Genomic DNA, 71,633 nt, shown 5'->3' on the forward strand with positions numbered 1-71,633 from the left:
ATGAATAAAAAATTCAGTCTGGAATTCCAACCCTTGGAATCATGCCAACTTTATAGAATCGATGACCTCACCTTACTTAACCCAATTTATAAACTTCCTCAAAGACAACAGCCAACCACCACCACCACTCAATGTGTTTGTGTGTCCAAACACCTATATAATGTTGTGCCAAAATGGTTTTAGTATCTGAAAACCTCTTGCCTTCCTTTCTCCAAACCTCTGTTAGACCCAGGTCATCCTTTCTGAATGGGAAGCTGAAAGGTGCCTGATTATTGCCATCGAGAGTGGTTTGGGATGAGAGGTTCTGCCTGCAGCCCCAGCCAGGCACAGAGAAGAGCAGATGCCTGCTCAGCTCAGGACTCAGAAGACAGACGCCTTCCAGAAGGAAGCTGGGAGCTGGGTGTGAAAGATAATCTTCAGATCCTGGTCTCTTAGGCAGATCTCAATCCTCCAGCTATGCCAGAAACCCCCGTGTTTCTGCTCTATTGTACCATTGGTCATGGTAATCACACTTCCAAACTTGTGTGAGGATAAGATGAAGTTATTTGTAAAACCCGGTCACACAGATGCTTCTTTTAAACTTCTATTTTCTGGGCCTAAAATGAATTAAGCCATGGTAGTTATTTTGAAAAGCTACATGGGCTTAGATCATAATGACACTTGTCTATAGCCGAAAACATTGCAGGAGAAGGCATAGAAGGGGAAAAGAACAAACAGGGCTTATCAAGAGTAAAGTTCAGTGACTTTGTAAATTTCAGGGGATGCAGATTTGAGTCTACCCATCAGAACACCTACAATAGGTGAGGGTTGGCCCTAAATGCTAGTCTAGAAAAGGTTGGATGAAATCTTTCCTAACACATCTGGGCCCTGAACACAACCTTCCCATAAAGGGAAAAATGCTCTCCATAGGAGTGGTGACTTTATTTGGGTTTCTTGGGGTAGGAGTCAGCTCACAGAGACCTCCTGGAAGGAAGCTCTTGGTGGCTCCTGGCCAGACCGGTGCAGCCCTCTGACCTTTCCTCTGGTCTTCAGGAACTTCTGTTTCCCTGGGAAGAGGAAGGTGGAGGGAGGGTAAGAGGAGAGGAGGGGCAATTTGAACTTTCCAGAAAACCAAAAAAAAAAAAAAAGAAAGAAAGAAAGGAAGGAAGAAAGAAAGAAAAGAAGCAAACCCACCAGCATTCAGGGAACCAAGGTGAGCAGAAATACACCAAGGAGATTGCAAGGGTTCTTGGGCTCCTTAGTGGTTTTCTTTGCTGTTGTCCCTCTGTCCTGTGTCTATCTTGAAGTCATTGAGGAATGGAGGACCTTTGTGTCTTTCGCCCCATTTTCCTTCAAACCCTCAGACAGGGCAGATTTGCTTCTTAGGACAAGTTGCGGGTTTTATCTCCTCACTCTGTTCTCTGATGTTCTTTTACAGTTCATTTATCTCAGACTCAGATAGGATTGCTCCTAACAACAATATTTGTTAACAACAACAAAACCAACAGCAGCAGCTCAAGTTGTTTTAATGTTGTGTAAGATAGATGCTTCTTAACCCAGAATATTTCATGGACTTCACCTAGGTAGGAATTGTTGTGATCCGCTCCATTTCACAGATGAGAAGACGGAGGCTCAGAAAAATTAATTTCACATTAAACAATTGCCCGAAATGAGTAGTTAGGAATTTAATGTGGGGAGATAGAACCCATGATCTAACGAGTTCTTCACAACTGGTTCGGAGTAATCTCTTCTCTCCTGTCTCTGTTGTTCATGAGACGGGTATCCAAGGGTCAAATTCCTTAGCAAATAATTTTTATACAACTGTGGGATTTTGTGTGTACATGTGCATGTGTGCACATGTGTGTGTGTGTGCTTGCGTGCATGTCTGTGTATGTGAGCAGATTTGCAGAGGCCAGAGATGAATGTTGAGTGTCTTCCTTAATCTTTTTCCACCTATGTTTTGAGACAAGGTCTCTCGTTGAACCTGTAAGTTGCCTATCTGACTAGCAAGCCCTAGGAGCCTCTGGTCTCTGCCTTTTCAGACCCAGGATCACAGGTACAGATGACATCTGGCTTTGTATATCCATGCTGGGAATCCAAACTCTGGTCCTCGAGCTTGGGTGGTATGTAGTTTACTAAATGAGTCACCTCCCCTGAGTTATCTCCCCATCCGCAGAATGTTTGCTTTTTCTGTTGTCGGTTCTGCTTGGGTCTTAGAGCTGTAAATATGTATGCACCAGTATTCAATTGGTTGGTTCAAAATGAATTTGGATGAATATAGAAAAATTGCTTACAGACTTAACAGGCATGAATGTACACATACCCTCTGTACCTTCCTTGTTCTATAAAACATGGCAAGAGAGACTGTGGTCTAGATATGGCAAGACAGATTGTCTTACCTCTACCTAGAGCACTGAAGAAAGGTGCAAGGATTGAACCAATTTGTGTCAGGCAGTACAGTATTCCTAGACTCACAGTCACTGCAACTACCTCGGGGGAGGGGGAGGTGCTGTATCATAGTATATTACATATTATGATGATCACATTAGAGTGACGCCATTGGATGCCAGATTAGGCACTCAGAGAGTTGGAACCTGAGACCACAACACGAAGGGACTATTAATGCTGGATGAGTTAAATAAAGCGAGAAGTGGATTTACATAGCATTCTGCATGCCGGGGTGAGATTAGGTGGGAGAGGATGGTCTACTTCTTGTTAGAGGTAAACGACTTTGTAGGAGTCTGATGGAAGACACGGAGTCAATGGGCTTGAGTCCACAAGCCTCAATATTTGCCCAGCGAGGACCTCGGAAATATCTGGTCTCTCAAGCAGATAGGTGCCGACTGTGAACCTACCCCTAGCTTATCTCATTTGCTGCAACGTTAGGCTGAAACATCAGGGTGTACCACCAATAGTCTAGGCTCCCTGCAGAGTGGATGAGAGCCACCTGGAATGCTCATGCCTTGCTCTGCAAGGCAAAGGCTGCATTCTTAGGTTCTCCTGTGGGAACTTTGTGAAGGATTACTAGAACTCGGAGGACTTTTCTCCAAACTGAATTCACTGCTAGGGGTTTAGTACCCCTCCAGGCTGGGACTCCTCAGAGTGCTGGTGCTAGAGTTTAGTACCCCTCCAGGCTGGGACTCCTCAGAGTGCTGGTGCTAGGGTTTAGTACCCCTCCAGGCTGGGACTCCTCAGAGTGCTGGTGCTAGAGTTTAGTACCCCTCCAGGCTGGGACTCCTCAGAGTGCTGGTGCTAGAGTTTAGCACCCCTCCAGGCTGGGACTCCTCAGAGTGCTGGTGCTAGAGTTTAGTACCCCTCCAGGCTGGGACTCCTCAGAGTGCTGGTGCTAGGGTTTAGTACCCCTCCAGGCTGGGACTCCTCAGAGTGCTGGTGCTAGAGTTTAGTACCCCTCCAGGCTGGGACTCCTCAGAGTGCTGGTGCTAGGGTTTAGTACCCCTCCAGGCTGGGACTCCTCAGAGCGCCCAGATGAGGTGTTTACCTCTTACCACCTGCCCCCTAGCTTCAAACAGGATTGATGGCTTCTGTTGAGGTCTCCTGGGGAAGCCTCCAGTGGCCTTTTAGCCTGCTGCATTTGTAACTCTGTCACCAAGTGCTTACAGAGGTGAGAGGCAGGCTTTTTTTTTTTTTTAAATGTTATTCTTGAGACAAGGGTTTGGAGGGTTAAGGTGTTGGGGAAGCAGGTTGTTGAGGGGCATCAGCTCCCGGAGGTCACCAGAAGGGTATTTATACTCTGAGAAATGTCAGGGGCTGCTCTAAGTGCAGGACCATGTTTGTCACAGAAGAATTGCTTTCTTAATGGACGGATCCCAGCTGCACCTGGGAAGATGGGGCTGGGGAGCTTGTGCTTGCACACATGTGTATCTGTATAAGTATGTATAACTGCACATGTGTACTAGATATGCACATGTTTGCTTGGGGGCATCTCTATCACGTAGGAAAGAATATGTATATATGTATATTTATGTATGTGCATGAATATGTATGCATGAATGCTTGTGTATGTGGCTATATGAGTGTGTATGAAAGCATAGGTTTTGTGTGTGTGTTGTGTGTTCATTCCTTTAGGGCTGCTAGGCCATATGTGACTTAATTCAGCAAAACCCCTTTGAAGTGGAAATCAGAAAGCTCAGTTCATCCTTCCTTTAAAACAGATACGGGCATCAGGGTCAAGACATTCTTAAGCCATTTTCAAACTTTCATACAGTCTCTTCCATCTCGTAGAATAGCACAATGTCGTTTGAGAGACCTCTGGCTGCTTAATCTCATAGTTCCCATGGAAACCATAAAGCCCACTTGAAGTAGGGAGGGAGGAGAGGTCAGGAGAGAGAGCTGGGAAGCTCCAGCCTTTGTGGGAGGGGGGGTAGGAGTCTTCATCTCCCACAAAGAGGCAGAACAAAGTCTCAGGGGAGGGCCAGAGTGGTGACAGCAAGGAAGAGATTTACTGGCCTTTTCCCTGGCTCCCTGAATTGATTACTGAATAGTGGAGCCTCAGGGAATGGAGGAGAGGGATGAAGGGGTAACAACTTGAGACTGTGGTCCTGGGGTCCCAACAGGATTAAAGGAAGGAGCCACCCAGGACTCAAGGCACCCAAACAGTCTCTGATTCTGGGTTTTCTCCCTGACAGTCCTGCAGGGGAATGCCAGTCTTGTTTCTGTAAGTTCCTCCAGGGCAGCAACCATCTCCAATAGCCCTGAGCTGAGCTCTACACTTAGTCAAGTGTGTGTCCTGACTCCAGCACATCCAGCTCAGCCCTGACTGCACAGGCAGTCCTCAAAGCCCAGCGACTGCACTTCCCAGATGGACTGTATCCTCTTCCAGCTATTGACTGAAGATACTATGATGTTTACCCAGCCCACGCTAAGATCTTCAAAGGATGAATATAGTTCCCTGGTTTGCAAGTGCACATTAATATCTGGTTTCTCCAAACACCTGTGTCTGCAGTTACTCACAGCCTTTTTGTTTGTAAAATTCAGGCTTTTCCCATCCTCTTGGAAAGGGCACACAGCTTTGGTAAACAAAAAGCCTTATCAGTAATTCAGACCCTATTATGACTGTTTGCAGGGAAGGTATCATTTGAAGTAAAATACAGTCTGGTTCTGCATCTTGGCTCTGTGGGTCTATTGCTTGTGAACTTGATCAAGACTTATCAGTTCTCTGAAATCCAGTTTCCTCACATTGAAATAAGAGTAAGAAAACATCTCCATGGCCAGTCTTACAGAAACAAGACTGCTCAGCTGCTTGTTTTGTAGACCGTGGCCATACTGTTAACGTTGTCAGAAGAACGCTTTGAAACCTGGGTGAGAGTAATGGCAGTTATTGTCACAGGTAAGAGGTCCTTGGCCGCACAAAGGGGTTTTGTCCCTTCGTTTGTGTCACACAGACATACTCGTGGGTCCCAATTCATGCAGCCAGAAACACACCCGCATGATTTGAGTCCAGATAGAGGTGTAAGGCCGGAAAGGGTCTTCAGGGTATTTGGGGGGATTTTCTTAGGCAACGAATCCAGAGGTCAGTTGTCACAGATGTTGTTATGAAGAAAAGTCTACAAAAAGGATCTGGGGAAGCTTAAGAAACTTGCTAGGGGGATGGATCAGTGGGTAAAGTGCTTACCACACCAGCATGAGAGCTTGAGTTTGGATTACCAGTACTGATGTAGAATCTGGGTGCCTACACCTCTAATGCCAGACTCATGGAACCCATGAGCTCCTGATTCAGTGAGAGACCCAGAAAGATAAGATGGAGAGTGTCTGAGGAATGCACCTAATGTCAGCCTCTGGCCTTCTTCATGCAAACACATCTGTACATACATATACATATTTTTACACACACACACACACACACACACACACACACACACACAATTTTAAGGAGTGAACATAGGGGAAGCTCAAACTTGGGTATCTGTTGCCTGTTGGATGCTTTTACACAGTAGTTGTTCTCTGGTTTTGTCTTCACAGCCATCCTATCAGACGGGTACCACATCTTAAAGAGCCAAGAGGCTTAGAGATTTGCCTTGCCTAGACCCAGGACCATCTCTGTGGCTCTGTTTTTCCTTTCTCCTCTTGGTCCAACTTCTGAGGAGGTCCCATTATCCTAAAGGAGCTAAAGTAAGGTGATCCTTGACAGGCCTGCTGAGTGGTCTTGGGGGAGAGGACAGCCATAGGTGTGGTGGCTATAAGGAAACATTTGGTGGGATATCACAACTTGTCATCAACAAGTGTTCTCCCACCAGGGAAATGAAACCCAAGAGATAACACTTCCTGTGTTATTGTCCGGGTGGTCTGTTCCAGGCAAGACTGCCTGTGTGTTTAACTAACAAACATCCTTCACCAGAAGGACAACGGAGAAGCCAGGGAGTACGGAGGGGGAGGGGAAAACCCCTAGCTACTGGGACAGCTGGCCTCCCTGGCCTCACCCCCAGGGCTGTAAGGTTCTCAGGGGGCAGGGGTGAGTCTGATTAAGAATCTTCTGTCAGGACATGCCTACCAGGTGCCTGGTGACCTCTGAGGCAGTTAGATGTCCAGCAACACAATGTCAGTCACAACCTTTGCCCTGTCTGCGCCGTTGGAGGATAGAGCTTATTTTGAAGAGGAAATCATCTTTTAAATAGAAACTGGCCACCTTGGCCTGCCCCCTGGCTTTTCCTGTCACTTCAAGGCTCTTGTTGGAAGCCTGGAGATATGTGTTTTCCTTCTTCATCTGAGCTAAGAAAGGGGCCAGGTGGGAGATTACCAAAAGGAGCATACCACTGGGACCAGTAGTCTTAGATCCTGCGAAAACATTCTGATGTCCTAGGAAATGGTCCAGAGAGATTATCCCCTTTTATGAGTGAAGGTCTCTCTTGTATGCTTATTTTTTTCTGTGTATGTGTGTGTGTGTGTGCTTGAGTGTATGAACACGTGTGAGTGTGTGCCACTGAAACAGTTTGGAGGACATCCTTGATGCTGCCCATCGTCTTTGATCTTGTTTGAATCAGGGTCTTTGTTGTTCACCACAGGTTAGCTGGCCCGTGAGCTTTTGCAGATTCTCTTGTCATACCTGCCTCCCACCTTGTCCCTGGAGTGCTGAGATTATAGATGTGTGCTTCATGGCTGGCTTTTATGTGGGGGCTGGAGATCTGAACTCAGTTTCTCATGTTTGTATAGAAAACTCTTTGCCCACTGAGCCATCTGACTCTTTTGTTTTGGTTCTTCTTGTTGTTAGCAATATACGCTCTGAAGTAGGATGTTTGGTGGTCCACTAGGGTAGCTACTGATCACAGTGGCTTCTGTATTACCTCGATGGAAATAAGTAAGAATTCCAGTCCTTCACATGCACTGGCTATATGTAGATCAGCCCCACCACACTGACAGAGCTGATATATGACATTTCCTAAATCTGTTTTCCCTGAGCCTACTCTATCATAAGGATTCTAGAACATTCTTTTTGTATAGATTTGGGTGGAGAGAAGAGGTTCTCTACTCTGGCTGCACAATGGAGTCACCTGGGTACTTAAGTAAAATTCTGGTAGCTGTCTGGGCTCATCTATAAGACTCTAACTGCATGGGTCTGATGGTAGAGATTGACATTAAGATTATTTAAAACTCAGCCAGGAGACTCCCATGAGTTGCCAGTGTCCTACTGAGATGCAGTTTATCTCATTACATCATATGGCACTTCTGAAGAATTGATTGCCACTAGCTTTCTCTGAGAATTAGAACTCAGCAAGTCTGGGGCAGATGTTAGTACAGTTTTTTAAAGCATTATACATAGAACCCTTATGGTCAATTAAGTTTGGGGAAAATAGAGGTACACTACAGAGAAGAGAGCCAGTCTAATCGCTCAGGTGTTGTGTTAGGGCTGTGGTTGCAAGGCCACAGTGACTATAACATTCTTACGAGGTACACGTTATCTTGTGTTGTAACATAGGACACAGAGAGTCAAGAAAAGCAGAGTGCTTGCCTAGCCCCATCTACTTGAGTACAGGTGATGACGTTGGTCTTTGGACCTGGTCTAAAGAAGAACAGAAGGTGCTGCATTCACCTCACACTGCTAAGCGTGTGAGCTTGGGCAAGTCACTAAACTTCATCTAAAAATATCAGCTCAATCTGTCTACGTACCATGTGAGCATGTGTGCAGGCGCATGCGTGTGGGCACAAGAGCACAACTTGTGGGAGTCAATTTTCTCCTTCTGCTGCGTGGGCTCTGAGGATTGAACTCAGGTCATCAGGCTTGGTGGCCGTGCCTTTACCTTCCGAGTCATCTCACTACAGCCTCTTACAGTTGAGCCCATGTGTAAAATAGGAATTACAAGGTTTTACTATTTGTAAGATAGTATTTACCTCTGAGGTACACTGTGGTGATCAGTTGGGTTAACGTAGGTAAAGGATTCTGTGTGGTTCTGTACGTATCAGATAGGTATGTGGTAAGTTTGCAAAGACAGAACCACCCCTGGCAGATCTGCCTTCTGCCACACCTTTCTGCTGAGACACTTATTGTGTCCCTTTGCCTTTGCTTTCTGTTCCTTCATTCAGTGTGGGTCTAGATGCTGGCTGCATGAGGGTCTGTGGTCCAGGTGGACCCAGCCGCCCCCTTGTCTCTGGTCTACTGTGTCTAGGGCTGTACATACAGCTCCAGAAAAAGTGTCAAAGGACACCAGTAACATGATAATAGTCATCTGCTGTTCTGAGAGTGTGTTCTGACACACAGTGTGCCAAAGGCTTTGCGTTCCACTTTCCTTAATCATCTCAGCTCACTAATGAGGCAGCCTCTCTCCACCAAGAAATACACACTAATAGGATTGTTAGTGCTCACTTGTGGTCTTATAAGCAGTAACCCCAGGTTCAGGACCCATGGCTGACAACCAAGCCAAACAAAGCAAGCAAGCAAACTAGCTGTGTAATAGAAACAGGATTCCTTGTACGGTTCAGTATATAAGGCACTTTGTTATGTAGGAAAATAATTAGATTTCAGGTCCCTGGAAGGATATCTGGATGACCAAGCTGTGGGAAGAGAGCTAGATGTTGGAGAAACTATGGTATTGGTCCCTGGAAGGATATCAGGATGACCAAGCTGTAGGAAGTGAGCGAGATATTGGAGAAACTATGGTATTTTAAACATTTTTATTTGTTTTTATTTTTTGTCTATTCACATTTTGTCCGCATGGGTGTAAGTGCCCTAGTACCTGTAGAAACCAGAAGAAAGCATTGAATGCTTTGGAACTGGAGTTATGGATAGTTGGGAGCTACCATGTGGGTGTTGGGTGCTAAACTTGGGTCTTCTGCAAGAGCAGTAAGTACTGATAGGTACTGAGCTATCACTCCAGCCCCAAGCCATCATTGTTTGAGCCTCACAGTTCTTCTCTGCCTGGCACAAAGTCTTGCACGATCTTAAGCTTGTGATCTCTAGCTTTGATTGTCCTCATCCTTCATCTGCCTCGTCCTGTGACAAGGGGTGGAACCTCTTTCTCCATGCGTGGAAGTCCTGGGATTTGGTTAAGGCCTGAGCAAACTCAAGATGGGAGTTCACCTCTCATCTTGTGCTAACTCTTTCCCAGGGTTGAGGGAAGATCCTGTGACCTCCAGATTCCTTTTAGGGAAATTCTGGCTCCCGGGAAGTCATTCCTCCTTAGTCCACTGCATTTCTCCACGGACACAGGAGGAAAAGTCTGCTGGATACTATGGGCCTGTGGGCTAAAGATGGATGCCCCAATGACACAAAAGAACTTTGGGTGACTGTCCAGGCAGCAAGATGTCTTTGTCAATTGTAGAGTTTTGGAAGTTGCTTAAAATGCACTTCCTGTTTACTCAAGTAATATTATATTCTTCTAACGTCTTTGATGGAATTGAAGAATATATAGTTATAGTTTTCCTTAGTTATGACAAAAGATAAAGTAGACAACAATATTGTAACTGTAATTCTTGCTTGATACCTGTTTTGTTATATGTAATTTTACTATGTTAAAGTTGAATCCTCCCTTTTTATTTAGACAGAAAAGGGGAAGTGATGTGGGATTCCCTCTGTATGCTGTGAATACCATTAATGAGTAAAGAAACTGTCTTGGGCCTGCGCAGGAAAGAGAGGTAGGCATGGAAAACTGAAATGAATGCTGGGGGAAAGAAGGTGGAGTCAAAGAGAAGACACGGGAACTTTATCTAGCAAGACACAGCCTCATGGTGATATACAGATTAATAAAGATAGGCTCGTTTAAGATATTAGTTAGCTAGAAATATGTATAAGATATTGGCCAAGCAGTGACTTAATTAATACAGTTTCTGTGTAGTTATTTTGAGTGTCTGGACGGCCAGGAAACAAACAAGCAGCCTCATACAACAAATTGGCGCCCAACCACTGACAAAATGCATGATATCCGGATAAGACAAGCAGGATACAAGAAAAAAGACTGTCAAATCCTGCCAAGACAGGGTAAGATGGTTTTGAAAAACTTCCTGCCTCTGAAAATGGTCTGTCAGTTTACTCTAGGTCTTAGCCAAAAAGGATCATATAATTATCTGCGAAGGTCACTTTTGCCCTTTGGAAATAAGGTTTTCAGAAAATATGGAAGCAGATGAATCTTTTTAAAAATTTTTGATTTAAATAACATTTTTATTTGTTTTATGATGGAGGAAGGTCATTGGTTAAATAAAAAGAAACTGCTTGGCCCTCATTGGTTAGAAGATAGGTGGGAGGAGTAAACAGAACAGAACGGGTAAAGCTAGCCATGGGGGCGGGGCCCAGCCCGCCGCTCCTTATTTCAACAGTTTTACATACCATTTTCCCCTCCCTGTTGTTTATCCCCTCCCCTTTTTCATCTACCCCGCTCTCATCCACTCCTCCATCTCCACTCAGAAAGGGACAGGCCTCCCATGGGCTTGCACAAAGCATGGCACGTCAAGTTGAGGCAGGACCAAGCTCCTCCCCTTATGTTGAGTGAGGAACAGGTTACCAAGACCCAACTAAGTGCCAGGGAGAGGTCCTGCTCTCACTGTTAGAGGCCTTACTAAGAGACTAAGCTACACGATTGTTGCACACATGCAGAAGGCCTAGGTCAGTCCCATACAGGCTCCCTGACTGTTAGTCCAGCATTCACGAGCTCCCGTGAGCTCAGGTCAGTTGTCTGTGTGGGTTCCCCCATCCTGATACTCTGGCTGCTACAATCCCTCCTCCCTTTCTTCCAGAAGACTCTCAGAGCTCAGTGTAGTTCTTGTCTGTGGATCTCTACCTGGAAGCAGATGACTCTAAAAGACCATTTCCATACCTGCAAAAAGCTTATGGCCTGGAATTGAGTGAATGACAGCACAGGTGATAAGATGATCAACTCTCAGCAAGCACTTAGGACTTAGGTGGGATGAGGGATCTGGAGAAGAACCATAAAGAATATCTCATTAATTTTACTGCTGGATGATAGGCATACGGATAACACCATAACAAGCTACATTTCCTCTTCTCTGGGAGCATCCAGAAACCTTATGTAGCGGATTCTTCTAAAATAAATGATAAACATTCCCATAGGCCTTTGGAGGTCCTGGCCAGAGAGTCATAATGAGGCCCATCTGCTCAAGCCAGGGAGTCAAAGGGAAAGATGTCAACTGGATTAAATTTCTGGCTCTGCCAGTGAATGACATGTCTATGACCTTGGGGGGAGGGGATATGTAGTTTCTCCTCTGTGGGATTTCGTCTTCTCATGTATAAAATGAGTTTTCCCAAAGGACAGTTGTTTCCGAAGCGCTGGGTTCCGAGGATGGAAGGCAAGGGCCTGGGGAGACAGCTTAGGCAGGAAGCCATTTACTATGCAAGCATGAGTACATAGATTCAACCCACAGCAGTCATGCAAACAAACACAAAAACAAAACAAACAATCAACCAAAGAAACTGGGTGTGGAGGCTCAGACCTGAGGTTCCAGTGCTGGCGAGCTGGAGACAGGAAGACTGCCGGCCAGGTTAGCTGAAATGATGAGCTGTAGGTTCACTGAGAGACTTGTCTCAGAAAATAAGATGGAGAGCAATTGAGGAAGACATCTGAGCCTTGACCGCTGCCTCATCAATGCACATGCATGATTGTGCACACGTGTGCATGCACGCACGCATACGCACACACACTCACGTGGCCTGAGAAGTAAGACTAGGCCACTTTGGCTGGGAAACCTGCAGCCTGGTTGGGGAGACAGATGCAGAAACATAAACACTTAGTGTTCTGTATGGAGCACAGTGCTGAGGTTATGCTCAGTGCTCTGGGGTAGGGGTATAGAGGCACAGAGAGAGCCTGAAGTATGGCTAATGAGCAGCCTGGAGCGGGAGGCCGCCATCTTACTTCAGTCATCAGTGCATTGAATGGTAGGGGTGGGAGAGCAAGCACATTGGATTTATCTGATCATCTTGACTCTCCATGTATAAATGCAGGCCGGTCTTAGTCTCCGGTCTGATGCTCTGGAGCCATTGCTCCATGCAGCCCACTAGCTGGGAGGACAGTCAGCTCCCAGAGGTATCGGGGTGAACTTGTGTGTATCCTCTGCTGCAATGACCCTCTAGGACAGCCCACAGCCGATTTCACGTTACACGCTTGCCCCTGGCAGAGTTCTCCAGCATTCAGGGGCATTTCTGATGGGTAGCCTCAAAGGCATGGATTAGAGTGTCTGCCAGAATCCGTTTTAGGAGATGCTGTCCTTAACTTAGGAGATTCCTAAGGGCAGAGCATCTACTTCCGGCTTATCAGGGCAGCACTGATGAAGGGTAGATGGCAGGGTAGGGAGGAGTAAGAGAAAACTGGCCCTCTAATCACAAGTCGCATATTGAACACGAGCAGCTAGCTGGGCACATTCCAGGGAGGATTCCTGAGCAGGGATGCTGGAGGTGAGATCCAGGGACAGGAAGAAATGCACTACTTTAAGAATAGGATGGAGCCGGGAGGGGAGTGAGGGTAGGGGTGGGAAGATAGCTGGGGGACTGTCGAGATGGCTCAGCAGTTAAGAGCACTGGCTGCTCTTCCAGAGGACCTGGGTTTAATTCCCAGTACTCAAATGGCAGCTCGCCACAGTCTGTCACTCCTCTTCCCGGTGATCTGGCACCCTCACACAGACATACACAAAGATAAAATAAAGAATAGGATGGGGCAGATAAGGAGCAGATTAGTGTTCCAGACAAAGGGAACAACACGAAAAGAAAGCCAAGTGGCTGTATGCAGAAAGGGCGGTCAACACAGGGCAGGATTCTGTATGCCACGTGACATGAGAACCTTCAGTAGCAGCAGGCTACTGTGACCAGAACTTATACGTACATATAGGCGTGCGTGTGTGTATGGATGTGTATGTGTGCAGGTACACATACATGTAAAAGTGTGCATGAGCTTGTGTGTGAGCACGGTATGGAGCCAGAAGACAGCCTGAAGTGTCATTCTGTAGGTGTTATACATCTGTTTATTGAGACAGTCTCTCCATTTCTCTCCATGTTTAGAGACAGGGACTCTCACTGGCTGGGAACTGACTGTGATTAGGTTAGGTTGCTTGAACAGGGAGCCCTGGCGATCTTCCTGTCTCTGCGTGTCTAGCAATGAGGTTAAAAGCACACGTGCTATGGCTTGTTTTAATTTTTAAAGGACACGTCTTATTTTAAAAAAATCTAATAATTATTTTTGGATATGCATATGTAATCATATCTCAGGGTAAGTGCTGAGATCAGGGATCAACTTCAGGGAGTCAGTTCTTTCTACTGTGTGGTCCCAGGGATTGGACTCTGGGACCCAGGCTGGGCAGCAAGTGTCTTTACACCAGAACTATCTCAGAACTAGCTTGCTGGCTTCTGATTTTTTTTTAAAAAAAGTAGCTTCTGGGGGATTGGACTCAGGCCCTCGTGCTTGTGGGGTAAGCCCTTTATTGACTGAACCGTCTCCCAGCCCCAGAATAAGTTTTGAAACAAAACAAAACCCCAAGCAACCAATGCCCCGAGTGCCTGTGGAATAATGAATGGGGCAGGAGATAACTCAGCCGGGCATATTAGGAGGCAGCTATTATCATTCTGGAAGGAGAGCAACATGGATTTAACTAACAGGTGGTGATGTAGATGCTGAAACAGGGCCGTGTTTTAAAGGACAGGATTTGGTCATGGAGCACATACTGGTGATAAAGGCAGAGAGCATGCCAAGGATATTTCCTGATTTCTGAGGATCTCAGAGATCATCTAGCCTCCTCCCCCACCTCCACATCTAACTACACAAGGAGACCGAGACTCAGAAATAAAGAGGGACTTTCCCATGCTGGCAGAGCAAGGCCAGTGTTTAAGCCAAGTCAAATCATGTCCATCCTTTTCCTTTGCAGAGCAAGAGAAGGAAGCACCCTTAGAAAGCACCCAGCTCAACTCCTACATTATTTTATAGATAAGGAAACCGAGGGGAAAAGCTTAAGCAGTCTGGCCAAAGGCCACCCAGAGAGTTAATTAATTAATGAGTGAAATAGTTTAAGCATATATAAACACGGCTGTGTTGACCCTTAGATAGCGAGGCACAGTTGTTTGCTCAGGAGGGAGATAACTTGGCAGAGTCCCTCCAAATGGTTTCCCAAGCATCCATACACTGGCTGGCTTCTTTCTGGGCCTGTTGCCTGGGGTTAGGGAATCCAGATGTCTGGGACCACAAAAGCCAGAAGGATTTTCCCAGGCCATGGGTTCCCAGTGCTTGGGCTCAATAGATCAACAGGGATGTTGCAAGGCATGTGGGTGGCTGGGAAGGAATGTCAGCCTGCTCTCTGTGCGTTCTCTGGCCACTTGAGTTGACTACTGGAAGAGTTGATTTCTTTTCAGTACCTCTCTCACTTGGATAGCCCTACAGATAAAGCCACTACTTACCAGTTGCTATCTTGTGTTATATACAGGGACAGTATTCTTTAGAATTCCGTGCTGTGACAGGGCATGGCAGATGATATCAAATATTGCACTGTTTGCAGACGCGAAAGATCCCTGGGGGATGAGATGGTTTGCAGGCCAATATGCTAGAAGTGTCATTCTCTCTTTCTTTCTCCCTTTCTTTTGAGAAAAAAAAACATGCAGAATACTTGAAATTAGGATTGCATTAGAATTAAATTTAGAGTTAAAATTAGAAAAATAAAAAAAATTATTTTTTGATGACCTGGCTTTGTCCGTTCAGAGACTCAGATCTCCGAAGTGCTATCCCTTTTAACCTCTCTCAGGAATATCCAGGAAAAGGGGAAAAGGAACTGGCTTTTGGGGTGGCTCAGGTGGCTTCAGGGAAGGGTATGAAGTCTTTGAAATCATGCTCTCTCAGGGCTGTGTCCTGACTTTACCACTTCATGTCTGTGTGACATTGGTGTTCACCTCTCTGAAACTCAGTGTATTGTTTTGTTGAGTGGGAGTGAGATTTCAGTTTTATAGCGCCATTGTACATGTGAAATGACGCAATGGATACAAAACACTTGACACACTGTCTAGCACAGAAACAAAAAAGTGTTCAGTGAATTTAATATGGTATTATCTCTTACCCTAGGACTCTCAAATCAACCAAGACTGAGTCAAATTGATTGAGATCAACGGAACTTTCCTCTTCAGCTCTGGCTACTTCTAGGTCCCTCTTGGGGTTCACTGTCATGGCAACAGCTTGGTGGAACAGTGTGGACATTAATAGGGGTAACTAGACAGCCAGAACGCTGCCTGGTCCTGCTGGCGCCACAGCCAGAATGGGCAGCTGTCTGATTAATGCCTGCCTGACCCCACTGGCTTCATTTCAGGTCACCTCGGAGAAGATTCTTGCTCAGGACAGATGCAGCCTCACTCATGGGGATGAGCCAGAACCCTGGTCAGTGGGCACGGTTACAGGTGCCAAGGAGAACAGAGCTAAAAGAGACCCTGTAGCTTGGTTATTCTAGTACCTTCTCTTTACGGATGAATAAAGAAAAATGGTAATAAGTGTCTATAGCGTGCCCAACAAAGTATGAAAATCTTTCAACAGAGGCTAATTCCTACACCATTCCCATGGAGCAGGTATAATTATCCTCACAAAGGAGGTAGAGCCTGGGGGTAGGGTGGAAAGAGGCATGAAATCCTCTGTCCAATTTTAAAAAATGTAAACTAAAGACTAGCTAGATGGGAGATACCCTGTATGGCCAGATGGCACTACTCTTAGAAGCCATTGTTTAGCAAACAAAAAAAAAAATCCCAGTGCCAAATATGGGGTACCTGCTGATGGGGCAGGGTCTACAAGTTAATATAGACAGTCACCGTTCCTCTTGTTAAACCTTATTGCTGAAGATGCTACATATCCTGGTTGCAAGATATAGAGAAACCGAACTGCACCTGAGCTAGAGCTTTCCTTCCTGCTGGGTAGGGGTAGCTCCCCCTGTGCTGGCAGGCTGCTCTGGGAGACAAGGCATCAGTGACCTTACTCATATGTGGATCCCATGGACTTCAGGGCTAACTTGCTGGGCAAGATGTGCCCACTGGTGAAATAGTGGCATACTGTTAGAGTGGAACCAGCTCCTCAGGTTGGTTTTGAGGTCTATTTCACAAGAGGAATACATGCTGTTGTTATAAATCATGTAAAAAAATGGCTAGAGAGGTTATAGACCCTGAGAGGGACTTGACTACTGCAGTTTAGCTAAAGTGATGAGAACCAAACTGCAAGCTATTTTTGTTCCTATAATCATAGATAAATGCTACTCTCTGCCTTAATAAGAGTAGTTTCTCTTTGCAGTGAATGGCGGTGAAAGCAGAGACTCCTGGCTGTCTAAGATGTTTAGAATAAATGATTCTTTGCTATTCAACCCTAGACAGGACGTTTATACCACTCTTTCTAAAGCTCAGGAAACTTGGTGAAAGAGAGATTAAGAAAACAAAGAAGAACACGATCAAGAGGAGAGATGCAGTCTCTGGGCGCAGTCACTACAAGCATGCAGTTGCTAGCACCCAGCCTTCACAAGTCTAAGCTCATCACTGTCAATCACAGATGGATAGGAGCTCACAGGACCCAGCTCTTCCCTGTTGAACTGTTGGCAACTGAAGGATTATGGGAGAGACATAGTCACTGCTTTTAGTCCTGTACCAACTGGTGAGTCCGTGAGTTCCAAACTTGTGGCTGTCCAGGAAGAACTACTGGAATCAGATGGTCACAAACAAAGCAAACCTGTGGTTGGAGAGGTCCTAGACTCTAGAGAGAATCTATTAACACCATGCTGCTAGAATGACGAAGTGTCCAATGCCTTCTAAATATTCATCCTTACACAATTGATTAGTGCAGCTCTCACCCCTCACTAAAGAATCTTCAAGTGAGGGAGGGACTTTTGTTCCAGAGAGCCACTACAGGTCAAAGTGTAGGGAATACATTACAGTAGAAAGCTCCTTCTTGTATGGAGCATTTATAATACACTCCCCTTGACACAAGGCTCAGGGAACCCCATTGAAGAGGAGCAGAAAGATTGTAAGAGCCAGAGGACCAGGGAACTGCAGTGAACTCATGTCTTCTGCACAAAATGAAGATGTTATACCTACCACTCTCTGCAACTATGGCTGCCTGTGTAGGACTTGCACAAAACCACACCAAGCAATATTCAGGCATAGATAGGGCGAAAGCTCTCAAGGCTTCATGTCTAGTTCAGGAGCTACAGGTTTTACTCTATCTTTCTTATGAGAAAAAGAAGATCATGTGAATTTGAGAGCAAGATGTGTGAGGAACAAGGAAGGACATGAAGGAGGAGAAGACTGATGGATAGGATCAATATGCCTTGCACTTATAAAGGAAATTCTAAAAAAAAAAGCATGGATGTGGAATGGATAAAATATCTAGAAAGGTGGTAATAGGGGGTGAGAGCATGAAGAATGCACTATATATAACAAAATTGTCAAGGAGCAAATCAATAAAATGATAAGTTTCTCTCCTTGTTCTCTCTTTCACATGCTTCTCTTTGCCCTCACCTTGGCATCTCTGCATAGGATGGCTCAGTCCCTCACCCTGGCATCTCTTCACAGGGCGGCTCAGTGAGAAATCCCTTACCAGAACTTAGGCTCTGGCTCTTGGACTTCCTTGCTTTTAAATGTATAAGGAATATTTTTCTGTTTATTATGGAACACCCAGTCTATATCAACATGTAGAAGAATGAAAATAGATCCATATCTATCACCACGCACAAAACTCAAGTCCAAATAGATCAAAGATCTCAACGTAAAGCCAGCCACACTGAATCTCATAGAAGAGAAAGTGGGAAGTACACTTGAATGAGTTGGTACAGGAGACCACTTCCTAAATATAACCCTAGTAGCACAGACCCTGAGAGAAACAATTAATAAATGGGACCTCCTGAAACTGAAAGAGCTTCTGTAAAGCAAAGGACACGGTGAATAAGACAAAATGGTGGCCTACGGAATGGGAAAAGATCTTCACTAACCCCACATTAGACAGAGGTCTGATCTCCAAAATATACAAAGAACTCAAGAAATTGGTCAACAAAAGAACAAATAATCCAATAAAAAAAATGGAGTACAGACCTAAACAGAGAGCTCTCAACAGAGGAATTTGAAATGGCTGAAAGACACTTAAAGAAACGCTCAACATCCTTACCCATCAGAGAAATGCAAATCAAAACAACTCTGAGATTCCATCTTACACCTGTAAGAATGGCCAAGGTCAAAAACATTGATGACAACTTATGTGGAGAGGATGTGGGGTAAAGGGAACGTTCCTCCACTACTGGTGGGAGTGCAAACTGGTAAACCACTTTGGAAATCAGTAAGGTGATTTCTCAGAAAATTCGAAAACAACCTTCCTCAAGACCCAGCAATACCACTTTTGGGTATATTCCCAAAGGATGCTCAATCATACCACAAGGACATGTGCTCAACTATGTTCATAGCAGCATTGTTTGTTATAGCCAGAACTTGGAAACAACCTAAATGCCCTTCCACTGAAGAACAGATAAGGAAAATGTGGTACATTTACACATTGGAGTACAACACAGTGGAAAAAAATAATGACCTCTTGAAATTTTCGGGCAAATGGGTGGATCTAGAAAACATCTTATTGAGTGAGGTAACCCAGACACAGAAAAACAATTATCACATGTACTCACTCATAAGTGGCTTTTAGACATAAAGCTAAGGAAAACAAGTCTATAATTCACAATCTCAGAGACAACAAAGAGGACCCTAAGAGAGACATTATTGGATCTAATCTACATGGAAAGTAGAAAAAGACAAGATCTCCTGAGTAAATTGGAGTATGGGGATCATGGGAAGGGGGAGGAAGGGAGGGGTGTGGAGAAAAATATATAGTTCAATAAAAACAATTAAAAAATAAAAGAACCACCCAGTCTTAGGTCTTCTATATCAACAGCACAAATGAACTGAGACATTGTGTCTCTGGAGCTTTTCAGTGTTACCCCCTGCTCTCTCTCTAATGCCTGATGTAGCTGCGCCTCTGTATAAACATGTTGAACAAATGAATTGCTGTGGATAATCATGGTACCATTTTTGAAGGTATGATTTAAAGAAGGGCCTGAGAAGTGCATGCATGTGTGCATGTGTACTTGTGTGTGTGTGTGTGTGTATGTACGTGTGTGTTGGAGAGTTTCTATCTGATACTAAAAATGGGAAAGGAAGGACTAAGCCTGTATAGGTGCAGCCCTCTCCTTCTATCTTAGACCCTTCACAACAGGCTATCCTCTTCAACTATCTTTGCTCTAGTTACCTGGACTCCGCTCTGAACAGCCACTATTCCTCCCTGTGTAAGCCTTCTCTTTGACTTTTCCCCTACTTGGAATGGCTCCATTTCCATTCTCTTTAAGAAGTCTACACCTGTCTTCAGTAATTTTCATCTCCATGAAGTTTTTCTTGATACCTTTAAGAAATTAAATGCCATAATTTTTGTAAGTTTTTAAAGACACCCTAATCTCTTTCTTTTTTTCATTTTTATATTTTTCCTTAGCTTTTGTTTATTTATCTGATATATTTTTTTTTTATTGAGAAAAGGAAAAAGAAGTTTCCCCCTCCTCCCAGTCTCCCATTTCCCTCCCCCTCCTCCCACCCTTCTCCCCCTCCCCCCATTCCTCTCCCTCTCCCTCTCCAGTCCAACGTGCAGTCAGGGTTCCCTGCCCTGTGGAAAGTCCAAGGTCCTCCCCCCTCCGTCCATGTCTAGGAAGGTGAACATCCAAACTGGCTAGGCTCCCACAAAGCCCAAACATGAAGTAGGATCAAAACCCCGTGCCATTGTCCTTGGCTTCTCATCATCCCTCATTGTTCGCCATGTTCAGAGAGTCTGGTTTTATCCCCTGCTTTTTCAGTCACAGTCCAGCTGGCCTTGGTGAGCTCCCAATAGATCAGCCCCACTGTCTCTGTGGGTGGGTGCACCCCTCGTGGTCCTGACTTCCTTGCTCATCTTCTCCTAATCTCTTTCTTATGCTCCATATTGCTTCTTTATCATGACCTTCTGTGACCAGGTTTCCTTTGAGAGTAGATCATGAGCAATTAAGATGACCCTCACTTTATTTCATCCTTTCGTCATCGGGGGCACCTGGCAGATCAGCACCTGCAATTCTGAGGCACATTACTGGGATTGGATGCCGTGAACTTGGCGTGGGAAATAAAAGGCTGGTACTGAGCTGATTTCTTTAAGAAGTCTGTCTAGAAGAAGCAGGGGTGGGAGCGTGGATCTTCATCTGCCCTCCTTATTTCACTGTGGGCTGACAGCATCCTTCTCCAGGGATGTGTTATGACCTCAGCTGACCCTCACTAGGTCTGTTTTCCCATTCTCTTGGATCAGGCTGAGAAAAACAGGAAGAATCATTAAGAGACAAGAGTCTTCAGAGCCAGCAGAAATTATTGCTGATTCCTTTTACAGACACCAAAAGCTTTGTTTACACATTGTGACAAAGAAGTCGGCTCTTCCTGCTGGCCACAGGGAGACGCCTCTATTGACCTTCTGGATTCACACCGGGTACCACACCCACCCCATTCTCAGATTTTCTTCTTTTTTCAGAGTCTCTACCATCACCTGTATCGTAAGATTTAAGAATCGGAGGATCCATTGGTTGTGTCCAGACTTTTTTTTCTTGAGAGATATCTAATCTCTCCTCAGAGCATGCTCCATGCACCCCTGATATGGGAGGTTTGTCAAGAGTACAACTTCCAGGTGTTTCCTGGCTACTGCCTCAGAACACACACTGTAACAAGATCCTCAAGGAGTGACTGAACATACAGTATGAGAGTGTATATACAAAAACGCCAGAGAACTAGTCACAAGGCACATGCTGTTTGCTAGACAGCATGTGCCTTGTGACTAGTAGAAAGCCACATATTAGTCTATGATATGTGGCGCTGTGGATGCAATTTAAAGCAGGCATTTCTAGTTTCTTTGGTTGTCAGTCATTCATGTGATTAAATATGGGACTGCTTTACACCAGTCTCTCAGCAACAATTTGTTGAATGGATAAACCTTTTGAGTTCCGACCTAGGGCTTCTTCTACACCACTCTTGCTGGCTCCCATAACTCCCAGCATCCTCGATTAACAGAAAATACTTTCAGAGAGTGGGCTGCATTCCCATTTTGTGCTCATCCTTGGCAGCAGAGTCCCAAGACTCAATGAAGTAGGGCTCATAAATTGTAATTTGTGTGTCATACATGGTATAAGAGGAACTTTTCCGGCTTCAAATTCTCCATGTAGCTAAGGATGAGTTTGAACTTCTGGGCTCCTGTCTACCTCCTGAGTGCTAGGATTATAACCATGTGCTGCTATACCTAGTGTTTTTATCCACCCATCCCCAATTTTATATGCTTTCGAAAGTTGACAAGTACAACAGTTAAATACAATAGTAATTGTGTAAATAACATGCAGAGAAATGTATGCATGGAATTACCATACATGATCTGCAGAAACCCTACCGGGAAGTCCATTTCCCCAGTAACTAGCCATTTCTCTAAGCATTCAACCAGCTCAGTTGAAAAGATGTCAGTGAATAGGGATTTACATCGCAAGATTAAGAAGCCAGATTTCATATCAGATAAAGTGACGAATGGTGCCAAATTCTCAATATTTCTTAAGGTATGGTTTTTGTCATCAAGCAGTTCTTGTGTAGCTCTCTCTAGAAAGGACAATCCATTCATTTTCAGACAACCGATGTAACATCTGAATTTCAATCTGTACAACCTAAACAGTAGTTACGGTCCTTTATGGTACAATTTCATTACACCACATACACAAACATACAATAAGCAAAACAACCTTCATAATGACAACACCTAGGTCTCAGCTACCAGCTACCTGCTACCATTTTGTTGCTAATAATCTGTGTCTTCTGATGTTTCAGGAAAGAGGGACAGTATTATTGCATTTTATAAACTCTGGTGACAGCTGTGAGTTTGTGGATTGTCTGACTCCTCCCTCATGGCAGTCTTATTTATGGCCTGTCAGGTTTCTTGAAGGGAAAGAGAGGAGAATACAAAATCCAGGAGCAGCCCACCTCTGAGTCCCATACTGGCAAACCCCAGAGCTCTTGGAAGCAGGGTGGGTGACTGGGCAGGGCTGAAAAGGCACACAACTCCTCGGCACCAATCAAACCATTCCTCAGACATCTGCCAAGTGCACACGACACATCCATGCTCATTCTCTCACAAACCTTTAATTCACTTGACTGGTACATTTCTTTAAGACAAAAAGCAAGTGAGCGCTTAGTACCGGGGAAAAAGCAAGAACAGCGTGCGTGTTTCACGTCTCTTTCGTAGACAGCAATGAAACAGGTGAGAGAGGAGGTGGCTTCTTGCTAGCTCATCTCTTCAGTCTGTTCAGTTCAGACAGCAGCAGCCAGTTCTGTGGGGGTCATAGCAGGCCGTGGGGTTCATCCTGAGCCCTGGGGTGCTGGCTGTGCAGGGGGCTGTGTGGCCCCTGTGGCTGGAGGGAAGCCAGTCTGCTGCTGGGCCTGAGTGTGGGTGAGCTGCTCTGGACTGACCAGTTTCTCCAGCAGATTGCTCCCCTGCTCCAGCTGGGAGCTTTTCTCTGTTAGTTCTTTGATCCTCCCCTTCAGAACCCCCACTTCCTCTCTAACTGCATACATCAAATGGCTTTTTACCAGATCCATAGCTTGCTCTTGTCAGGCCTAGTCTTACACAGTCCTGGGGACTGAACCCAAGACTTCAGCATGTGCCAGCTGAGTTGTACCTCCAGCCCGTGATGGACTGCACATCTTGGATGTAACCGAACAGGGTATACAACAGGTCCAAAAGAAACAGTCCCCACTTCTCTCCCACCAAAAGTCTAGCAAGAATTTTCATGGCAGTGGCTAGTGATTCCATTCTGCCCAGATGGGTTTCATGTTGCTCTTACATTCTGAGATCTGATTTTGTCCGTGTCTTTTTCTTCCTTGAACGTCTTTATTGCCCACTTAGCATCAGTTTAAAGGAAACTTTAGCCATTCCCTTTATTCTAAGGATGGCTTTCCTCTTCTCTGTCCGTCAAGGCTATGGTTGGGTAGTGCTCTCTTTGGCTCAGTTTTGTACTTATGCCTCCCGAGGCTGCTGCCTTGTTTCTGGAGTTCACGTTCTCTGGTAGCTCAATAGCTTCCACCGTTGTGAGGGTGTGAGAGAGTTTTAGACTTCATTTCATGGAAGAAGTCACCTATTACTCTGAGCCCAAATTGAAAATCACTTTTCCTCTGGGGGACAAGATTGCCTGCATGATCCATTTCTGTTATAACGCTATTTTGCGCAGTTGCTGGAGATGCCAGTGCTCTTCATGATCACTGTGAGAAGGGCTGTCATCTCCTCATCTCTGTTAATTTTGTTGTCCTTGTCAAGGTCTCTTAATGTTTTGCACAGGAATTTCCTTAGGCAAAGAAAAATGAGAGCTTCCCAGCAGCCGCCTTAGGATGGCAGGACATAGGGCTGCACCCGTTCCCTGCACGGGCCAGCTTGACTCATTTACAATCAGCATCTTCTGAATCATAACGAAGGCGGAAGCCAGCCTTACATTGAATTTTTACCAAGTGTCAGGTGCTATTCTGAGTTTATTAATGTGGATTATTTCTTGCACCACTGCCACGATGCTATCAGGTAGGCCATGTCTTCCTGGAATTGTGGTTTTGAGTAACTTAACTCATAAGTGGTAGGACATGGACTTAAATCTGTGTGGTTATATTCTAGAGCAAGGGCAGTTACCCCCTACGTGGCTTTTGTCTAGATTGTGATAGCTACTCTGGGTTTTAATCTTATGTTGCTGATATTCTTTTTTTGTCCACGTGAATTTAAATTTTATATTGTGGCTCCACAAACAGCCCTAAACACAGAGGCTTAAGCAATGAATAAATGATTGTCACTAGCTTGGGTGGACAGTTCTTAGGCTGTTCATGGATGAGGCCAGAGGCTGGCTGGGTGTAGACTGTTCTAGCTATATCTGTTAATGTTTCTGGTGTCTGGTGATGATAAGAAAGTTGGTCTTAGCTGACCTAATCATTTGAATGACTGGAACTTTTTCCTCTCTGTGTGGATTCTCTATGTAGACTTTCATGTGAATGAAACTTACTGTATCGAGGGTGGGCTGGGGAGAGGGCTCAGTCTGCAAAATGCTTGCTTGCTGTCTGAGCATGTGGACATGGGTTTGGACCCCAGAACCCACTTGAAAAACTAGAGTGTAATGGCACACTTAAGATCACAGCATTGAGGGGATCTTCTGGGCTCACTGGCCAGTCAGCCTTACCTAATTGGCTCTTGATCTGTGAGAGATCTTATCTCCATTTACACAATGGAATATTACTCAGCTGTTAGAAACAATGACACCAGGAAAGTTGAAGGCAAATGGATGGGTTACCTGATAAGGTAACGCAGACCCAGAAAGACAAACACGGTATGTACTCATAAGTGGATATTAGATGTAAAGTAAAGGATAACCAGGCTATAATCCACAGTTCCAGAGAGGCTAAATAACAAGAAGGCCCCAAAGAGGGATGCATGCATTTCCCTGGGAAGGGGAAATAGATGAGTTCTCCTGGGTAAACTGGGGGAAGGTGGGAATGGGAGCATGAGGGGTTGGGTAGGAGAGATGGGGAGAGTACTGAATGAAATGTCTTGATGGGGAGGCATTTCAGGGTCAGGGAGAAACCTGGTGCAAAGGAAATTTCCATGAGTCTACAAGGATGACCCCAGCTAAGACTCCTCACAATAGTGACTAGGTGGCCTGAACTGGCCACTTCCTGTAATCAGATTGGTGACTACCCTAAGTGTCATCAAAGAGCCTTTGTCCAGGAACTGATGGAAGAAGATGAAGAGATTCACAGCCAAGCACTGGGCCAAACTCCGGGAATCCTGTGGAAGAGAGGGAGGACAGACTGTACACGCCAGGGAGTCAAGGTCATCAAAGGGGAGCCCACAGAGACAACTAACCAGGTTTCATAGGAGCTCACAGACACTGGACCAACAGTTATGGAATCTGCATGGGACCAGCCTGTGCCCTCTACATATGTATGGCAGTTGTATAGCTTGGTCTACTGTGGGACCTGTCTCTGGTGCTTTGGCAGGCTTTGGGAATGTGTGCCTCATACTGGGTGCCTTACCAAGCGTTAAAACAAGGAAAGGAGCTTAGGCCTCCCTCAGTTTGGTATGCCATGCTTTGTTGATACCTGTCGGAGGCTTGCTCCTTTCTGAACAAAAACAGAGGAAGAGGGGATTGGGAGAGGTCCAAGGCAAGTGGGGGAGGGCATAGGAGGAGAGGAGGGAGGGAAACTGTGGTGGGGATATAGCATAAATGAATAAATTTAATTAAAAAAAAAGAGAGACCTTACCTCCAAAATAAAGGAGGACAGTTCCTAAAGAATACCCCCGGGGTTGACTTGGTCTGTGTAGGGATAAGTCCCGCCCCTTAGGGGGCGTATTCGCCTCGGGCTAATGTTTACCTATAAATCTGGCGAGCATGCTGTGCTTACTTCTGCTTTCCTGGTCTCCACGGGAATGGTGGTTCTGTAAGTCTATTTCTCCATTAAAGCTATATATATATTTTTTTTACAATCTGTCTGCATTCGTTTACGCCATTACAGGTCTGCACATACATACACACACAGGTTCACCTGAGTGTGTGAACATGCAGACATGCATATACATGTGTGCACACACACATACTTGGACAGAGAAAAAAAGAGAGACAGACAGAGGGACAGAGAGAGCTATGTGGTAGATCAGGGCTCCCAAGAGCACACAGTAGAAGCTGCCAGTCCTACTTTGGACCAGGTGAAGAACTGTCTCAGCTTCTCTCCTATCCTTTCCTTGAGTTTAAGTTGATCCAGAGGACCAGCCCAATACGGTTGGGCAGTAGAGTATTCAGACACACAAGTACTTAAAGGTGCAACTATAGGTAACATGGGCATAGGTTGCTAATATGACCTGTCTGGGACAGGGAAGGAGTTTAGGACACTGGATGTGAAAGACAGATGTGGCTTAAAATCCTGGATTTCATACATTACAGATGTTGGGCAAATTAGACATCTCTCAGCTTCTAGTTGTTTCCCAGAGGAATGATGGTAACAGCTACTGCTGCTGACTGAGTATCACTCTGCCTAGGTGTTGTTCTTTCCATTTGGGGCTTCCTTTACACTTCCAGGAGGACCTAGGAAGTTGGTACCAAATCCTATTACATTTACAAGCAGCCAAACTCAGGCACGTAGAGATGACATCACCTGCTTAAAGTCACATGTCTGGCAAGGGGCAGTGCTGGGACTTGAACCCAGGCAGTATGGCTCCTTAGTGTATGCTCTGTATTTCTCATTAATGGTTGCCTCCCACAATGGTGATAAATTATCAACAAGATATTGTAGGTATTTGAGTTGTGTGTGGTACAGAAATTATAGTGGTTTTGTGTTCTTACACAGTTGTCACGCTGAGAGGACCAAATCACCCAAGTAACTATCATTCCTTGGTTAAGACAAGAAGTTTGTTCTCATCTTTCTTTATATAACATAATATTTCTACTTCAAACACCATTGAACCTGTCTCAGCTATCGTGTGTTTCTTGAGTTTTCTTCCTTGTTTACAGCTGAGGGATGCTGTACTTTCCTTCCGTGATCAGCTTCGGGATCATGTTCTGCCTCTGGCACATCACTGCTGTGTTTGTTACGAACTCCCACCCCTGGAGCTGCGTGCTCAGGCGAGAGCCCACAGGGACAGCTGGAGTGACACTGTCCTCTGTCTGAAGCACGGCTCTCTGTTCCATGTTCTCCACCCCCGTCTCGGAGTGCTCAGATTTGGGCTGTTCCTTGGCATTGTGCATTTGTTTGTATATCTGCTTCCTTTGCCCCACTTCCAACGACTTGCTGGAATTTCCCAATTTACTGATTGTTGACTATCTGCTGGTCCTATTCTTAAAAATAGAATTAAGCTATCTTTTCCGCATTTGGTTCTTTCTGAGTGTATCTGAAGGAAAAACAAAGAAACATTGGGAGGTATTTTTAATTATTCTGTTGTGCTCTCTCTCAATATCTAGTGTCTCAAAATCACATCCCCCCATCAAAACATGTCCCCGAAGTCCTCCATTCATAACCCCAGCACCCCTTCAGAACCCGTTTCCCTTGCATTCACACAGAAGGTTTGTCAATGTTATTGATTCAATGAAGGTACATATTACCTTTTATAGGGGAAGCAAACCCCTGGCCAGATAGTTTTGTTGTGTCAAGCCTTTTAATTGCTGTGGGTTTTAATTTTTATATACAGGGATCTTTGGGTTTTAATGTACACATAGGGTAATATTGGCTTAGCTATAGGAACATGATCCCTTAATATTGCAAATGGTAGCCACATTAGTGTATTTGTAGGACTCATGCTGGGTCCTCTTGAAGTTTCATGAACTAAACGTAAGGTGGGAGAGGCACCTGCTGATATTCTTTTTCTTGCAACCTTGTCACACTGGCATCTATAAAAAGAAAATCGGTTTTATTTCCTGACATAGTGACACACACCTGTAATTCTAGCATTTGGGAGGCAGAAGCAGGAGGATCTTTGAAAGCTTCATGCCAGATTGCTCTTCATAGCAAATTCTAAGCCATGAACTTTGCTGTCCAGGTTCAGTAAGTTGGAAATGGAGGTCAGCAATGCTTTCCCTGCAAGCCAAATCTTACTCTCCACCCAGTTGTGAGTTACGTCAGTGTAGACCCTCCCTGTGGTAGCCTTTCTCTTTCCTTCATTACTTTTTTCTTTCTCTCTTCTTCTCTCTCTCTCATTCTCTTTCATATTAATTTATTGTGTGTGTGTGTACATGTGTGTGTGTACGTGTGTGTGTGTGTGTGTGTGTGTGTTGTGAGTGTCCTCCCTCCACCATGTGAGTTATCAGGTTGTCAGACTTGGTGACAAACATCCTGACCCTCTGAGACATCCCTTCAGCCATTTGGTAGACCTTCTACCCTCTCAATGCCACAGGTTCACTCTGTAGCTCAGTAGTCCGTTCCTTTTTACTTCCCTTCTTTCTTTCTTATTTTTTTCCACTTTTTAATTTTATTTATTTTATTTTATCACTTTAAAAAATACTAATCCAAATTCCTACTCCCATTCCCTCCACACACTCTCCCACCGCACCCCCTCCAATCCTAAGAGAGGACAATGTACCCTGCCCTGTGGAAAGTCCAAGACCATCCCTACTACATCTAGGTTGCGCAAGCTATACATCTAAAAAGAATAAGATTCCAAAAAGCCAGTACATGCAGTAGAGACAAATCCCAGTGCCACTGCCAATGGCCCCTCCGTCTATCCCAACTGTCAGCCACATTCAGAGGGACTAGTTTGTTCCCATGCTTGTTCACTCCCAGTCTTGTTGGAGTTGGTGAGCTCCCATTAGCTCAGGCAAACTGTCTCAGTGGGTGACCCCCTCTTGGTCTTGCCTTCCTTGCTCATACTCTCACTCCTTCCACTCTTCAGAGAGGGAGCTTGAACTGGCCTTGCCCCTTATTTCTTGTCATGACTGTATTCAACTAGATGTTTTATTATCTTCATGGAGTCCCATGTTGTATAACTTGATGTGGATTCATATCAAATGGATCCAAAATGGCTTTCTAAATAGTTTAACTAGTTTGCAAGAGCTTAAAATACTCAAGTAACATTTACTGAATAAAAAGAGAAGAGATGAAAAGTGTGAGAGAAGTTAAAAAAAAGCAAAACAAGGCATTGAAAATGCTGAAAAGCTGGGTATTTCTGGAACTAAAGGAGCTAAAACTACAAGGTAGCCAGTTAAAGTCATTTAGTCAGCTGGAGAGGATTAAGAACAGGGATGCTCCTTCTTAACTAGTGCTTCAAATGATTGCAGTGTTGAGAGGCAGAGGAGAGAGACGATGGAGGAGGAAAACAGAACACCAAGGTGGGCCTGAAAACACCTTTTGGAAGGGTGTTTTATACATATGTTGAAATGGAAAACTTAGAGAAAATTAGTAGAGCAAAATTTACTAGCATTTTAAAGGAAGTAAATTGCCTAGGAGGCACAAACCTGGTTTCAAAAATACTAGAAAACACTATCCTGAGTGACGTATCCCAGACCCAAAAAGATGAACATGGGATGTACTCACTCATAATTGGTTTCTAGCCATAAATAAGGGTCACGGAGTCTACAATAGGTGAATCTAAAGAAGCTAAGTAAGAAGGGGAACCCAAGGAAAAACATATAGTTATCCTCTTGGCTAAGGGAAGTAGACAAAATTGCCAGGGAGAAAATTGGGATCTTGGGGGTGGGGTGGGATGGGGGTAAGGGGAGATGGGGAGAGAAAAGTTAGAAGGGAAGGAGGTCGGGCCTTGGGAAAACAGGAGAATTGGGATAAAGGAAGGTTGGACAGGGGAGCACGGAACCACAATTCTTAGTTAAGGGAGCCACTTTAGGATTGGCAAGAGACCTGACCCTAGAGGGGCTCCCAGGTGCCCAAGCTGAGGTCCCCAGTTAGTTCCTTGGGCAGCTGAGGATAGGGAACCTGAAATGACCCTATCCTAGAGCAATACTGACGAATACCTTGCATATCATCATAGAACCTTCATCTGGTGATGGATGGAGATAGAGACAGAGACCCACACAGGAGCACTGGATTGAGCTCCCAAGGTACCAATGAGGAGCAGAAGGAGGGAGAACATGAGCAAAGAAGTCGGGACCACGAGGGATGCACCCACCCACTGAGACAGTGGGGCTGATCTATTGAGAGCTCACCAAGGCCAGCTGGACTGTGACTGAAAAAGCATGGGATAAAACTGGACTCTCTGAACATGGCGAACAATGAGGGCTGATGAGACGCAAAGGACAATGGCACGGGGGTTTGATCCGATGTAATGTGATGGCTTTGTGGGAGCCTAGCCAGTTTGGATGTTCACCTTCCTAGATATGGACGGAGGTGGGAGGTCCTAGGTCTTACCACAGGGCAGAAAACCCTGACTGCCCTTTGGACTGGAGAGGGAGGGGGAAAGGAGTGGGGGGAGGGGGAGAAGGGTGGGAGGAGGGGGTGTAGGGTGGGAGGAGGGGGAGGGAAATGGGAGGCTGGGAGGAGGTGGAAACTTGTTTTTTTTTTTTTTCTCCTTTTCTCAATAAAAAAAGAAAAAAAAATACTCTAACTCTGGAGACCTAAAACAGATCTCTGGCTGGGTCACTTGCACCAGCAGGAGGCTGGCTCTAAAAGATTCTGCATGACTCCTTTGTTCCAAACTACAGTTTTAACGAGCTGTTATTCTGATCCTATGCTGCCAGCGTGTGTTGGGCGTATGTAGGGTGAGAGGGTTTGGTAGGTGAATAACCTTCCTTTGTTGTTCCTAGGTCACTGGGTTGCCAGGAGGCCTTATGGTGAGAAAGGTGATCTACTTTTGAGCTGTCTGTGCTGTGTAGACGAAACAGAAACAGGTATTTGGTGACTGTGTATTTTTTTTGGGACTGAAAAGCTGTGGGACCAGGTGGGACAGAAACTTCTGTCTACATAATTGTAGACCATTTTACAAACTGGCGATGGTAACCAAAGTCTGCTCTTTGCCTTTTAGATGCATTGAAAGTCCATATCCTTGAAGTAAGGAGCTGGAATTGTTGTTCAATACTTTCAGCTCTGACTTTTCAAATCTCTCTGGAGCTCTTCCACAATGCAGAGGATTCAGAAGAGGCATCAAAAATGGGAGATCCACAAGAGGGAAGGATCTTGGGTCTCTGAATGACTGTGTGGAGCAGAGCCTTTAACAGGCATTGGAATGACATGAGTAATAAATAAGTATTTACTGTGCTAAATGTTCTAGTGAACAAATGTTTATTCTGTTGACATTTTGGGGTTACCTGTTATATACCTTACATACAGTAAGCTGACTGGAGAAATGCAATTATTAAAGCAAAGAGCAACTTAGTTGCTTTACTCAGCATACTTCAATGTTCTTCTTATATCACATTGATTTATATATGTTTATTTATTCATTTGTGTGTGTGTGCATGTGCAACTCATGCATGTGGAAGTCCAAGGACAATCTGTGGAAGTCGGTTCTCTCCTTCCACCATCATGTGGGTCCTGTGGATCAGATATTCAGGTCTTGAGCCTTGACGGCAGGCACCTCTACCTGCTGAGCCATCTTGCCAGTCCATGCTCTTCAATTTTCTGTCACCCGGTAGAGCTGGTGTTCTCCATCTGCAGGTTCCCCATCTCTAGACTCAACCAACTAAGGGTCAAAACTATTAAAAGTCAGTTGCTTCTGTACTGAATACTGAATAGATGGCTTCCTTCCATCCTGTTTGCAGTACTTTACAGTGACTATGTAGTGTTTATTCTGTATTAGGCATTATAGATAATTCAGAGGTGGGTTAAGATGTGAAGAAAGCATGCATCCAAGGGATTCAGCAACCGTGGGGTTTGATATGCAAGAGGGGGCATCTTGGAATCAGTCCTCCATGCATACCAAGGAGACAGTCACAGTAGAAGGCTTCTGTGATTGAAGGTTTGCTTCTGATTGAGACTGCAGTTCCCTAAAATTAATCTGATACATCTCAGGTTTAAGTTTCTCTATATACTATGTGGCTATGATAATAGGATTTAGCTTTTTCCTTTATGTTGTTTTGAGATCAGGTCTTGTTATATAGCTTAGGCTGTCATGATTCTGAGTGCTGGGATTACAGGCATGGACCACTATACTTAGATTTTATCTTGGGTTCTTGAGAATTAGGTGAATGAACCCACACATAGTGCTTAGCACAGCAGCAGCAGCACAGTAAGTTTACCTGCATATCGGTTGCTGTCTTTTTATCCATGTGGTTGGCAGGGGCCATCTCCCTAGCACATGCTCCTCAGTGTAGCTAATTAGGCGAGCACTCCCACTTGCCTTGGCATGTTTTATGGATGACCCAAACTGCAAACACCAACATGTCTAGAACATATGTTCTCTGCTTTGTTTAATTTCAGATACCAAAATATGCCTACACACAGGGGGTATGTGCATAAAGAAATGCATGTACTCTCTTTTTTTCTTTTGCCTGGTAGAAATAGGCTTCTGTGATGTGTCTTTACTCCTCCCACACATGCCCCTCCATGGCTGGCACATCTCCTAATTATTCTCATCTATTACCCTCCCCCCATAGACCTTTTGTGTGTATATTTTGGCACACATTCTTTTGGTTCTGCCTAGCTCCTTTCTATCTTTCTTTTTTCTGCCTCCACCCTCCCTCCTCTTCACAACTCTTTAGAAAAATTAGTTAAACTATACACTTTTTATTATTAGTATACATTTATGAAAATTCTTTCCAGTTACAAAAGTGCATGGTTATAAAATAATTTCCATACAAAGGTTGGCATCTTCCCTATTCCTCCCCAACCCTCCCACCACCAACCATCAAGGCTTAGGAGAACTGAGAGGTTTATGGACCCAGCTCCTGGCCAGCACTGTCATTTATAAAAGGCCCTTGGGTCTTTTCTCCCTTACTTCCTTTTGCCTCCTTCTGGGTACACGAAAGCAGACAAGGTTTCCTAGCTTTGAGGAATGAACAAAGGTATCTTTTTGTGCTCTTCTACAACTGAAAAGAATGGAAGAGAATATGTCTATGGAGAAATGCAGCTGTTGGCTTTTCCCAAAGATTGGGATGAAATGCATGTACTAAACTCTCCAACTCCATTACAACAAGTCCTTAACTGAGACCATGAAACTCTACAGCATCTCTGGGCAACCTAGTTCCTCAAGTTTCCATGGGAATCCTAGTAAGAATGAAAAAAGGAAGTGGTTTCTTGAGGATACGTGGTCCAGAATGGTGTGATGTGGACCTGGGATCTTTTCTAAGGAACAGTTTTCTTGTCTGGACTCTGACAATCATAATCTTGTTGGTTAGTTATGACCTAATATCTTCAGACACAGTATAAAGGAAACTTCTGCAAAGTGTCTAGGGGATAGAGGAGGACAGAGGGAAGTTGGAAGGAGCCAGGTGTTCACTACATTGCTTCAGTTACAACATTGGTTCTTTTCATATTTCCTGTGCAGCCAGACAACTGGGTAGGGTCCATATTTGTGTATCAACCTGATAGCTGAGTGAATTGTGTCCAAAAATTGAACTCAAGTTCCAAAGGAATATTCTTCAAGTCAGCAGATAACCAACACAAGTGGACCACAGATACACAGACAGACAAACAAACACCCATCATACGCATCCTAGCCAGTGTGGAAAAAACTAAATGAAACATCATGGGAACATAATAATAGGTTTGTGGTTACCAGGATATGCAAACACTTGCAACAAGAATTGTTTTATTTTCTCTAGACACTTAGTGCTGACAGCAGCCTGAACAGGAATGTGGGAGGAGTGGAACTCCATGTTGGTATGGAGGCTGGATGTCTCCCTTCTTGTGCCTTAGTTAACTGGGGATTTTCTAGAAGTTGGAGAGACATTTTCTACACATATATCTTGCTTAGAAGTCATTGCCCTTAATGGAGATCAAATTGTGCCACTCGAAAGGACACTTGATCTCAGGAGGCATTTGGCGTCTCGTCTTGTTCTAATTCTATGCAAAACAGAGTAGTATATCTTAAAATATGTTAACTATAATTCAGCAAACAGTAGTGCTCAGGAGATTACTGTAAGTGAGCATGGTGTTCATCTATGGAAAGATAAATGATTTTGTTTTAAATCAGGAATACTATTTCTAAAAGTTCCTTTTAAAAATACTGTAGGTGATAAACTTAACTGGTGGATGGGAGCTGAAGTCCACCATTGTTGGCCACAGTTGGGCCACAAGAGAGAACAGGACATAGTTCTGTTATTTTTCATAGGAGCAGAGCTCTGGCCTAGATGGTATAAGCAAGAGTGAGGCAGGAAGTTGCCGGGGGCCTATTTTGATTGATTAGATCAATGCAAATGAGACAGAAGCATAATCTCCTCCCCCAAGCATTTTAGAGCTACCTGGCAGGTGGTTGATGGATGCTTGCTGGGTCTGGAGTAAGATAGAAAGCTCTTGTTTTTAATCTCATTCAAGCCAGCCTTGCCAACAAGACCGGGCCTTAAGTCTCCCCATCTTCTACTGAGGATCTCACCTATCATTTTCTCAGATCCCTTGTTTCTCTTGTAACACAACCCACAGTAGGAGCTATAGCTCTTGCTTTCCATAGATCTGTTTGAAGAAGTGACTGTCAACACAGTCAGCAGTTCTAGCGATGTACTCATACATGGTTAAGGTGGTGTCTTCTGTTTAGCTGTCCCTGGTGCTGCCTCTGTTGTAGAGGGATGGCACAGCCTGACTGGGAGCACAATCTGGACACAGCTGGGCTTTACTGCCTTTTATTGGTTTTTGTGATGATTGTGCTAATGACTGTTGAATTTTAGGGTTCTGTTACTTCTGTTGTGCAGGCTTCCAGGACATTCTTTCCCCCCCCCCCCCCCAAATGCTCAAGGAAACACTGGAAAGAGAAGCATGGCAGAACCGAGTCCAGCGTTAGGAAGGATTTAGACTCAATCCCACCCTTCTCCTTTCCTATCTGTAAGCCAGTGTTTGGATTAGTTTCCCACACCGCAGTGCGAGAAGTCAAGGAGAGGAGTGCAAAAGAAGCTCCCTGGCCTTTCCAGTGTCCAAGGAGACAGGGAAGACCATGGTGAAAGCTGATGACACAGAATGAGGAAGATGAAGATGACAGCAAAGATGGTGGGGATTGCGTTTCCACAGAGTCCTTGGCTTCTACAATTAGATACAGATTTCCTCCTTCCTCCGTGGAGACAATGACCATATTCTTTGTTTGCACAGATAAGCTGAATAAGTCGCCCAGCTTTCTACAATAAATTCAACTACAAAGTGGGAACAGAGAAAACTTTGTCATTGAGAATGGAAAGAGATGAATCAGAAAACATAAGCATGCCCAGAGGAGTTACCTGGTCCCTATCAGCAACTTCATTAGCATGGTTTGAATAGGAATTTATGGAGCTTTAGAAAGAATTGTGGTGGAGAAGACTGATTGTATTTTGATCATGACATAGCATGTTACCTTATCCTTATTCTGAGCTTGGTGACCTCATCTGCAAAATGGGAACACTAAATCCCCGAGAGAGCTGTTGTATGTGTGAAAGGAAAGTATTGAGGGAACTTAGCACACTGCAGACACTAGCAAGAATCAGCAATTAATAGCACTCCTTCCTTTATGCTCAAATGAGTGAGCTGCTTAGAAGAAAAGACATACAGTCCCATGGTTGTGAATATGGTGGCTTTGTCCTCCTGCCCTGGGTATCAACATGCTAGGATCTGAGCCTTACAGTGCAATTTCCTGGTGAGTTCCTTTGGTGTAAGCACCATGGAAAGAACAGTTACACAGTTGGGATCCCAGGGTGCCAAGACTTTTGCTGCCCCTGTTGTGGGGACTTCTGCCTTCTCCTTGAAGACAAGCCTTAAGTCGGAGGCAAAGACAGGGAGAGAAAGAAGGAAGGGTGCTGAGGGTCATTACCTTCAGCCTGTTTTCTGGGATCTCACCATCAGGGAAGTCACCGGGAGGTCCTTTCACCCCAAAGCTGCTAGCAGGAGGAGGTCAAGGAGCTGGCACAGGAGGCATCGCACTCCTTGAGGGCAATGGCAGGCAGCGTGGGGACTGAAAAACTGGCTGTCAGAGGGAAAATTTTGCTTTTGTCTACACCTCCTCTATACCCTGAGGCCACAAGGAACAGTGAGCGGCTCTCAACATTCCCTGCATCGTGTGTTCTGCCATTTGCTCTGCCAACCTTTCTCTAGCTACTTAGCAGATCATTCTTGCAATTCTTCTTGGGCTTTTTGAGGCACAGACGATGGAGTCCTCTAGGCTTCCCTAACACTGTGCTCAGAGCACTGGCATTCTGCCATAAAAGGGTGTTTTGGAACTGCTTTCTTTTACTAAAAGTTAAGTACCTCAAGGGCAGGGACTGGGTTGGATTTGTCTTTCATTCCCAGGTGCTAGCACAGTGCCGGGCCCAAGGTGGATAAGATGCTCATACAAAGTCGGTTTCCCAACATTGTTTGAGCTGTGATGGAAGCGGCCAGGACACCGTGATCCAAGGTGTGCAGTGGTCAGCAGCAGTGGCGGCAGCATGGAGGGATGAGAGGCACCAGTGTCAAATCTCCTCTTCCTCACTGGCCTTGCTCCAGCGGTGACAGCAGTTGGCCGTGATGCCCAGGAGGAAGTTGGTGGCCACGGAAGCGATGGAGACCACAAAGCCCACAAAGGCGATGAAGAGGTAATCATCCAGGGTCAGAGTCAGGTGGCAGGCCTTGAAGCTCTCTTCAGTGAGTGAAAAGAGGGGGGCACCCTCAACTTCAGGGGGGCCCCGACACTCAGCCAGCTGAGAATCTGCAATACAGAACCCAGGCAGGGTAAGGCTCCTGTGGGCGAGAAGGGATGAGAGAGTCTCCTGCCCCTTCCAGAGAATCACTGGGTTTCTTCCATGTGCCTCAGATACACTCATCACCTCAATAATCCACAAAGCATTTTTGCTTATTTTTATAGATGTGGAAAAAGGCTGCTCATAGGGTTATCTGTGGGAAGTCTTGTAATTATTTCCAATGGTGGATCTGGGACTTTTGTTACACATGGAGCCTGAAATCTGGACACATCACTTACTTCTCTATACATTCTTTTGGCTTCTCATTCTCACACAGAGAGGAAGCCAACAGCCCCTTTAGGGTGCCGAGGATTCTTCCCCAGCCCTTTATTTTGCCTAGCTTTTTCTGCTCCCGATGCGTATGTCTCTATCACTCTTCCACGGCCCCAAGCATGTCTCCCCTTAGTTAGGAAGGGGGACCTCTGTATTTGCCCCTTGTGATGAAGATTCTCCTCTAAGCCTATGTGGAGATCCCTCTCTCACTTCCTTTGTGATTTTGTTCAATGCAACCTGCTTAGCGATGCCTTCCCTTGGGAGTACCGCACACCTGCATCCCCTGCATTCCCTAGCATGCCTGCTCTGCTTTGCTGTCCCCTATGGTGTCATTACCTGATGGTTTTACCATTGTCTCTCCTCCCTTGAAGCTATGCTTCTCCCACAGCAGCCTCAGAACAACAACCCTTTGTAGTAAGCACTCAGCAGGTCTTTCTTGAACAGATGTGGGACTTTAATGTAAAAGCCTCATGTCTTGTCTGTATGAAAACTAACTCATGAGCTTTCTCCGGATAATCCAGCCAAGAGCGAGGCCACTGGCATTATCACCTGAGTGTGACTCTCTCCACCTCTCATCAGTTGTGTGACTCTGCATACTTAGTCCCTCTGTATCTGCCAAGTGACAATCATCGTGATATCTGCCTTCTGCAATTGGACTCAGGGTCCAGAGAGTTACAGCGCACAAAAGCTTCTGGGGCATACTAAGCACTAGGAAAAGGGTTGCTTTTTATAATGACCACAGAAGGATCTCTCAGGTGTCATACTCAGACATCTGAGGGCTGAAGCTGCTCTTTTGATGCGATAGCCTTTCCCCCCAGCGTTGTGGAACCATCACTTAGGGTCACTTCAACAAATGCACGATGGTTGTCAGTGGTCTAACCTCAGTCTGTTTTGGAAGTAAGTGTGGTCTTCCAAAGCATTTTCACCTCAGCTCTGGGCAGCAGCTTCAGAGTTAAATCCCGAGTCAGGATGAAAATACTAATTGAGCTCTAACCTTGTTCAAATCTTGTTTATCTTTTCCCTTCTGTCCCTCATGTGTCACCGTTATAAGCAGGGAATGATCCGATCTAAATTTTCCAAGTGAGTCAAGGTGAGGCTTTAAAAAATTACAGTTTTTAAAATACAGGCTGTGTCAGCGCTACCTAGTCATTACAGAGGTTTTGAGGGCAAAGAACAAAGTGATGGCCTGGATTGATCCTTTAGACAGATGGGTATACATCCATATTGTTAGTCTTAGAAATGTGTGTGTGTGTGTGTGTGTGTGTGTGTGTGTGTGTGTTCATTATTTGAATAAGAATGCAATTTCCCCCAAGTCCTGGGTTGAGTCAATCCCTGTAGGCTGCTTTCACAGGACCCTAGACTCTGATCAGGTCCTGGTCATGTCTAGAGTTGACTCACGAGAAGCTCTCTGCTGGAAACCAGACAATATCAACTTGCAGAGTTGATTGTGTATGTATGTAAACCTGCAGTAGACAATACAGGCCAGGTAAGGGAGGCTGCGGGCTGATAAAGTTCTCTGGAAATCAAGAGATCAGTCTCGAAATCAGATTGTACCCCAGTAGCTCTCTCAAGTCTATGTTTGAATTCTGTCTCCCAGCATAGGTAACAGGAGAATCTCACTAGGAGAAAAGAGAGGAAGTGATGAAAAATGTCTAAAGGGATGGCATCACCCAGGTCTATGTACTCTGGCAAGATTTGAACTCTAAGAGGAAATGTAACCGGTCCTCTGTGGAGAAGGAGGGGCCTAAGGACAAGCAGTGTTCTTCTCCAGAGCTCAGATGTCCAACCTGCAGTGATGTCTGGGCTACATTGCTGGGACTTGAGGTTCTCCAGTCTCCTGGTCTCCTGGAGGTTTGAGTTCCTGGCCTGCATTTATACATAAGCCTCGGCATATGGGAACTGCGCCTTCCACTCCTGCTGAGAGCTCAGGTCTCTTGCCCGAATTGATGTATAAGTCTACAATGACTGGGGCTGGTCTCATCTCCTCTCTGAGGCAGTCAGGCTTTCTGCAGGGCAGCCGGGCCCCCAGAGATCTCAGCAGAAGAGGAATCCCTACTGTGATGAGAGAGCTGCGTGCCCCAGAAGGCTCTTTCTGCCAATAGTGATGAGGGAGAGGGAGGCACAGCTTGCGGAGAGGTTGGGCTGGTAGGGAGATGGCTTTAGGCAGCTTCCCCATCCTGGTCCCCACCATCATCCCTTCTCAGTCTCCAGCTATTTTGGTACTGGAGAACTTCCTCCCACAGCTCTGTGGAAACACTGGAATCGTGACCCACAGCCCCCCTAAGTTATTTTAGTCTCGGGCTCCCCACTCAGTCCTCTCTCTCTTGCCTCACTCAGCATTGTTCCCCCCGAGTATGCTGAACTTAGGCTCTAGGGAATTCCTGGGATGGGGCTCCAACAGCTCCTCTTGTTCTGATGCCCAGTACTTAGGCCAAGGCTGGGTGCTATACCATAAGTGCATTTGGTGACTGAGGCCACGGCTAAACTTGATTGCCTCTGGGACAGGTCTTCATGCCACTGGATGGGACCAGGACCCAACCCTCCATGATGCTAGCCACTTAGGGTTCAGCCCACTCTCTGGTTGGGACTCTACAGTTACACTATCTCCGGTCCCTCTCCCCTGATGCCCACGCCATGCGTAAACCTTGAAGACTCCGCTAAGGCTGCTTGGCCTGCCCAGAGTAGGTTACTTAGTCCAGTACCTGATTCCTGACAGTACGGCCAGAGAACATCCAGACTGCTAGGATTTGAGTCCTTACTCCACGCATGGTAGTTGTGTGATTCTGACCAAGCTACGAAATGTTTCTGTACTCCTGTTTCCTCCTCATTAGGGTTCTTATGAGGATAAGAGGAGCCAACACATGAAATATGCTTAGAATAAGGCCTGGCACATAGTAAGTACTAAAATAAATAGGATTAGTCATGATTGTTTCTTTCAGGGTTTTCTCGGCACTGACGAGAGGTAGAGTAGAAGTTAGATGAATGTGTTTTTATCTACGGCTCTGCCAATTTCTCAGCGAGTGGCTGTGGGCAAGCCTTCTGAGGGTTCTACAGCTCAGCTTCTTCGCCCGTAGAATGGGGACAATAAAAAAGGGGGTTCTCTGAGATAGTATAAGCCAGGGTCTCAGCTCACTCTGCAGAAGTTCAGCAAATGTCACCAATGACCAACTTCTCCCTTTTTTTGCTTGCTGTGTGTCTTCTTTGGGATCATAGGTACCATACAGGCAAGGGGAATCTAATTCTTTAGCAAATGAATTTCTCTAGCATTCAGCGTGTGTCCCATATAGTCAACAAATACTTGCTGAACAAAAGAGGGGTATACAAAGGTAAGGGTACACACTATCACTACCAATTTTTGGCTGGGGTGGGGAGACATTACTTCTGCAAACCCTCCCTCCCATGACCAGTCCAGTCACCTCCCTTACCCGCCGTACAGCGCTGTATCCGATTCCGCAGCCACTTCAGCAAGGGTTCCATGGTGCAACCGCACACCCACGGGTTACCCCCGATCTGCAGTGTCACCAGTCCCGGGAGGCCCTCCAGGGCTTCAAGGCTTAGGAAAGCCAGGCCACCATAGCTGAGATCCAGGTCTCGGAGATGCACGAGGCCCTGGAAGGCCTGGGGGTGCACCCTCCGCAGCCAGGGGTTGTGGCTCAGGTCGATATGCACCAGTCCCTGAGCCTCCCGGAACATGTCAGCTGGCACATGGCTGAGGTTGTTGTAGCTCAGATCCAGGTGCGCCAAGCGCTTGGCATGGAGAAAGAGGCCCTGGGGAAGCTCCACCAAGGAGTTGTTGCGCAAATCCAGCACTCGGAGTTCCATGTAGCATGTGAGATAGCCCGGCGGCACGGCCGCAATGCGGTTGTGGGCCAGGCTGAGGTTGTGGGTGTCCATTGGCAGGTCCGGGGGTACGGAGAACAGCCGCTGACTGCTGCAGTCCACGACTTGGTTATGACAGGTACAAAGGACTGGGCAGCTGGTACCAGCATCAGAGTGTATCACCCCAGCTGCCAAGAGGAAGAAGACCAGCAGCAAGGCTGGGTAGGGAGGCCCGGGCCAGGGAAGTTGGGCCCAGGTGTCGCCCATCTTTGGCAGCTGGCAGCAGCAATGCTGTAGGGAGCCCATGAGGGCTGTGTCCCTCGGTTCAACAGTCAAGGTACAGGGAGGCTGCTACATTAGAGGCCTGAGTCGGGAAGGTGGGGCTTCTGAGAGCAAGCCATCATGGCTTAAGACTTCTTTGGGAGCCTCTAAGCACCCAAGGACTTCCTAAGATCCACAGGACATCCCTTTGTGCGGTCTGGGGAACAAGGACTCAGTTGAGACACCCCAGGGTCTGAGGGGATGAGGGGGACAAAGATGAAGCTGTCAGCAGGTCCTGCGAGCATCCCTGCAGATCTTTTATGGCCTGGTCACCCATGACTGCTGGATGCTTCCTCTTGGTGCTGCGTCTGAGAGGTGGGAGGGAGGATGTGGAGAGAGATGAAAGACGGCCTTTAAAGGTCCTGGCACCTCTTCTAAGAGAGCTTAAGCTCTGCCCTACGTCTGGGACTGATTAAGAGGTCAGGATTGCACCTGGATCTCCAGAGGCTGCTTCTCCTGGAGATCCAGTGGGCATGAGTTCAGAAAAGACCTGGGGCCAGCGGTTTTGGAAAGGGCCTTGGAGAAGTGTGTTCCCATGGCCTCCTGAAAGCCTGCCTGTTTAGTCTCATTGGCCTCTGGAATTTCAAGGGCTGCTATTTGCTGCCCAGAGAGGGCTAAGTCCCAAGTGACACCCACTGTCTGGGCCACTGAATCTGGAAAAAGCCATGAGTTCCGGAGGCTTAGGTAGGGGTCAGTTAGGAAAGCATTCTCTGTGTCTTCAATCTGTCACCATTGCTGTGTACTCAGCAGGCAGAGGCAGAACCGCTCTGTCGACAAGAAAAGCATTCAGGCAAAGAAACCGAGCATCCCTACATCCCTGTCCCCTTACCTAGGTCCTTTGTCTTACCTCCCGCCTTTCTTTCTCACTTCTTTCTTCTTTGAACCTATCTGTCCCCAACCACAAAGTTCTTTGCTGGCTGTCTTTCAGACGAGGACCACGGGTAATGCAGAGCCTCGCCTCCTATCACCTACTATCCGTACCCACCTGACCTGAAATCCTCCCAGCTTTCTGTCCTGAGCTGGATGCATTTTTTTTCCTTTTCTTTTGCTCATAGCTCCACCCTGGTGAGCACCAAACACCCCAACCTGAACAACTCCCTAAGAAAAAACATACATCCAAGCTCTGGTGGTTTGTATACCCTTCTCAAACACTTTCAACCTCTCTTACACACACACACACACACACACACACACACACACACACACACACGCTCTCACGTGTTTGTAGTTTTCCCTCCAGCTTCTTTCTGCACACACTCCTGCAGAGCCCCTCCCCAGTGTGCCCCCAGCATCTTTCACAGCGCAGCACAGCCCCTACCTCAGCATCCTTTCATGTTCCAGTTTTCAGCTCCCAGTCTCCCTCTTAAGCCCACACACATACTTGGTCTGGCAAAGGGATGGAGACCCACATCCCGCCAGGGCCCCACCCCACTGCTCATCCCTTACCCTCCGTGGCCCCAGCTTCTCTTTTACCCACCTGCTGTCCTCACTTGCCCCTCCAACCCCCACCCCTTTATTTCCCTCGGTCCTCTCCCACCCTGTTCTCCACTGCTTCGGAGCATCAGTCTCACCACCGGGAAATCACCCCGGTGCCCCCTCATATAGACTTATTTTTTTCTCAGCCTCAGGGTCTCCTGCTATACTCCCACAGGCCCTCGGGAGACTACTCACTCTGTTCCAAGGACACAGACATCAATCTGCAGCAGACAAACGGCTCTGCCTCCCTCATCCTGGAATCCCCGCTCCTTTGCTTGCTAGCTTCCGAACAGATTGCCTACTGGGCTCTTCCCCTCCCCCGACTTTCCTCTTCCACGTCTCCTGGATCCCAGGCCAGCATCTTCTGCGTTTTCCTGTCCTGTGGTCCCTGTGCCCCTTCTTTTATGCTGAAGGGAAATCTGAGAGAGGATGCTTAGAAAGTTCACAGAATCTGAATGCCTCTTGGGAAACTCAGCTGGTGCTGAGGCTGCCTTGGTGTGTGGCTTCCGCCAGAGCCAGATCGTCCCCTCCCTCCTCCCTCTCTCCCTCTTTCCCCCTCCCGCCATCTCTCTTCCCTCCTCTCTCTCTTTATCGCTTCCCTTTTTTTTCCTCGAGGGCCAGGTAATGACGTTTCTCTGTCTCTTAGCAACTGCCTCCACATCTCTGAGCAACAGGAGAACTGGCTGTAGACCCCATCAAGATGAGAGGAGAGAATGAAGTATTCCTGGTGAATTCACAGCCACCCTCAGGGTCCTAGTGACAGGGCAAAGGGAAGAAAGGAGAGGAGGGCAGGCAGTCCTAGGATGGGGTTAAGAGAGAGGAGACAGCAGGGGGAGAGAAGGCATGGGGATTCATCGGCAAAGGATGGAGTGGGCAGAGCATTGCCGTGGAATCTTAGATGGAGCAAGGAGAGACTTTAAGTGCATCAGACCCCAAAGAGTTAGAAGAGCATAATTTAAATTTAAAGAGAAAGGGATTTAATGGGATGGAAAAAAGCAAAATGGATGAGAACAATGAAGCCAAGAATAAGGATGAAAAGAAGAAAGGAACCCAGTTGATTCTCAGTGTTTGCTCACCTGATGGGCAAACACTTTCTGTTAGCTGTATTATTTCTGCCTTATTTCCAGGTCTGAGTGTCATCTGGTTCCCAGCACCATGTGACTAGATGCAAACTTATTGGGAAGATTATGGGTAAATTCTTTCTGCGCTCCTTCTATCTAAGTCCTCGCTCCATGAACTCTCTGGGTCCAGGAGCTTTGGCTGGAGTGCCAGCTGATCTGAGAGCACTTGGGAAGCAAAGCAACAGCTGACTATCTCAGGTGAGGGTAGCTGGGCCTCACAGAAGCTTGGACACATCATTAGGAATAGAAATAGCCAGGAGAGTATTACCATCCTGGGTGAGGGCAGTGGCTCAGGAGGTAAAAACCTTGTAGTACAAACACAAAGACTGGGGTTTCCACTCTCAGTACCTGTGTAGATGCCCGGCATTTGTGGCTGTCTCCCTTTCATCCCAGTACATGGAAGGTGGAGTTGGGATCCCCATGGCAAATTAGCTAGAGAGACTAGATAAACTGGGAACTCTGGTTCAAACAAGAGACCTTGCCTCAATGTACAAGTTAACACCACTGGCCTCCACATGCACACGCTCATACATGTGCCCCTACACAGATGAACATGAACACACACATGTATGTTTACTGCATATATTGCACATGAGGAAAGAATATTATACTTCTTTCTTCTTTCTGAGATCCCCAGGAATCCCTTTTGTTGTTTGTTCCCTTTGAGATCATCCTCCCACCTTCTACTTGGAGTTCAGATGAAGGTGAAATATCTCAATACCTCTTTCCTTGAGCAAGTGTCTTGTTCAGCGTTTACAAATTGGCTTGACTAGTTGGTTTAAATAACTAGCTGGCTTTCCCCCTCCCTCTCCCTTCCCTCTTCCCTTTCCCTTCTTCCTCTCCTCTTCTCTTCTCTGCCCCCCCACCCTGGCATCAGGAGGGTCTTGCTATGTGGTCCAGATTGGCCTTGAATTCTCAATCTTCCTGCCTCCCAAATGCTGTTGGCTAACAATCACCACATTTGAATTCTTTTCCTTAAAAAAATAGCTTGAATATTTACTGGGTGCTAAATAATCGACAAGATGGTAGTTTCTACCTTAGGAGATAGAGGTAGGACTGGGGAGATGGCTCGGTCGGTGACATGCTTTCCATGAGAGCTTGGGGCCTGAGTTCTATCCTTAGCGTCCAAGTGAAAAGCTTGGAATCCCAGTGCTGTCTCAAAAAACTCCTAAGTAATGAATGACATCCAAGGTTGACCTCTGGCCTCTACACACACAGAGAGACACAAACAGACACAGACACACACACACACACACGCAGATGGATATAGACATTCAATGACTCTATGCATTCAGTATGCTCACCTGGAGCTTCCTGCATCTAAATGATATCATGCCTTAGGGTGGAAACAAAATGACATTCTAGAGAAGTGTGGATTTATATAGGTTCTGGGCATTTAAGAAGTTCTCTAGGTCACCTGACTACATCCTGTCTATCAGGATTCAAGCTCACCTTTTTTAAACCTTTTACAGCATCTAGTGCACAGCAGTATGACAACCAATTTACACATGTTTATGCTCTGATATTAAGACACCAACTTACGCCAGGGGGCTCAAGGTCATGATGGAAAACCCATAGACAGCTGACCTGAGCTAGAGGGATCTCACTGACTCTGGACCGATGGCTAGGAAGCCTATGTGGGACCCACCTAGACCCCTCTGCATGTGTGACAATTGTGCAGATTTCTCTGTTTGTGGGGTTTGTGGGGTTTAAACAGTGGGATCAGGACCTGTTCCTGGTGCCTGAGTTGGCTTTTTGGAACCCATTCCCCAAGCTGGGATGCCTTGCCCAGCCTTAATTCAGGGGGCAGAGCTTGATCCTACCTTGACTTGAAGTGCCATGCTTTGTTGACTCCCATGGGAGGCCAGCCTCTTTCTGAACAGAGGAGCAGATGGGGTGGGGGAGGGCTAGACGAGAGGTGGGGCAAGGGATCAGGAAGAGAGGAGGAGGAGAAACTGTGGTTGGTTTGTAAAATAAATGAAGAAACTTAATTTAAAAAAGAGAAAAATTTAATGTGAAGAGTGATAGAGGAGGACCCTTGAGCTTGATGCTTGGCTTCCACATGAAAACACACGGGGAGCATATTCACACTCAAGGGAGCGCGCGCATGCGCGCGCGCGCACACACACACACACACACACACACACACACACGGCCTAGGCTAGGCTTCTTTCTCATCATTTTTCTACTTGTGGAGCAGGATAACGACCCCTGAGCTCCGGGAATCATGCAGGCGTGCTGTCTCAATAAAGTACCAACCCAACACACAGAACCACACATAGGCTTGTCAAGGGAGCAGGTAAAAAGATCAGGGAGACACTGCTGAATAGCTATGCATAAAGGAAAACATTAATTTGTGTGAAGATAGGAGACAAAGGAAAACTATCATGTTTGCTGACAATCTGAATGTATCCTTATGCAAGGTAAGCCTCAAGGTTTACAGGAAGTCTAGTTTAGAGGAAACGATGGCAGCCTGCAATGTATCTTCTGTAAATGTGGAGTTCAGTGAAGTAGAAATATCTTAAGTATCTTTTTACTTTTAATCATTTTTGACTCATTAAAGGATTTTGTGAATCCTGAATTGGTGTTTTGTGGCATACAATGTACTGTGGAAAAAAATGCTCACAAGTAAGTTTAGTGCCTTCAACAAAATGAAGCAAATTTATTTATTGGAGGATATATCTGGAGCTGAACATGAAAGCAGTCTGCAGGGAAGCAGGGAGAAGGATTCATGGCAATGTGATGCCTACCATTTCCTGTACTTATTTGAGATTTCTTTCTTCTTTTCTCCTTCCTTCCTGCTCTATCTCTTTTCTTCCCTTCTTCCTCTTTCTGCTCTTTCTCTCCTTCTTTCATCCCCTTTCTTCCTTGTCTTCTTCCTTCTTTCCTTCCTTCCTTTTCTTCTTTCCTTCTTTCCTTCCTTCCTTTCTTCCTTCCCCTTTTCCTTTCTTTTTTCTTCTTCCAGTATTGCCAATCATGGAAAAAGTTTTAAGTGGAAAATAGCTTTAGGAATACTGAACTATAACTTTTGAATTGTAATTTATTAAAGTTTTTTCTTGTTTTCAATCTAGGCCTAATAAAGGCTTATATGAACCTCATTATTTTATCTGATTATTTTATATTAATGACATTTATTTATTCATTAACATTGTCCTATCTACCATGATTTCTTTTCCTATATGGTTATAGGAAACCAATTCCATTTACTTATTTTGCATATATAAATGTATTTATCTTTATATGGGCATATAGCATTTTGGTTACTTTCATCCCCTCCTCTCTAATCTGTCCCTCATCTCATCAATTCCTCTCTCTTTCCTACAAGTCCCCTTCCAACACACAAGTCTTACTGTTTTGTGTGGGGACCCACAGAGTTTAACTAGGGCTATTCTCATGAGCATGAGTGTGAAACTACTCGCCAGAGCCTGCTGAGTTCAGTGGCCCCCTCGCCACGTGCTTATTAATGGCTGAAGGACACCATGAGCCCTTTCCCCATCTGTATGGACTGAAATGAGAGTCCTCCATGTATAAATAACAAATCCATGTGTAGGTGCTGTCCTGGGTGGCTATGTGCTGCTCCTTGCAAAAGGACAGTCTCTTGCAGAGCAGACAGTGGGGGTTCAATTAGCAATATTGAGTCATGGCATATCTTATCTTTTCAGAATTTCTTGCAAGTTGTAGAGACTCTGGGTTGCCATCACTCTATTGATGGGTTGTAGCTCAGCTGATATAATGTTTGGTGAGCACGTATGAAGCCCTGGATTTGTTTCCCAGACTCCCGTAAACTGGGCATGGAGGTACATGTCTGTAATCTCAGCATCCAGGAGGTGAAGGCAGGAGGATTAGAATTTAAAGGTGGTGCTCAGTTAATTTGAGACCAGTCTATACTATATTAGACCTTTTCTGGGAAAGAAAAACAAAACTTATTCTATTGTGAAGATACATAGAAATCAGTAAGGGAGCTACAGAAAATGAAATGAGTTGAAAAATCATTTTCATTATTATGATCTCTTGAATGCATGACAAATTAGTTGTAACAAGGACAGAAAACTTTTAAGCAGATGAGGGTTAATTTAATATACCACGTACAAATTTGTTCAGGGAAAATTATGACACGATAGAGAATAATGAGGAAGGAGAAAATGGGAAGCCGATTTCTCATATTGCTGGGAAAGTTTAAAAATAGGAAAGATGGCTTTTGCTAGATTACCATAACTTAATGAAGCATTTAGCAGGAACTGGGGAATTGGAAATGAAAGCCATCTGGGGAAAACCCGGGCAAGAACGCACAGATGATGCTGTTAAGACAATGGTGACGATGATAATATTGGGCCACACTTAGAGTAACGACAGGAGATTGGCTTAACTGAAAGGTTAAAGTACAGACTTCACACTGGAAGACACTCCGTGGTGTTATTCAATGGAAATGCTTTGAAAAAAATGACCACAGGTGATCACCCTGTTAACAAGGGGTTCTCACTACCAGCAGACACAGTATGAAAAATGGGAAACAAGCCAACAATGTTGTACACAATCTCACAGTAAGAAATGCTATTAAGATACCAGGTCCATGCTTCATTTTTTCCCCCTACACAGCAAATATAAAAACAAAACCACAAGGCAGGAGGAGAGGAGAGTAACACATTAATCTCTGCTGTGAGAGGAGGTATCTTCTTGTGTAAGGAAGTAGACAATGCCATTAGGAATAAGATTGCATTTGTCAAAAACACAGCATTGAAAGACAAGGCTTTATAGAAAGAAATGCAATAAAAACCACAGAGAACCTTGGGCAGCTGAGGATAGGGAACCTGAAATGACCCTATCCTAGAGCAATACTGACGAATATCTTGCATATCACCATAGAACCTTCATCTGGTGATGGATGGAGATAGAGACAGAGATCCACACTGGAGCACTGGACTGAGCTCCCAAGGTCCCAATGAGGAGCAGAAGGAGGGAGAACATGAGCAAAGAAGTCGGGACCACGAGGGGTGCACCCACCCACTGAGACAGTGGGGCTGATCTATTGGGAGCTCACCAAGGCCAGCTGGACTGTGACTGAAAAAGCATGGTATAAAACCAGACTCTCTGAACATGGCGAACAATGAGGGATGATGAGAAGCCAAGGACAATGGCACGGGGTTTTGATCCTACGTAATGTGCTGGCTTTGTGGGAGCCTAGCCAGTTTGGATGTTCACCTTCCTAGATATGGACGGAGGGGGGAGGACCTTGGACTTACCACAGGGCAGGGAACCCGGACTGCTCGTTGGACTGGAGAGGGAGGGGGAGAGGAGTGGGGGGAGGGGGAAAAGGGTGGGAGGAGGGGGAGGGAAATGGGAGGCTGGGAGGAGGCGGAAACTTGTTTTTTTTTTCCTTTTCTCAATAAAAAAAAAGAGATAAAAAAAAACCACAGAGAATGGAGAGAAACTCAATTAAAAATAGATTTTAGGTACAAATATTTGGAATAATACAAAATATATTGAGGAATGCCACAAATGTATTTTTTAATAAATGGATGCAATAGGCACTTTGCTTTGATACAAAGACAGAACAAAGCACATGTGGTATTATTTTCTATCCTTATGGCAGAGAGGATAATACCTGCGCATATGTAACCTTTTAGGGCACAGGGGACTTTGTAGATGTGTTTAAATGGAGGTGGGAAGGTTGTTCTGGGTGATGTACATGGTTCTGATGTAAGCCCAAGGGTCCTTACAAAGAAAAGGAAGAGACATAAGGGCCAAAGGAGGAAAGACAAAGATGGAAGTAGAGGTTGGAAATATCCTACTCCTTGATTTGAAGGGGCCATGAACCCAAAGTCAAAAGTCGTCTCTAGAGGCTGGAGAGAACCATGAAATAGACTCCCTTCAAGCATTCCAGAAGGAATATAGCCTTGGTGACCCGCCAGGCTCCAGTTTCTAGAACGGTGAAAAAATAAATTTACTTTTCAAAGCTACAAATGTTGTGGTAATTTGTTACAATAGCCATAGAAAACTAACATAGTCTTCAACATGCCCACCTTCTGGGTGGGATATGGGAATAGGGTTGGGTGTCCTTCCTGTGATTAAGTTACTAGTTAGTAGACTTCATACTAATCAGAGGGGAATGGTAGAGACTGGGGAAATGGCTTAGTCTGTAAAGTACTTGCCACACAAGCATGAGAATTGAAACTCAGATTCCCTTTACCCATGTAAAAAGTCAGGTACTGGGAAAGTGGAGACAGCCAATCTATTAAACTCAATGACCGGCTTGTTCTGCCTAATTGGAGAGCTTCAGGGTCAGTGAGAGACCCCATCACCTAAAACAGAGTGTAGAGAGATCAAGGAGAGCAACCCAACATTGATCTTCATCCTACACACACACACACACACACACACACACACACACCCTCATCCTTCTCAGCTAGTTTCCCTGTGGCTACACCATTAGAGACAATGACATTTCCTTTGACCACCAATCACAGTCTTAGCTCTTTGGGAAGAGGTGTGGCCTTTGTGGCATCTCCCCAGTCTGTGCTAGAAAGTGGAGCATCAGTCTGAGCAGGTATCCAGTGTCGCTGCGTGCACTTGGTTGCAAAGCCCTTGTCCCGTTTGTATGGCAGAATTTCAGGGCACTCCTCCTCAGCCTGCTCTCCTCAGTTACTCCTGCTCTCTCTTCTGCGAACAAACACCTTGGTTACTTGAGAGAAACGCCAGTAGGACATTAGTTGTATCTAGTGAGCGATCCTGAGCTAAAGTGTGGAGAATTGCATTGATGGAACAGCACCAATCAATAATCAGCAACTTACTTCGACACTCACTGGCTCTGTGCTCTGAAATTCTGACATGTCCTTATTCTGTTTTTTTTCCATTTATGAAATAAGGATAATCTTGGTATTATTTCATTTTTGCTTGCTGGGAGAATCTGGAGCGGAAACACCGAATGAATAAAGCCCTCTCACCGTTACTGTGAGTATCATTTTATGAAATTGAACGGAGCTTTTGTTGCTGGTTTGCTGAAGCCTCTTGCTTCGCCTTACGAGTAAGTACTTTGGAATAACACTAATGCCTGACTCAGGTTATCAATTAGACATAAGCCCTTATCATGGTGTGTCACATAGACAGCTCTCAACAGACTTTTTGCAATTGTTATTACTACCGTTGTTACTATTATTTGGAGAGGAAATTGTAGAGGTGAGCAGGACACTACAACCCAAATGAGGCCTTTGTTCTTCTTTGTCTATGACTAATTTCCAATTTCTTTCTTTTCTTTGGCTCCAGGATCCATTCTCTAGTTTACCAGCTGGTAATGTTGTTGTGTGTATGTGCATGTGTGGTATATGTATGAATACACGCACACGCGTAGATGTTTGGAAGCAGAGGTACCTTACTCTAACACTCCCCATCTTGTTTTTGGAGACACAGTCATTCACTAAACCTGAAATTCAGCAACGTGGCTAGATTGGCTGGCTGGCAAGCCCCATAGATCCTTTGGTCTCTGTCTCACCAGCCCTGGGATTATGGGCTCGCACTGCTGTGTGTTGAAGATGTGAAGTGAGGTTGTACGTTTGTGGGAAACACTAACCGCCTTCCCAGGTCCAGCTCTTGATCTTTTTCTTTCTCTTCCTGTTTTGGCAATCTTCTAAATTATCTCTTTGACATCAGATTCGGCATTCTATACAATTTCTGACCACTTGAGTGTAGGTCTGTATTCATGTGTGTATGTGTGTAATACATATGTACAGTGTATGTGCATGCGTAATTGTAAATCAGTGTGCATATATGTGCTCAGTACCAGCTATGGACGTGTACACAACAGGGAAGGTGGATGTGGCTGCTCTGAAGTCATACACAATACATTTCATGATTGCCTGTCTCAAGGAAAGGGACATTTATACACACCGTGGTAGCTAGCTAGATGGGAAATGAGAAGTAGCTGGAGGGTAGATTCTTACATTGCCATGTATTCTTTTGGCCAAGTCTTTCCTGGAGTCACTTTCATTATCTTGCAAATCCCAGGCAGCTTGGAGACTTAAGTGTTCCCAGGGGCACACAACAGGGTTGGTATGTGTTTCTCTGAGAAATTAATTTTACTACCGCAGAAGAAAAACACTACTCTTCATCTGAATGCCTGTTTATCTGTTCTAGACGATGAGTAATCTGTGGGCAGGTATAGTGGTTTTCTATTTTCCTCTCTCCCTGGTTTAGCACAGAGCAACCATAGAACTGTCTCAGATATTCACTGAAGTAATGGGCGAATTCTGAGCACCAGATTTTGAACACCAGGTCAGCTGGATCTGCCTGTGCCTCCTCTTCACGGAGAGCCTAGCAAATCCCCAGTATATCTAGTGCCCCAAAGTGTATGTAGTAATACTACTGTTGTCCATTGGTGGACAAAATAGACATATTCTCTTGCTTCTAGAAGAAAGAAATGGATTGAAGAGATGAACAATAAGATACATAGTTGGATAGTAGGAATTAGAAATGACAGAGACTATCAGTCTGTGTCCTGTGGAAGGAAGTCATCTTTGCTCTGGAGGAGACAGGGTGGGGCCGAAGGAAAGAGACTGACTATTCCTTAGCTGACCATACAAGACCGCTATGGGTATGGAAAGGAATCAATACATGCATAGCCACTGTAATGCACAAAATCAGTCCCAGAGGGTTCAAAAAGGGTGGCTTAGCTTCATCTACTTGTTGAGCCCCTATTAGGCACTAGACATGTAACCATCTCACATTCTGGAGTACAGCCAAGATTAACCTGGGAGCTGTGTGCATCTCTGTCTAGATTGGTCAGTGTCTAAGATGCCTAGATAACCAGAATGACATTCCTACCTCTAGTACCTACGCCCTGTGTTGTCTCTGACCTGCTCAGGTGGAGAAAGGTCTGCTATCCCTTTTTGGATAGGGTGTAGAAAGCTCTGATGACTTGGCCCACTTATTCCTGACTGCTTCCGCGAGGACACTGCCACCAAGTTCTTCCTTTTGTCACAGTTATTGCTCTCACCCAGGCCTTGCTGGATTGGAACTACAAGATCTGAGTTGGGCCTGTAGCTAGCAGAGGTGGGGCACTGGGGACAGGTCTTTGAAAGTATAGCCTGGCACCAGTTCTGGTCTTGATTTTTGAGTCCTGATCCACCAAGGTGCGATGAGAAGCAGCACCCCAAGTTCCCATTATCACGGTCCATGCCGCTCTACCATGATGGACTGTATCTTCCAAAACCCAAGAACTGAAACGATCTTTCTCTTTTAAGTGACTTCTGTCAGGTATTTTGCCACAAGAAGACAAAATTTGTAGCCGAAAGTTTTTCTAATGGGAACTCCATTGGATATTTAAGAACACCTAAGCTAGCTTCCAAGACCATTTTTGTACCAAACCTTATAAGCTATGGTGCAGCCCCACTCCTTCCCACCTGTGTGTGCACAGCCTCTCGTGACATTTCCCTTGGGGAGCAGACACTAATGCTCAGCTAACATTGTTGAACACTTTTCATGTCAAGCATGTGATTGTTATTCAGGGACTAGGGACTATTTTATTTAATTCTTAGAGCACTCATATAAGGGGAAGTGTTTCTATCTCCTGTTTTTCAGATTGTAAGTTTAAAATGTTTGTTTATTTACTTTAAAATTATTTTTATGTCTGTGGATTTGTGTGTGTCTCTGTGGGGCTTGTACACAGGATATTCAAGTGCACATGCACACTGAAGCCAGAAGAGGGCATTGGTCCTTTGGAGAGGGAGTTACAAGAGGTTGTGAGTTACCTGATTGGAGTGTGAGGGATAGAATTTCCAACCTCTGTAAGAGAAGTAAGTACTCTCACCTCCTGAGCTCTAGCCCTTAAATCTCTCTCTCTCCTGCTTGGGTAAAGGGAAAGGCTTGCTGAGCTTACAGTGGCTGAGAACAGAGATTTAACATGGCTTCTCCTTGCAGTAGCTGGTACAGAGGGAGGTGTCAAGAGCACCACAGAAAGTCCTAGCTGTTCTCTATTCTGCTGTGAACATGGGTCAGTCCCTTAACCTCTCTGAGCCTTGATATCCTCATGTGGGAATGGAAGAAAGCATTTCCTTCCTCTACAAATTTCTAACAACATTTTACGTACCTTACTAATTTCCCCTTTTGGATCACAAAAAAGACATGTTGAGCTCCCTCAATCGAAGGAATTTAGGTCTGGTTATAATGCCAAAGGCTCAAAGGATTAAAGGAGCAAGAGAAGGTAGATGTTGAAAGCTCTGAGATGACCTTGGTCCAACTGTTTGCTCAGTTGCTAATTTTTCCAGAAGCTCCTTTCCCTGGGTTCTGCATTGCTGGGAGGAGAAATACTATTGGTTTTCCTTGCTAGGAGTTTGTGGTTTTAGGTGAGAAGACAAGACTAATGACAACTCAGAACTATTAGACGTGCAACTCAACTTAGCACTAGCTAGCTAGGGAGTGGAGGTGTAGAGTTTTTGTTTGTTTGTTTGTTTATTTTATTCTTTTTTAGTTGTTGCAAAAAAAAATTTTCGCCTCCTCCCCGTTTCCCATTTCCCTCCCCCTCCTCGCACACATCGTCCCCTCCCCCCACTCCTCTAGCCCTCTCCCCCTCCCCCTACTCCATTCCCCCTTCCTCTTGAGAATGAAGAACAGTCCAGATTCCCTGCCCTGCGGGAAGTCTAAGGTCCTCCCACTTTTATACAGGACCAGGAAGGTGAGCATCCAAACAGGCTAGGCTCCCACAAAGCCAGTTCATGTATTAGGATCGAAACCTAGTGCCATTGTCCTTGGCTTCTCATCAGCCTTCATTGTCCGCCATGTTCAGAAAGTCTGGTTTCGTCCCATGCTTATTCAGTCCCAGTCCCGCTGGCCTTGGTGAGCTCCTAATAGATCACTTCCACTGTCACAGTGGGTGGGTGTACCCCTCATGGTCCTGACTTCCTTGCTCATGTTCTCCCTTCTTCTGCTCCTCATTTGGATCTTAAGAGCTCAGTGCGGTGCTCCAATTTGGGTCTCTGTCTCTGTCTCGATCCATCGCCAGATGAAGGTTCTGTGATAATATGCAAGATATTCATCAGTATGGCTATAGGATAGGGTCATTTCAGGTTCCCTCTCCTCAGTTGTTCCAGGTACTAGCTGGGGACATCTCCTTGGACACCTGCAAGCCACTCTAGAGTCAAGTCTCTTGAGTTTTGCAAAACAGGAAGTGATGGAGAGATGAGAGTGAGCTGAGCTGGGAAGGTCTCCTGACTGAAGTGGGCTAACGGGGCTGAGAGCATCCTGGGATGCAGTGGAATCCGTGGAGACACTTTTCATCATGAAGTGTGGACATTGTTATCATCTTGGTACTCAAAGACGCTGGGAGCTTACTGTATCTATCTGGGACAGGGAGCCAAATTCATCATCCATCCTAACCCCTTGAAGCTGACATCACCGTACTTTATTTCTCCCTGACAGGAAACAGAGAAATGGAAGCAGGTGTGTCAAGGTTATCACCAATGGCAGGGATGGAGCCTAACTGGTCGGTTTGGTACATGTAGAGCCAGCGGACAACAACGAGACCAAGAATGAGAATCAAACCACATTCTAGTGCTCAGTAGCTCAGGGGAAGGATTTTGAACTAAGATATCAGGTAACCCCCAGCTCTCTCTTTCAAGATTTCTATGGAACCCTGGGATGGACCATATCTTCTCTTTGCCTTCAATTTCTCTATCTAATAACATGGGCATTTGGACCAGACGAGGGTTGAGTAGGTGTCAAGCTCCAGTAAGGATGATGACTAAGCATTTGCCAAGATTGGCGATGCTATTTAGAAATTTTCTTTTCTGTAATAGGATGGTTATCTTTGAACTGACTGCTTGGCTTAGTCTTTAGCAGCAGACTTAACATTGGTTAGGACCTAGAAAGAGGTTGGAGACATCTATACTGCCCTAGAGAAGAAGGGACTTGCAGGGCTGGTGTGATGGAGCAGCCACAGCCTGCATCCCAGAATAGCTGCAGCCTCCTGGCATCTGCCATACTGACTGCAAAATCTCATCCCATTGGCTGCTCCCTCTCCCTGCCATCTGCCAGGTGCTGCTTTCCAGGTTTCTGTGGTACTGGCTAAGCAGTTCTGTGTGCGTTATAGCATGCCTGTTAGCTTCTTTCTCCAAGTGCCGTGGACTGTAATAGCAGCTCCTGTCTGCTTCCCTTACTTCACCTCTACGGTGGTTGAGGACAGAATAGTAGCTTGAGACAGTGGTAAGGGGCTCAGAGTTAGTGTCAAGGGTTGCAAGGTCTTTTGACAGATTACTCTCTAGGCACGAGTCTGTGCATCTCTCTTGACTTTGATATCATCATCCCCAAATTAAAGTGCAGTTGAGCTGTTATTCTGCTATTTTTTTCTATTATGGAGACAAATTAGATCTTAACTCTCTACCCATTCTGGCCACACAGTTGAGACAGAGTTTACTCCACCTCAGGTCCAGCTGGGCTTGTTAAGGTGCGCGAGTCTTTGCGTTGTTTATAGAAATCAGCTGAAGGCTGAACCAAATCCCAAAGGACTTAGCAGAGGCAACCCCAAGGCAGAACCACTAAAAACACAGGTCCTCTTAAGGTGGTGAAGCTTCAGATGTACCAACTGGATTATTTTTCTGAGACTATTCTCATGGCGAAGGGTGGGACATGTTCTCCATTGAGTCATGAAAATAACAGATGCCATTGTCTGTTTTGATAGCATGGAGCTGAATGAGGCAGACACAAAGGGCAGAGACAAAGACCATAGGTGATGAACTTTGATGATCTTAAATCCTGTCTCTCAGTGATACCCAGTCCTCTTCTAATAGCTCCACCTTCAAGCACAACGAAGAGTAAAGGGTCACAAGATGAGGGACATGCTTCACAGTTTTGCTTTGGTGGTCAGGGGAAGCCCTTTAGTTTTAGTGTAAGCTTAGGCTTGGATAAAGCAAGGTGATCTGAGCAAAGACCCAGAAGAAGGGCAGTCGAGAGTGAGGGAGTAAGAGTGGAAAAGTCTTCGGGTCAGAGGGATCTGACATCCTTAAAGAATGGTAAATATATCCTGTGTGGATGGAAAGTCAGATGATGACTTGGAACGTCTCTTTTGGTTGTCCAAACTGTGGGGTTCCTTTTTTCCTGCACCAGAGGAGAGGTCATAACTGAGCTACAGTTCTCTAGTGTTTGTTAGCGATAACTTGACGATTCAGAAATGACAGAGACCAGCTCTGAGGCTCATCCTATAACTGACTCTCTCTCTGTGATCCTTCCTAAGAGATACGACTTCTCTTCAACAAGCTTCCTCGGATAACTCCCTAGAATCTGTCAAAACTACTTCTGAAGGGCTCCAGAGGACAAAACAATTCTTTGCAGGCAGAAAAGCTTCAATGGAATGGATTTCTTTCATTACAATTGCCGAGGTGTGACATTCCATGAACACATGCCAATTTGTTCTCTCCGTGTTTGTTCCTTTCTTCATTCATTTAACAAGAATTTATTGAGTGTCTGATATCTGCCAAGGTATACAGAAAGGCACTGAATCTACAAAGATGAATCAGTCACAGTTTCTGTTTTCAAGGCTCTCAGCCTCGGGTGGGTGTGGAGGAAGCAGCCATGTAAATAGACAATTAGAGAAAAACATGACAGGTACTGAGCTAAATGAAGTAGGAGCTCAGTGCTACTGCGGGATCCCCGAGGTGGGGCTGGTTTCACCAAGAATCAGGGTGGTCTAGACAGAGGACATGACCTCCAAGTTGGACACTGAAGACGCAGGGTCGTCTGATAGTGGGAACTATTCATGGGAGATGATGCATGTTAAGAATATGCCATCACCAGAAAGGAAGTTGTGACTAGTCCCAGGCTGCAGGTCCAACTTGTGGCTTCTGGGCTGCCCCAGGGTAACAACGAATATTCAATTCAAAACTACAGACTTATTTAAAACATTATGAAATGTATGTATGTATGTATGTGTGTGTGTTTTATGTAGGAAAGTCTCGTGTGTGTGTGTGTGTGTGTGTGTGTGTGTGTTTGTGTGTGTGTGTAGATCAGAGAACCTCAATTGTCATCCATCAGGTACTGTTCTCCTTTTGTTTTGAGACAGGCTCTTTCAATAGTCTGGAGCTCACCAAAGAGGCTTAGCTAGGTGGTCATTAGATACCAAAGATCTGTTTGCGTCCACTTTCCCAGTGCTGGGATCACAAACATGTGCCACAATCCAATCTGATTCTTTTATATTTTGAGGATCCAACACCTCCTTTTTTTTTTGCAAGGCAAGCACTGTACCCAGCTGAGCCTTCACTCTAGATCCATTAATGTATATATATATATATATATATATATATATATATATATATATATATTAACTCAGCTGTGCAGTTCAGTAGTGAGAACTTCGTAGATGACAGAGCCATATCATAATGTTGACAGGTTGGACATGTCTGTGAAGGGTTTTTAGCTTCTAAATTGGTTGATAAGACAGAGGAGAATAATCGAGGCAACCTAGAAAGCATTTGGTGTTTGGTGTTTGACTTTGCTCTGTTGATTTCAAGAATCACTGGGGAATGTCTAAGTCAGAGAGTAATAAAACAGATTAAACTTTTATAATATATAGTAAAATATAATCTAACCAAATGTAAATAAGGTGATAATAACAGTGATTGACCTCAAGAATGAATGGTTAGATGCTTGATTGACACAGTTACACACTCAGCTATAGGTGCCACAGGAGAGCAGGAGACAAGGTCTTAGGTCTTGCTATGTCTTTACACTACAGAGGGCAAGGGCTACTTCACCCAGGAAACTGCTGTCCCAGTGGGAGCTTGGGTGTAGGGCTGCTACCACAGCCCCTGAGTTTTCAAGAGCAGCTGGAAATCCAGGTCCTTATGTAAAAATCTCACCATTTTTAAATGTTGGCAAGTAATTTAAATTCTACAAAATGCTATGTGGGCCAAGTGTAACACATCTACCAGGCTGAGCTGCTTGTAGGCTACTGGTTTGTAACTTCTGAGTTGAGGAAAGAGCTTTCTTTCTTTCTTTCTTTCTTTCTTTTTTTATAATTTCTCCAAAAGATAGAACAAAGTGGTTTTAGGTCTCATGGAACGGCCTTCTGTTACCCTTCTGTAAGCAAAATTCTAATCATTGTTTAAGGGTCTGTGTAATTCTCTGGGACATTTTTCTCCATTATCCTGCCCCTCACCCTTCTTTGTTTTTCCAAAGAAGTCATCGTGTGTGTGTGTGTGTGTGTGTGTGTGTGTGTGTGTGTATGTGTGCATGTGTGTGTGTGCGTGTGTATGTGTGTGTGTTGCATCATTTGCAGATATTGCTATCTGGGAATAAACAGGAAGCAAATCTGTAGAACAGCAGGAAAAAAGTCAGGCCCAGAAAAACCATGGTGCTGTTGGTATGGACGTAACAGGAGAAGTGAGTGAGAGTCACAGTTCAGCTTCTTGGGATCTGGAGCTGCTGCATGACAGGAATGACCTGCGGATGGGGAGAAGCAGGCTGGATCTGAATGGAAGGTGACACTCAAAAAAAAAGGGGGATCAATACTGAGTTTTCACGTGACTTGGCTCTCACTTGAGAAGTGGATTATCTTGGATCTGTAACTATATCTATTTTGAGCTCTTATTGATATGCTGAATGCCAACCTGGGGTTCTCTGTAAAGAAATTTAGGATAAAGAGGTGGTGGATAGCCACTATTTTTGCTGTTTTAATTTCCTTTAATCCATTTCTTGGTTTCCCTAGAAATCCATCCATTCTTTTTCAACTTTTGGTCCAAGGTCTATGAGTGTTTCTTGTTGAAGAGTTGAGCATGTGATGGATACATGACTCTCTCTCTCTTTCTTTCTCTTTCTGTCTCTCTGTCTCTGTCTCTGTCTCTCTCTCTCTCTCTCTCTCTCTCACACACACACACACACACACACAGAGAGAGAGAGAGAGAGAGAGAGAGAGAGAGAGAGAGAGAGACTTTCTGCAAGGGTTTGAACCTGGAAGGGTCTAAATCTAGAGCAGCTGGCAACTATCACAATGGCCTCTCAAAAGAGTCAAAAGTGTCAGAGCTGGAGATGTAAGGGTTCAGGTGCCTACAGCTAGTTAGACCTAGTTAAAGTTTTTGTTATGTAGTTTATCTTCCTTAAACTGGTTTATGTTTTTTTTTAATTAATTGTGATCAGAGGGAGTCTCTCCATGTCAAGGAAGGCATGAGAAATGCTTCCTCCAATGAACACTTAATTGGCAAAGCATCTCTATGCTTGTTCCCCTGATTTTTCAGCTCTTCTGTGAAGGTGGTAAAGCAGATGCTCTTATTCCCTCACACAGGGAAGGCACTGAGGGCTTAATGAGGTTGGTGTCCACAGGAAGATGGATTCAGTGTCAGGATAAAATCCTTTCCTTTTGAGTCTGGTTCCAGAGTTTCTCTGCGCCAATAATGTACTAAATTAAACTTCAATAATGTTGAACTAAATGACTCTAAAGTACCCCTGGAAATAGACTCTTGGAGTCATAATTCATGCTGGGTAATTACAAAATAACTTTCTTCTCATTATTTCCCAGCTTTCATACCTCCGAGGGAAGACATGGCGGCAGATGTCGGAGTTGGGATAATTTAGATAATTATTTGGATATCTGGCTAATGGATACGTTTTCTCAGAGTTACTACAACCTGACTGCTTTTAGTTTTTGCTTGACAATTAACAAAAATAGAGACTGTCCATTTCATGTCCCCACACATGTCAAATTTGTTAGTAAAGAAATTATCGAGATAAAGTCAGAGAGATGGCTTTGTGGGTAAAAGCGCTTGCTGACAAGCTTGGAAGACTGGGTTTGATCATAGAAATCTATAAAAAATAAACCCCTAAGATACAGAGGCATGCGTCTATTATCCCAGTAAGGATGAGCAGCACAGACAGGAGAATAACCTGAAAGCTCTCAGTCCAGCTAACCTGAAGTACGGAGTGTACCAGCAGACGAGACAAGAGAGACCTTGTCTCAGCATGGTGGGGAGTGAGAACAATTCCAAAATGTTCTCTGATCTCCACATATGCACTGCAGTGTGCACAAACCTGTGTGTGCGCACACGCAAGTGAATGCTCACACAATACACAAAGTAAGTAAAAAATAAAACAAATTGTTGAGGCTCTCCTTCATGCTATTCCATATTTTTGGAATGATTTTCTCATTGCACCTATCTCCTGCCCACTGTTGGGGTCTTGGTTTCAACAACATTGATGCAGAATAGTTGCCCTTCCTAAGGGATAGTTTTTGCCCTCTCTTATCCTCAATTTTGTCCATCATAGCCTGTGTTCTATTTTTCACATTTTCCACAACTAAAAATTTGCTTAAAATGCTCTTTATCATTAAATGTTTATAAGTATGCAAGCCTCATTTTTGTATCCCTGACACCCAATTCAACGCTTGATGTGTTCTCTATAAATATTTGTCAGTTGAGTAGATGGCTGAAAGTGTGGCTTATCCCAGGGTATCTTAGAAAAGGTGGCCAGTGAACCGTGGGGGATTTAGGGAAAATCAGACTTGGAGAGCTTAGCTTGTTGGCTTTCTGAACGAAGGATGGGTTGGATGGAGGGAGATTAATTCTGAGAAGCAATGGTCATTTTCAGGAACAGAAGAACCAGAATGCCAAGTACCAAAACCATGGGCTTAGCGATAGAAGTGGAAGACAAGGTGGGAGTCAGAGGGATGGCTGGAAACGGGAAGAGAGCCGCATAGGAACTGCATTTCGAAAGCCAGTACATAATGGGGCTCATGGAGAAGGGGGGCCCACACTGTTTTTCTGTACCTCTGTGCGGTACACCTGATTCACGCCTCGGTTACTTTTCCAATTATTTATACGCCGATTGTAGCGGTTGGCAGGTTTCCAAGTGGCAGTGTGATTTCTGTTTTCTGTCTGTAATTCTCACCTCTTCAGGTTAGCAGGCACAAGTCCTCTGACCTTGCTGGTGTAGGTGGCACCTCTCATTTTAGCAGGGTTTGCAAATGGCAGATGTCTCACGCTTTCTCCACACCAGGTCTTCAGAATAGTCGCTGGGTTGGGGACTGTGGAGATGGCCCAGAGGGGGAAGTGCTCCACATGCAAACACGAGGAACTGAGTTTGGACCCCGTGCCCAACATGAACGCTGGACACGGCAGCTCGGGCCTGTAACCGTTCCTGGTTTCGAGCGCTTGCATGAGATCGGCATGCTGTAGCTTTTATACGTGGTCGTTTAACTGAATCCTTTGAATCCCATCATGTTTTTATTATTGGCTTCATCTTACAGGTGGGACAACCGAGAGGCAGGATGGCTTCCTGAAGTCATTGTGGAATAGTCAACATGGAGTTGGGGATGAACCTCAGGCAGAGCTTTCTTCATGACCCCCTTGCGTTGGTGGAAGGACTGAGCCACCCAGGGCACCTGATGGGGACTTTGCCGCTGAATCTCCAGTCCTGTACTTCAGTGCAGGAGAGAGACAGATGGGGGGGGGGGGAGTGCCAGTTTAGCGTTAATGCAGCTCAGGGTTGCTGGTGGGGTCAAGGAACTTCCACTCAATGGCTTAGTTTCTTGAAGGAAAAAGAAAGTGTTTCTCTAGTGAATATTAAAACGAAATTCAAGCCAGGTGGAGAAAACAGTGTTTTAAACAGGGTTTAGCAGGGTTCTTTGTCATTTTCCAGCGAGAACGTTTTTGTGCTTTATTGAACATTAAGCAGGGGCACGCGCGGGGGTGGGGTATCCTCTGTGACTAAGTTGAGGGATTTCTGGTATTCACCCCAGGGCTGCCTGCTCTCCCTAGTCACATTCCAGTCCCTGCCAGGGCAGCTGAAGGGCAATCAATGAAGCAGCAGGCGAACAGCATGAATAGGGAGCAGATGAAAGCCTCCCTCCCCGGCTCTTTTCTGAGAGAAAATGCAACTAGACCACATGAAACAGTCTGAGGAAGCTGAGGACTGCAGTGGATGAAGCTGGGCCCATCACCTCCCACTCCCTGAGCTCCATCCGGCTAGTCTGACGTCATAGCGTCATAGCTAGGCTGGGTTCTGATGGGGAGGTGCCTTAGAGTCCTATTCAGTCCCTTCTGTCCCATCTCCTCCCCCTTCCCTGTGAGGAAGAGGAAGCCCTGGTTCGCTAGCAGGAACCCAGTTTGCACCCAGGAGTCTGGTTTTCATCACACCTGCTGGCCTGCATCCCTTGGCTGGGCTTACTTGCTCGTGGGGAGGTCCGACAGTGATGCCAGACATTGCTGTCTCCTCTGTCTCCTCTGCTCTCACTGTCCAGTTCCTGTAAGCTACTAGGACTGCTCTGCACCACAGAAAGCCAGGCCCAGAGCGCCCGTGGCCTCCTCCTGGATCCTCCTTTGCCCTCCAGCTGAGCGAGCTGCTCCTCAGCTCCTGTTCTGAGGCTGTTGACCTTGCTCTGATGCCTGCCCCAGATCAGCTCTCTATCGTAAATGTTTAGAGGTTTTAAAGGGGTGAGCTGGTAACTTCTTGGTCCGTGGTTTCTTCAGCCTGGCTTCCTAGACCTTCTGAATAGCTCTTATTAACCAACAACAGCATTTCTCTGTATCAGAGCGGAGGTCTTTTTTTGGGGAACCATTAAACCTACAAACGCATTCTGTTCCATAGCATCTTGCACTTTTTCTCTTGCAGTACTTGTTAGTCTTGTAAATGCGGACTTGATACTGTCTATTCCTAATATTTTGCGTTTTTCTTTTTGGCAGTACTGGGATTGAATCTATGGCCTTATGTATGTGAGGCAAGCATCTTCCACTGAGCGACAGCCTCAATTCTTATTTTACCAGTCCTCTGAAATCACCATGGGACAGCAATGAGAACTGGGATCTTCTGTTCTCACAGTGTGTTCTAGGTTCTGTACACCCTATTGAATTGAGAATCTATGATTTAGGTGTTATCATTACTTTGGCTTTATAGATGAGACAATGGAAGATCAGGGTAAGAGACAGTAAGGACTGGGGACAGGTAGAAGGCTGGAGTTGGATCTCTGTTATCAAATGGACTGGATATAGTTCATACCCCCTTTTCCTTTTTGAGGTAGGGTGTCACTATTTAGCACAGAACTTCTTGAAACTCGCGATCCTCCTGTTTCTGTCTCCTGGGTACTAGAAGTTTGTCACCAGGCCAAATGTGTCCTTTGTATTTGGGGAATCTAGTGGGTAGATTGGAGACAGATGTGCTGGCAAGATGCAGGGGCCAGAGCAGGGACTCCTGGGAAGAGATTCAGACAAGCAGTGAGGAAGACTCTTATCAGTAAGAACTCTTGATTTAGCTGCTTGGACATTTGTATGTGGTCAGAGAACTTGGTCTGAACGTTGGAGAGGGGCTAAGGCTCAAGTGGAGCAAAGCAAGGCGGCCTTTATGTTGCCTTTCAAGTGTAACAGTCTAGGTTGCTTTATAAACCTTAGAGAAACCAATGAAGCCTTTGCAAATATGCAGCAGCCCAGCCCCAGTGCTCTGCTCTTAGTAAAAGCAGTTGAGAGGATGTTCATGCTGTTGCAGTGAATGCCAACGTCAATAAGGCCTGAAGCCCTCTGGGGATTAGTATCACTGTTCAACCATCTAGGATTTGTTTTAACCACCACTGGTGTTTATGGAGTGATTACAATATACCAACCAGGCCCGTAAATTCTGGGCACACGCAAGCTCAATTCTAATAAAGCTGCGTGATCATAGTATATGAGTCAGGCAAAGAAACGAGGACAAAGTAACCTGAGTCCTCAGTAGATTAACACAGTCAAACTTGTTTCTTTTCTTTCTTTTTTAAAGTGCAAAAGGGTTGGGTTAATTTTCTAACCCTTCCTGCCTGAAACATGTGGCCTGTAAGGACGTTATGGTCATGAAAAAGACAGGGGGACAAGGTCTTGGGTGGAGCAAGGGCTCACATGCCTACTGTGTTATTCCAATGGGAATAGAAAGCCTGCCATGAAGTCAGCGCTGAGTACACAGTCATGGTAAGAGTAAGGATGCTCTGGAAGGCCTTAGGGGTGACAGGCAGGTGCCCAGAAGTGAGAAGGGGCAAGAAGGGACGTTTGACACCAATACACCAGCTAAACCCTTTGCACCTGGAGTCCTCTATGCTCCTCTCAGGAAGTTCAGTTTAGAATAAATTAAGAGACCATTCTCACCAACATCTGTTCCCATCTCATCAGAGATGGCAATGGTTGGCATGCTGGTTCTCTTTCCCTTATTTATCCATATATATATTTAATGCATATTTAATGCATGTGTTGGGTTAGTGGCACTCTCAAATCCAAGATGCCTGCCTGCCTTGCCTGGCCATTGTCAGATTTAGTGGGGTGTCTGCTACCTCACAGGCTTTCTCTGAACTCAAGCGTCTGCCCTCTTCTGCCTCTTCTGTCCGTGTGTCCCCGTGCCGTCTGTCTGGTCTCAAGACAGCCAGGCTTTACTTATTTCTCACACTCTCAAGCTGTGTCTTCCTTCCCTTCTCTGCCTCGTTCCTGGGTCTATATGAACCCAGGACATGAGAGACGGGAAAGGCACGCACATTTATTCAGAAACAATTTTGCAGAGGAATTGCAGGCTTTGCCTGTAGTCAGATGTACTCTGCTGTTTCCTGATAAGTGATATTGGCCGAATTACTCATGTCTCAGTTTTCTTATCTGTAAACTGGGGATAATAAAATAACTGAATTCAGAGGATCAAGAAGATTAAATGAAGCAATCCTCATAGCCTGGAAAGAGCATTAGCCAGCATTTTAGGTACAATAACAAAGACAGTTATCATTATTGTAACCCAAATCTGCCACTGAAGCTTCTTATTTCCACCCCACTGTGTATCGTCAAGTATTCTCTTAATGCAAAGCCTGGAAAGATAAACTGATTCTTTTCTCTGCATTTTGATATATTTGCAGGAAATTCTGGAAAAGGGTATGTTTAGGAGGCATTACTGAGAGACATAGCAGGTGGCCAGGTGGTAATGATTGAAAACAAGGTTCCTTCTGTCTACAAGAACAACTGAGTGGCATTCTGGTGTCTAATCAGATAAAATACACTTTTTTTTAAATTTATTTATTTATGTAAGGATTTCTGCCTCCTCCCTGCCACCGCCTCCCATTTCCCTCCCCCTCCCCTGATCAAGTCCCCCTCCCTCATCAGCTCGAAGAGCAATCAGGGTTCCCTGACCTGTGGGAAGCCCAAGGACCACCCACCTCTATCCATGTCTAGTAAGGTAAGCATCCAGACTGCCTAGGCTCCCCCAAAGCCAGTACGTGCAGTAGGATCAAAAACCCACTGCCATTGTTCTTGAGTTCTCAGTAGTCCTCATTGTCCGCTATGTTCAGCTAGTCCGGTTTTATCCCATGCTTTTTCAGACCCAGGCCAGCTGGCCTTGGTGAGTTCCCAATAGAACATCCCCATTGTCTCAGTGTGTGGGTGTATCCCTCGCGGTCCTGAGTTCCTTGCTTGTGCTCCCTCTCCTTCTGCTCCTGATTTGGACCTTGAGATTTCTGTCCGGTGCTCTAATGTGGGTCTCTGTCTCTGTCTCATTTCATCGCCTGATGAAGGTTAATATTCAGGAGGATGACTATATGTTTGTCTTTGGATTCACTTTCTTATTTAGCTTCTCTAGGAACGTGAATTATAAGCTCAATATCCTTTATTTATGGCTAGAAACCAAATATGAGTGAGTACATCCCATGTTCCTCTTTTTGGGTCTGGCTTACCTCACTCAGGATAGTGTTTTCTATTTCCATCCATTTGTATGCAAAATTCAAGAAGTCCTTGTTTTTTACTGCTGAGTAATACTCTAATACGTATATATTCCATACTTTCTTCATCCATTCTTCCATTGAAGGGCATCTAGGTTGTTTCCAGGTTCTGGCTATTACAAACAATGCTGATAAAATACACTTCTGGAGACTTCATATGTGATTCAAAGGGAAGGAGAGCATGGTAAATTCTTGCCAGAGGGTGTGAGATCAGTGAGGACGGTAAAACCAGACCATGGTAAGAGGTTTTGTTTCCTAGCCTCCACACCTGGAAGTCTAGCATCATCTTTTTCTCCCAAAGCTTGTCCTTCAGAGGCTAGAAAAGAGGTCACCTCATGGACTCTGCTCTCAAGGGTGTCACCCATTGCTCAGTGACTCACAGGCATTACTGGAAATCTCATAATGACCCTGGTCTCTGTGGGGAAGGACATTATCTTGGCGTTGGAGCTTTTCACTGGCTTACTATGCATCTCTTCTAATACTTCCTGAGAAGATGAGGTAGACCTAGTGGTGTAGTTTCTAGGGACATGCAATAGGGAGGAAATGGTGCTGGTGTCTTGCAGGTGCTGAGTCCAGGGATCTCCCATCTAGCACACACTCCAGGAGGGTCAGGTCTCCCCCTCCACTTTCCTTCTTCCAATCTAAGAAGATCTGACACAAGGAGCTTGAAGAGCTTTGCAGAAAGCTGCTTTAGTGAGTTCCTATTCCTTCTCACATGAGGAGTTGGAACCTTCTGACCTCAAAATGCAAAGAGACTGGAAACATGCAAATCAACAGCTCTCAGGTCCATAAAAATAGCTCAGCGTTTCCCTTCTCCCCTCTCTCCAGAATCAGAACTGCTGTATCCCCATGCCCTTTCTTTTTCCTTCTTGTTCCTTACCTCTATATATGTTCCTTCCCTGTATCTCTCTGTCTCTGTCTGTTTCTTCCATTTGTTCTCTTTATTCCCCCATCTCATTGCCCCCATTTCCTTTTTTCCACATTTCCTTTGTACGTTCTTATTCCAGTGCCTTCCAAATCAGGATGTAGTAGGCATATAGGATGTCTATCACCAGAGTCTGGAAGCACAGCACATTGATATTGGCAGGAATCCTGAGGTGTTTTGGATCTCCGGTTCCTATGTTGGGGCATCAGGATGACAGGGAAGCTCATGGCCTTGCTAGAGAATGACCTTGGGCAGGTAGCTCTACCCATGGGAACATCTACATTGGAGGGTTGCTAGGAACACATGAAGCAGTGCAGATGCCTAGTTCAGAGAAATTGAATCGGCCAACAATTACCAGCCATTATTCTCAGAGATAACTCTGGTGCAAACCCAAGCAAGGCCTGGGCATCAGTAAGTGAACAGGCTTGGGGCTGTCTTGGAAATGCTATGTAATTCATTGCCTATGACAACCAGCGATGACAAACTTGGGGTTACCACTGAGTAAACACAAAACTCCTGGCTTTGCGTTTTCATAGCTGTATAACTCAGGTCTCATCAAAGGCAGTTTTAGACCTCAGGGTCTCTGTCTGTGAACTGCCATGGACCATTGTTCTGCCTGTGTCCTATCTGCCTGTACTCTTTAGTTGGCTAATACAACTCTGACTTCATTTTTGGGGGGCTTGTTTAAAAAAATCTATCTATCTATCTATTAACGAGAAAGATCTTGAAGTTGGGTGGGTGGGTGGATCTGAGAGGTATTGTGGGAAGGGCAAGAACATGATCAAAACTTAAGAAATTCTCAAAGAATAAATGAAAATAAAAATAAAAAGTTTAATGTTTTCAAAAAAGAAGTACTGTATTTTCAGGATCATGTTTCAGGTAATATTAGTTGGACTTGGAAATGACGGAACTTCTTTTTTGGAAGGAAATCACGTTCCAGTTAGGAACAAGGCTCGTCCGTATGCGCTAGTGATGGCCACGAGCATTTCTTTCACAGCCACTGTGTATTGTGGTCAGGACTTGTCAGGGACTAACGAACAGTGTTTACATTGCAATCCCAAGAGGCAGCACTTCTACCCCCCTCACCTCTGCTGTAGAGACGAGGACCAAGTGTGGCTTAGGGTGCTCAGGTGACAATCGCTTTACAGTTGTAGAGGTAGTGTACACCACTTGGCGTGGGAGCTCAGGAATCCAGACACACACTTTGTTAGCCTGCCTCCTAACTCTAACCCAAGATAGGCTCATTTAAACGTCAGAACAATGGAACTATCGTACCACCCAGCTATTCCACTCCTGAGAATATACCCAAAGAGCCTAGTATCCTAACACAGATATTGTGATGTCCATGTTTATGGCTGCTCTCTCCCCGCTACTGGGGCTGTGGCAGCAGTCTAGATTTTCACCAACACATGAGTGAGTAGTGGTACACAAGCAATGGGACTTTATTCATCTGTAAAGAAAAACGACATCACGAAATTTACAGAAAAATGGATGGACCTGGAAAGTATAATATTAAGCAAGGCAACCCATTAATTACACATTATTTCTCATATGCAGACCCCGGCTTGTGTTGTTCGTGTGTGGATATAAGTTTGGGTGAGTACAGTTATAGGCCGTGAGTCAGAAGGAGAGTAGAAAATGGGGCTGGGAAGTGGGGGAAGGCAGTGGAATACAAGTGACATGGAAACAGAGATAGTTATGGATGGGGGGCATAAGTAGGGGTCAGAGGATGAGAGACAAGAGAGCGTGAGGAGAAGGAACGCCAAATTTTGTTTGAAAATGCTGTAGTGAAATCTCTGTGCACTGTGCACACTAATTTGAAAAGCTTAAGGTCTAGCAAGATGGCCCAGCAGGGGAAGGTACTCGCCGTATAAGCCTGGCAACTCATGTAAAGATGGAAGGAGGGAACCAACTCCACAGAATAGTCACTGACTTCCACACGCATGCCGTGACACGTGTGACCCCCCCATCATGATTCTACATAATAAAAATCCAATCCAATTTAAAACAAAATGTCCCCTTTGATTAGAGCAAGCAGCAGCGGTAGTATTGTTGTGTTACTGGAACTCAGATCCCGGAGGAGAAGGAAATAAGGAAGGGATACGGGGGGAGGGTAAGATGTGACAGAGGGAGATGGATGGGGGAGGTGACAGGTTGAGAGAAGGCACAAAATTAGGAAATGCCAGCAATGATCTTTCGTAGAGTCGCAGGGTCACAGCAAAATAAACTGTGCCCTAGCTTGTGGTACAGCTGTCACGATTACTAGTGAGGCCCGATGGATGGTTGTCAATGGACATTGCAATCACTGCTAGCAACAGGTTCCTGCCATAGCCCTCCACTTCTGGGCTCTGTCAGTGTTGGGACTGTGGGTTTTCCAGACAGGGTGAGTCGGCTTCGAAGGCTGACTTGCTCATCACTTGCTGTGAGTGCTTAGTAGCATCCCTTCTTTCTTTATACCCCCCAGGAAGATGATGGGAAATGTCTCCTGACATTGCTAGATTATCCCTGAGTGGGGCCACACCAGCCCTGCTGATGAACAGACTGGAGAGGTAGGAAAACCCAACTTTTCATGCTCTGGGGTTAGTGTTGAAGTGAGTTTTGTCAAAATATTTCTTGTCTCCAATCTTGGAGTTGCTTACTAAAAATCAGAGGTAGCCAGAGGCTGGATATGGTTGTTGGTTCACTCAGGAAGCAAGGCAGAAGGATTATGAGTTTAAGGCTAGTCATGCTATATAGTGGAACATTATCTTTTAAAAAATAAAAGCCTGACTGCTTTTGGTTGGTTGAAGTTCCCTAAGGACCCTTTTAAACTTAGGCTGTCAGCAGTGGCCTCAGAAGTGTGGCCAGCAGCTCCTGCTGCCTGTTGCTCCTGCATTATTCAGTGCAGTGACACCCATACCCCATGCTGGGTAAACTGGCAGCAGCTGGCTCTGTGCTGAGCCCAGGGCTAATCTACTGTCTTCCAGAGCAGGTGTGTGAAGGGCGCTTGGTGTTACTTTCCACAGCAACACCTAGGTGACATCTTTAATTATAGTCAAAGAGAGCCAGGCTCAGGAGGTGGCAACGAGCAGTTCTTGGGTGTGAGAAAGCGATTAACACCAGGACTTGGGCCAAGTGGAGCCGCTGAAGTCATTTCCTGAGGTCCTAGTGGAAAGTTTGGCCTTTCCATTTCCTTCGAGGACTCAGTTCCCTCTCCCTTTGTCCTGGGACGAAGCAAATGTTCCAGGCAAGGGAGCAATTGTTGGGGAGGCCTTTGGCAATGAATTTAGGATCAGGATAGACAACGGTGAGGTGCCAAAAGCCTCCAGCATTGCTGCTACTGTGCTTTGTGGGAAAAGAGGACCCGCTGGGGTAGACTTTGCTACCGTGGAAAAAAGAATTAGAAACTCAGAGAGGGATGGAGACTGAATGGGAGTTCCTAGGAACCGCTTCCACACGTCTGCAGCTGTCATACATTGTCCTTACAGGGAGATACTCTTAAGATGAGGATTAAGGTGAGCAAAGCCATTTGCCTGATGATGTTTGTCTATTAGGGGCAGAAAAATTCTCAAAATCTAGATGGAGGATAGGAGTAGATCCCAAAACATGTTTCCTGACTTGTATGTGAAGTTAGGGGTTTGGTTCCAAAAAATCCTTCTCCACTGATTTGAGATCTGCCACTCTGTCCACCAGGCTGTCTATCAGAGCCTGGAATGCAAGCTCTGAGATTTTGCCATCTTGTATAGCCTCTAGCTTTTGTATGTTTCTCCCAGAAGTGGGAGGGAAAATATAGCGTGTGTGTGTGTGTGTGTGTGTGTGTGTGTGTGTGTGTGTGATGAGCTGATAAGGAGACAGTGATGGAGAGGGAAGACATCTGATCAGAAGCTAGAGAGCCAAAAGGAAGCAGACATGGGTAAGCTGGTGATGGGGGCAAGGGTGCGATAAGGGGTCAGGAAGATGAAAAGGCTTTTGGGAACTGGGCAATGGAGGGGAGGAACAGAGGATAGATAAGAGAGGAGACTTGGGCATTAAACAGAGAAACAGATAAGAAGACAGTGGTGAGAGAGTGACAGAGAAGGACACATGAGAGACACAGAGGAAGGACACACACAAGAGGGGGGGAAAGAGGAGAGGGAGAGGGAGATGGAGAGGGAGAGGGAGAGGGAGAGGGAGAGGAGTTTGGTTAGAATCACTGTTTCCAGATGGCTGAGCCTTTCTAACACCTGAGGATGTGACACCATCTTTATCTCTTTTCTCCAGGCTGTGGCTCTGGTAGGAAAGCCTGGCATGACCGTGGTACCCAGTGATT

The 71,633-nt window shown here is 45.4% G+C and overlaps 2 protein-coding genes across 3 annotated transcripts; both read right to left on the bottom strand.

Annotated features, from left to right (window-relative positions):
• Positions 1-22,801: 22,801 nt before the first annotated feature.
• Positions 22,802-23,041, bottom strand: LOC121439373 (TSC22 domain family protein 1-like). The gene has a single exon (XM_041639890.1). The coding sequence runs from the start codon at positions 23,039-23,041 to the stop codon at positions 22,802-22,804; it is 240 nt and encodes a 79-aa protein (XP_041495824.1).
• Positions 23,042-32,764: 9,723 nt separating this feature from the next.
• Positions 32,765-43,123, bottom strand: LOC121439371 (leucine-rich repeat-containing protein 55-like). Of its 2 annotated transcripts, none has more exons than XM_041639886.1 (3): positions 42,823-43,123; positions 40,437-41,459; positions 32,765-36,707 (listed from the first exon to the last, which is right to left on the bottom strand). In XM_041639886.1, the coding sequence occupies exons 2-3, from the start codon at positions 41,134-41,136 to the stop codon at positions 36,472-36,474; spliced, it is 936 nt and encodes a 311-aa protein (XP_041495820.1). In that variant the 5' UTR covers positions 41,137-41,459; positions 42,823-43,123; the 3' UTR covers positions 32,765-36,471. The 2 variants fall into 2 exon arrangements, with proteins under 2 accessions (XP_041495820.1, XP_041495819.1); XM_041639885.1 differs by having other exon boundaries at positions 40,437-41,918.
• Between the last annotated feature and the right edge of the window lie 28,510 nt (positions 43,124-71,633).

The sequence above is a fragment of the Microtus oregoni genome, unplaced genomic scaffold (genome assembly GCF_018167655.1).
Source record: "Microtus oregoni isolate MIOR12 unplaced genomic scaffold, Mior012 000060F_ref0000265, whole genome shotgun sequence".
Classification (NCBI taxonomy): Eukaryota; Metazoa; Chordata; class Mammalia; order Rodentia; family Cricetidae; genus Microtus; species Microtus oregoni.

Excerpts from the sequence above, each read along its gene's own strand:
- LOC121439373 (XM_041639890.1), bottom strand. The coding sequence starts at position 23,041 with ATGGATCTGGTAAAAAGCCATTTGATGTATGCAGTTAGAGAGGAAGTG.
- LOC121439371 (XM_041639886.1), bottom strand. The coding sequence starts at position 41,136 with ATGGGCTCCCTACAGCATTGCTGCTGCCAGCTGCCAAAGATGGGCGAC. Across the intron at positions 36,708-40,436 it reads GATACAGCGCTGTACGGCGG|ATTCTCAGCTGGCTGAGTGT; the intron begins GTAAGGGAGGTG and ends TCTGTATTGCAG.